Here is a 72,089-nt window from a genome sequence, read left to right as displayed (position 1 = left end):
GCCGGATTCGGGCAAGGGCGGCTCTGAACCATTCTGTACGTCATCCGTGGCGTGAAAACTTCTGCCAGCGGCTGGCAAGTTCCCCCCACTGTGCCGCTTCACCGGACCTGTGTGATGCGCGATACTTGTTGTGGACGGGCCCAGCCACGGCTTCTGTGCGAAAACGCTTCGTCAGGGAGGTGGGCCTGCAGGGAAGCCACAAGCGTGGCTACGAAAAGTGGACCATGGAGAACCGCTACACCGGCAACCTTTGCGACTATTTGAGCAACACTTCTATTCACTCCTTTGTCCTAAAATTCTTTCCCCTTTTTCTACCTATGCCTTATGGCACACTTCTCGAATAATAAAAAAAAAACTGCAGTGTTTTAATTTATTTTGTATCGCAGAAGTGAAACAAACTCGCAGGACTGTTACCAAATGTGTAACACGAGGTTGGCGGCAGCTGTTTAGGAATTTTCATTTCACGATACACTCTAAGAACTGCTACTCCTGCATTAAGAGTAAAAGAGCCTCGCTACTCCTGCAGGTCTCAATCTACTCTCTCTACAAACGAGAAAGAGTGAAAGGTCCTGTTCACTCCTCTTGACAAAAGAGTAAAATGGCATTTCCACTCCTGCATACCCCAAGGGAGTTCAGTGCTTGTTTTACTCCTCCGCCAAAGGAATTAACAAACAAATGATAACGTTCATGCGGCTCCACAGGCTGCACAATAGATATCATTGCTCATCGTAACAAGCAACTCGTATTATTTTCTTATGCCGCAAAGAATAATCTACAGCGAGGACGCGTTGTTCATTTTGCTAAGAGCGCTCGCCATGCATTCCTTCAAACTTGCGTTTAACTGTATTTTCGCGGAAGCACTTACTATATACGTATACGTGAACTACGTATACATACGTATACGTGAACTACGTATACATACGTATACGTGAACTACGTGAACTAAGGGACTCGCTACTGCAAACGGGCATTGAATGCCCATTCACACTTGCAAGTAGCAAAGGGCATGCGACCAGCAGTCGCTTGCGACCAGGCAGCAGCTCCACGACACCGTTCCTCACACCTACAAGGGTGACCTGCGGGTCGCCTGCTCGTTTGATTCTCACGTGAAATGAGGTCCCGGGAATGACGTCAGTCACGCGCTTTGGCCCAGGCTCCTGCGCCCTCGCGCTCGGTCTTTTAAAGTGGTCTGGTTGCTCGTTATTAGCAGTGTGCTGCTACAACCTGAGCGAAGAGGAGAATATCGTGGCGGTTTTGATGTGCGCCACGGCCATACAATCGTAAGGGCGCGCTAGCTTCTCGGGGCCGGCCTGCCAGCCTGGATGCCGGCTGCCGGCGTCAGAAAAATGCACTGGTATTGTTTGTTCACGACCAAAGCTCTGGGATAGAGTATCATTAACAATGTCGAGTTGTTGGTGGAAGCGATAACAGCCATACAAATTTCCTCCCATAGCCGCTTTGCTGCTGCTCTGGAGTTCGCCTGGCCTCTGCTATAGCTCCGCTCCTGAAGGGGTCGCGGAAACCGAGCATATATTTATTTCCCTATGACGCGGGGTTCAGAGTAAAACGGTGCCGAGGGTAGCACCTAAGTGCTGGCCAGTTTCGAAGCGCATTCAGCTACAGCATCTATGTGAAATCGGCTAGGTTTAGCGACGACAACGGCAGCCAGCGAGCAGCGCACAGTTCGTCGCCCGGCGCGACCGCGGGCGGCGTCGTTGCCGAAAGCTCGGCTCGCTCAATGATTCGCTCCGTAGCTTGCTAATCGCGCACGCAAGGCTGGAAAATCGAGCAGCGACTGGCCTGCGATTGAGCGAGCCTTTATGCCCACGTTTGCAGCACAGGTGAACAAATTTAGCACACATGTATGCATGGAATATCGACTGCGTTGCGGCGATTCTTAAGCTCGTCCTCGACGCCATCATCACCGTTCGGGTGGACCCGAGCATATCTTTATTTCACTACGAGACATAGTTCACAATAAAACGTACTTACAATGCAAAGAGTAGCACCTCAGCGCTAGCCAGTTTCGAAGCGCTCTCAGCTCTGGCATCGAAGTGAAACCTCCTAGGCTTAGCTACGAATACGGCAGCCAGGGAGCAGGCCGAAGCTCGTCGCGCGGCGCGCTCGCGAGCAGCGTCATTGCTGAAAGCTCGGCTCGCTCACAGATTGGCTCAGAAACTTGCGAATTGTACTCGCAAGGCTGGCAAATCGAGCAGCTAGCGGCTGGCCTGCGACTGAGCGCACGTTCGCAGTACAGGTGAACAACAATTAGCGCACGAATGCTTGGGATACCGGCTGCGTTGCGGCCACGTTAAGGCGATTCTTAAGCTCGTCCTCGACGCCATCGTCACCGTACGTGAAACACAGGCTGAGAACTTGAATTCGAATACGTGCTAAAGTAAGCTGCTCGTATTTCTCGGAACAATCTGAACTCGAAAAGACAGTTGCTTCTGTTGGCTTCCATGCATGTGGGCTCTTGCTAGTGAAAGTACACTCGAACAGGATTCGGCGAGTGCGGGCCGCTGTTGCATATAAGCTAAAGTGTGAAGCAAGTATCGTCGTAGTTCCGTAACGCAGTTGATATCACAGTAATCCGCTTGTACGGGTCGCATTTAAGCTCTGTTTCATGTAGATCTCCGTCGAGCATGCCAGTGTCGCGTAGAGTAATGCATCGCAGCTGCTCTTTGTCCTACCGCTCGCGTCGAACATATCCTTGATATGGACCAGTTTGCGATACAGTGCGTTTCTTTGCCTTTTTTGTCGCATTTAAGGGATTTTCGCTGCCGTCAATCGAAATTGCATTCCGTCAACAGCGTCGTCTGCTAGGACACCCGGGGATGGGATCACAGGATCGCAGCTTCTACAAACGACATGTCAGCAAAAGTATCTAAAAGCGCTTTGGTATTCGCATTTAATAAAGAAATAAAATGAAAAAATATAATTTGTTTTTGTTGCGAACACAATTCAAATATTAGTAATAAAAATAGCGCATTTGTAGGTTTTTTCAACGAAGCAAAACTGCAGCCGTCGTCACGTTTTGTGTTATTTGGGTTTTCGTAGCATTGTTTGAGTGCTCGTGCGGTGGACGTGTATGAAGAACACAAGTGTGTTTTGGAAACCAACGACGAGAATTACGCCCTGTCAACACTGGTGATTTTGAACGGGTAAAGCCGTGAAGAAAGGTAGCGCTACGACTTCTTGTCATCTGGAGAGGCAACGAAGAAGAATGTGCGGTTTTGCTAAGCCTTGATGAGCCGTCTGAACGGTGAGTCCCGTGTACGTTTCTTTACTTCGGATCTCTATTCGCACGCGTTATTAGTGTGCGTCTATATAGGGATGGCAGTGCAGGCAGTCTGCGTGCGGTTCCCTCAGTTATAATGCGTTAAGGCCGATTCACACGACGGTCCGTTGGCCCGCGGCCCGCGCACTACGTATTCATGCGTCACCACATTGAGAGGCGCGCTGTCGGCCGCGGCAGCGGGCGAACGGACCGTCGTGTGAATCGGCCTTTACCAGAAAAGAACGGGCGTATAGGCCGCATGGCAACTGTTGCTCCATAGTCTCTATCTGCGTTTAGTACTCGGGTGCCGCGGTAAATAAAAATGCCACCAGTTATCACAACAGAGTTATGCGGTCGCTTGCTAGCGCTGCGAAAAACAACAATGTTTACTACATTCCAATAGGATAGATTTGTGCTACGTAGGAGAGGATGATGAGCGTGCAGTGCCACGTTAGAGAGCGCTCTTGCTAGGCCAGCTGCGGACAGACAAGGGAACTGACAACGGTCGAGTTGCCTCGCGGCTGGTGCCCGTCGGATTGATTTGTGCTACTTAGAAGATGACGATGAGCGGCAGTGCCACGCGACAGAGCACTCGCGCTAGGCCAGCTGCCAACAGACAGTGCTCAGTGTGTGTACTCGTCGGATTAGTGCTTACGCCTTAATATTTGTCATACAATTTTTTCGGGGACAATGATCGCGTGTAAAAGGCTGGGGCATAACCCTTGCCTATTCATTTGTAAATTTTTATCTGTGCTTCCCCATGGAACAGAATTTGACACAGTATTATGTCAAAGTTAGATCGTTCTTGCGTCTGCCCTGAGGTGTAGGTGTCGATGCTTCCTCGCCTTCAGATTTTGAGAACTGTTTGGGATGCAACTGCGCACTTATTTAGGATTTCAAGCTTTTTGCTATATCCCTCGTTTGTGCGGCCCGCTTTCAAGTCGTTCGCTATATCGGTGATGGTTTGTTATTGATTTTCACTTTCTCTTATTTATTCTTGGTTGACTGCCACCAGCTGTGCTGCCGGCGATTCTCCGCGCTCGGAACTATTCCCAGGCACGAGACCCTACCCACAGACCTCCCTGCACCACACTCACCAGTTCGGTATTTTTTTCCCTTGCTCTTACTTGCATTGCCACTAGGCAGTTCTTATTTCTGTGCAGATTTGTTAAATGCAATACCAATTTTCGTTTCATGCTGTGATGTGAGATATCGTGCTTCTTGCTAATGAATGCATGCCTTTTCCATCCTCTCGTCATTTGTGCAAAGCAGACGGGTCTACTGGTCGCTACGTTCAATTTAAAAATACCTTCGGTGCTGCTGCAAAGCACCCTAGTAGTAATAATTAAATCCTGTGCATGCTATATTCGAATAGTTACGCTCTTTTCATCATGCATAAAAATAGTGGTATTCCAGCCTGCTCATCTTTCTATGCGGTTGTGACAGTCATGTAAATCTACTGAAAAAAATGTATATCGGTGCATCACATACAATCTGTTCATTTCTTTTGTCATGGGCCATCTCATTGCTTTTTGTGTTCCTATGTTAATACCTTATTCTAATTTATAAAGCAGTAGACAATTTCCTCTCTTGTCATTCATGACATTGTTACGGCCACTGACAACAGTTGCTCTGACATATTTATTTGCAGTTGCCAGCTGCCAGTATCTACTGGGCCATTCGTGCTTCCAGCTTTAGGGCTGTGCTATCTCTCCTCAGCTGTTTGTGGTAGGTATTGTTTTCCAGTGATGCATACCTTACCTGCCTATTTAGAAAAATTTCGTAGACATAGGCTCACAGCCGGGTTTAGAAATGCATGCAGAGCTCTATGTGCACTTAGCAGCAGTACCTTCCTGTATAATCACATGAATCTGATCCTGAATTACATGAATGTAATTGCATGATCTGTATGAAATAGTCGCTCATGAAGCTTTTGACTCTGCTGCTGTTAACATAATGGAGTTTACACTGCTTCAGGTGCAGTGACTATTTCACACATGTTGCCTCTTATGCATATGTGCCTTCTGAAAGGGCGAACATATTCCTTTATCCCTTTAAAAAACATTGTGTTCTATCATGATGCTTTACCGGTATTTCTGGTGTATAGACCAAAATGTCACTCAGTATTGTAACATGAAGCGGGAACTCAGTTTGTCCAATGTTTTAGAGGTAACATGAAGCGGGAACTCAGTTTGTCCAATGTTTTAGGGGTCCTAAAACATTGGACCAACACAGTTCCCACTCGAGTTATTGATCACTTCGCTCTCGCCCTACCATAAGCTTGCCGTCCATGTTGGACAAATTGGTAGAGCGACTGCTCCAGTGAAGTGGTGGTTCTGAGTTCGAACACCGGACCAGGACGAATCTTTCTTTAACTACGAAGTTTCTGTGAAAGCTGTATAGCTTTCCTTTGTAGCCATTTGGCTGTGCTCGAGTGGATGTCAATGAGTAATTACTCCTTATTACAGATCTTTTGTCAACGCCAAACTGATTCAGTAGCAACAAATAGTAGAAGGGTAAAAGCATGCTGCTCCCAAAAATTCGTTAAGCATGTTATAAAACGTATGCTGTATTGTTTTAACTGCTGCAAAGAAATAATGGTGATGTTAGATGCCCAGCCCCTATTAGGTAAACATAGCTCGCAATTAACACAGTGGATGGAAAAGAAATATGGACTTCAACCCTCACGACGACCCTCACCCCAGTAAAACAAAAAGTGCCAGTGTTGCCATACTTGAGAGCTTTGCTCTTTAAAAGTGCAGTAGACTGCTACTCAAAGTTGACAAAAAAATGCGTCTCGTTTTCTGCATGTGCATTCCACAGTGCCGGTGCCATTTTCACTGGCCATTGACATTCAGTCGCATGATGTGCACCCCGCTCCTCGAGTTGATTTTGTTTGTCTTGTGAACCTGCCGTCAAAATCAGTGCAGGATAATGCTTCCCCAGTTGATCTGCAGTTAACCTTGTCCTTTGCCAGCTGCTGTCACCCTTTCTCCACAGAGAAGGGCGGTGGGAGTCCAAGCCAGGTGGAGTTGAAATATTTGACTAGTAGTGGACAGGGATCCTGCGGTTTGTTGAGGACACAGGCAAATTGGAGACTTATGGAAGAATTTTTTTACCAGCCAAAAAAGACGCATACACAAGAGAGAACCGCACAGGACAAGGGCTGGTAAAAGCCGTAGTCCTCTGTGGTTCTCTCTTGTGTATGCGTGTTCCTTGGCGGGTAAAAAAATTCCTCCGTAAGTCTCCAATTTGCCGGTGTCCTCCACAGATTGGAGGATCCCTGTCTGTTACTAGTCAAATTTAACTTCTCCACCTGGATTGGACTCCCACTGCCCTTCTCAAACTTTTGAAATCCTGTTGTCCTAGCAGATCATCAGCTGTCGGTTGTATTACTTTCGCTTCAGTGAAATTTGACATGTAGCGGACAGGGATCCTAGAATTTGTGGAGTACACAGGCAAACTGGAGACTTATAGAAGAATTTTTTTACCAGCCAAGGAAGACGCATACACAAGATTCGTTGTCTGTGTTTCACAACTGAAAGTTCTAAATGCGTGCAAAAGTGTATCGTGCATTCGCACGTATTTTGAAAACTCAATTTTTGCAGCGTTAGGTTTTTGGAATTGGAGCTGTAGCATTGCCGCCACAGAATCCCGCTCGTTAACAAAGCGCACACTTATTTGCTAGGTATATATTCGGTATACCGCAACCAGTACACGTCACTGTTTGGAAGGTTCTGTAGCGAAATTTCTGATTGTGCAAGGTAGCTTTTCTTTTAAATTCAAGCGCTCTCTATTTGCTTTTTCCTGTGCATATTCATCGGTCGTTTCAATTCGGAAGCGTTGGTGCTGCAAGACGTGCATACGGAAGCTACGTTTGTGCACAAAGCTCCTGAATTTCTGAAAGCGCACCTCTGACAGTTCTCGTTGTCATAAATAAGTACAAAGCAGCCTAATCTTTTTGGACACACCATTTCATGCTCTTAGCTGTTTCTGAGAAACAGGCTGCCTTTTTTTCTGTTTTTGGTGTGAAGCATTCCTAACAACTTCTTTCTTTCTCCATGCACAGATAGCCTATTCATACACGGGCAGCTTGATTGCAATATTTAGGGCAATATTTATAACAGGTGCAGTGAGCCTTGGTGCATGCGGACAAAAATTAAGCTAGGGTGGGGTGGGGTATTTTCGCACAGGGTAATGTTATGCGGAGGGTTTGGCGTATTGAAACCGAGTCTTTCTGAGCTCTTATTAGACGTCCCTGCACCAGGACAGTAGTTGAGGCTTTTCTTCTTTGTTGTCTAGTCAATGGTTTCCATCACATAAAATAGCCTTAATTCTAGCTATCCCGTGGCCGTCTAACAGAACGATGCAGATATACTGAAGTGATCAGTGTTGCATAAAAGTAGTGAGAACATTGCAAATGCAAGACAACTTCATTGGTTTGCAGTGCACTAACGTGGCAGTCATAGAGAATTACACATTACATTTGCAAATCTAAATTGTGCATAATAGTATGGACTGGCACGTAATGTGCAAAGTAATCACAGTTATCTCGTTCATGCCAAATGCTAGTGTCAAACATTGTCGGTATTGCATATTTATAAAGAGCAGACATGCTGCGCCTAACTTGTCGTTGGATAGATTTTATTACTATGAAAGCAAAAAGTTTACACATGGCTGTCGTGTTCTTGCGTGGGAAGTAGTATTACCTTAAATGAGTATAAACACCAAATTTTTGGTTATGTGTGTTCTTTGTAGCGACGTGCTGGGCATTCGTATTCATAGAATTGTTGCATAGTATTCGTCTCCAATCGCTAAATAATTACAACCAGATTTCTTTTCTTCCCTGTTTCAATAGCATAGCAATTGCTATGACATCAATGTTCAGTATAGGTTATGGAAGGCACAAAAAAGCTACGATATCGCTACTTCATCGTTTTAATTAGTTACAATGCTAAAGCCAGCCTGCCTTAAGAGTCGGAATCACAATGAATGACGAAGCCGCAATTATATTGCAGTTTTCCTCATGCCTCCCCTGGCTTATACTGACCTTTGACGCCATTGCCATTGCTCAGTTTTTAAAAGTGAAGCAGGAGAGAGAAGATATTTAATTACAAATTATTTAGCAGTCATAGGCGAATACTGTGTGGTTATCCGTGCATAGTAATGCCTTATGCATCATTAAAAACAAAAAAAAATGTGCAACTGAAATTTGCTCGGCTGCTGACCCAAAAGACGCGGGTTCGATCCCGGCCGCGGCGGCTGGAATTTCTTTGGAGGAGAAATTCTAGAGGCCCGTGTACTGTGCGATGTCAGTGCACGTTAAAGAACCCCAGGTGGTCGAAATTTCCGGAGCCCTTCACTACGGCGTCTCTCATAGCCTGGGTCTCTTTGGGACGTTAAATCCCATAAACCAACCCAAAACAAACTGAAATTTGTTGTCTGCCTCTTTGAGATGAAAAATTTTGAATTTTTCCTTCACTATTTTAGAGCATGAAATTCAGTTAATGGTATCTGAGAAACAGGAATTGCAACAGCCATTTCTCTTCAGCAAGAAAACTGTCATTGGTTTAAGTGTTTTCCCGATTCAAGGTTACCCTATATTTTAAACTGCACAATGTATTATGTGACAAGAAACCGTCAAGCACAACAGGTGTGGTTTTAGAAATGACTGGAAGTGATAAGGGAATACATTTACTTAGAGCAGGTAGTGACCGCTGATCCGGATCATGAAGGGTAATAACTAGAGGAATATGAATGGGGTGGAGTGCATATGGCAGGTTCTCTCAGATCATGAATGGCAGTTTTTCAATACCCCTCAAGAGAAAAGTATACTACAGCTGTATCCTACCGGTATTCACCTATGGGGCAGAAACGTGGAGGCTAACGAAGAGGGTTCAGCTTAAGCTAAGGACAACGCAACGAGCTATGGAAATAAAAATGATAGGCGTAACGTTAAGAGATCGGAAGCGGGCGGAGTGGGTGAGGGAACAAACGCGGGTTGAAGACATCCTAGTCGAAATCAGGAGAAAAAAGGGTGCTTGGGCAGGGCATGTAAGACGAAGGCAAGATAATCGCTGGTCCTTAAGGGTAACGGAGTGGATTCCAAGAGAAGGCAAGCATAGCAGGAAGCAGCAAAAAGTTCCATGGGCGGAGGTTTGCAGGAACACGGTGGACATAGCTGGCGAAGGACAGGGTTAATTGGAGAACATGGGAGAGGCCTTTGCCTTGCAGTGTGCGTAGTCAGGCTGATCATGATACTTGCAGAAGAGCTTGCTCATGTTAAAATTTTCATTTGGTAAATATGTGCTTGTTTTACATGCACACAGCTTTTGAAAGGACTAGCATAGTGATAATTGTATTGGGCTTCATAAAATTGTAGCTCTGAATGAAGGTTTGCAATGAAAGGTGTCTGCACTTGGTCACAATATAGGTACACACTAGTGGCGACATGACACACACGATCAGTACATTCTAGTTGTATTCTTTCTTTTTTTTTCATGGGGTTATATGCAGGATAGTATGAAAAGGGCATTGGAATTGACTCTTACTTGCATTATTTTCATTCATGTTTGCAGGCACCCGGAGAAATGCACGCATAGCCAAAGCTCCTTCACTCAGCCGAGCAAGCTACGGCATCATCCAGCATCTCAGTTTCTTTTGAGCGCTTACAGCTCACTGCGGTGGATTTGGTAGATGGGTTTACTTTGCTTTTGGCAGTGTTCTTGGCATTTAATGTGAAGTACACCCCAAAAACAAAGCGGGCTTGTCTGCTGCTTGAGACACTAATGGGGCTTGATCCTAGCGAGCTACTCCCGAGTGTGTTTTGGGCAGCCACAGCAATCACAGCAATGACTTGAGAAATAAAAGTTATGAGTGTTGTACATTTGTGTCATTATTTCTTGAACCATTGTTATTCCCAACGCAGACAGAGCACCATACTAATGTGCAAACTGTAGTGTAGCCATAAAGTAGTTGTATGAGTAAAAATTATTCCACTCAAAGATTATAATCCCTTTTGCTCATTACTCTTTTGTAGATGTAGCGCAGGTGGATCCTGCAAAACATATGACCAACTTGCTCTGAAGAATATGTGAAATAAGAAAATTAGTAGGGTACATTGAAAACACGTGAAACTCCTTTTGAAGGAGTAAAATAAGATCTGGGCTGATACTCCTTGAAGGAGTATAGTCACTCTAACAAACGGAGTCCTGGAACTCTACCTGAAAGAGTAGTAGGATGCTGTTTCAATGTGGTAGCTTTACTCCCTCGGAGGAGTGCCTGTACTCTATTGCAGGAGTAGTACAGTACTCCTTAAGTAGGTGTTGGATCACTCTTTGTCTAGAGGGAGTAATTTTATTCTGGAAAAAGGAGTGGAATATGGGACAAGCGAATACTCCTTCAAAGTGTGTTCTGGGCACTCCTCTGTACTCCTTTAGTTCTAAGAGTGTAATTTGAGGTCAAGAAACTGAGAGTGGCATGCATATGCATGCATGCACTGTAGTTTTCCACACTTACTCGTTCTTCTCCAGACCACCTTCTCCAGACCACTAGCGCTCTTCTCCAGACCACCTTTCCAGGCGCGCGATGGCATCTCCGCCTAGCCTCTTCGCGGGCGGCGCGTATTGCAACAGCGGCCGCAGACGGACCGTGCTACATTCCTTGCTCTCGCCCATCGAGTTACTATACCGCCTCTTGAGGGAAAACTGTGCATTATGCCCATAAAAGCCAGTGGGCAACGCATGAAAGCCGCTATGATCCAACGGTTCGTGTGTTGCCAGTTGTTTAGACACAAGCTAAATCTGGACAAAGAACAGAGTTGGCAGCTGGCAACGTAGATCGTGGGAAGATGGCGGCATGTAGTGTAGTTCTCCACAGCTGCTAACATGCTGTAAACAACGGGGAAATCGTCGCGTTCGGAGCTTGTTAGATGGTATGCAGCGTCGCATACCTGCTGTAACCTCATTTGGGTGCCGTGTTTCTTCTGAATTATTATTTGAAGGCGAGTACCGCGAATGTGATGCGCTTGGGGTACCTCGAGAACACGGGATTATGCAGGTCCTCTGTTGCTGATTGCAAAAATACGGCGGAAGTTTGCTTTGGCCCCAAGAAGACGAACACAGTTCCCAAGGGAAACGAATTCACAAAGTAGATGGAGCAACTGTTGTGCCTGGTTTATTTTCGATGGTGAGAAATTTGTTATAGTAAATGTCGCAGGTTTGTTAAACTGCCGCGGGCATCTTGCATTTTTTTAAAAATATTTCTCCTTCGCCGAGGACGAAGGTGCCGTGTCTCTTCTGGCGCGGGACCAGCTCATAATCGGATTTTTCGTCCACAGGAACAATGGCAGCTTCATCACGTAGGACTGAAACAGCAGTTTGCCATTATGCACTGAGTAGTACCTAGGCAGAAGCAGAAATGCACGAAACAATGTCACGTCTACTTACCGCATGCATTAGTGCTGCAAAACGTAATCCGAAATGCATTTAAGCGAGAGCACCTATATCCTCTATAAGGTGCACCGATGTGTACTCTGTAAAACAGGTTGAGGCACTGGGCCTAAGAAAGCCGAATACCGTGAAAAAGTACAACGCAGCAAGGTTGATTAGCTTGGTGTCATCCGCCTTTAAAAACAGTTTTGAGTGCGGAGGTTATTGTTCACGCGCTTTGCAGTAGATAGTTGTGAAATGTGCAGACATGCATCATTTGGCATGTTTACTCGTAGGTGTTGCGACATGCCCGATCATTTTGGAGCTTTTGCCTTGCAGCATCGCGAAAGTGACATCGCGGTACATAAGAGCACGAGTGGCTCTTAGTCGTATGGGGCTGCTTGCATTAAGTGACTTTATACCATAACTTAATCCCTTAAGAAACCCGAAACCAGGCTCGAAAGCAGAGGTTTGTAACCGAAACTCCAAGAGCGTTTACTCGTGAACATCGTTCACAGTCGTCCGATGTTAAAAAAAAAGGACAACAATAAATATGCTAAACATTACAAAATAGGTCTAAAAACAGAAAATATGCCAAGAGAGGTATGTAGTTATTTCATCTGCCGCAGTTTTCCGGTTTAGGTTTATTGGAGTTTAACGTCCCGAAGCAACTCAGGCTGTGAGGGACGCCGTAGTGAAGGGCCGGGGAAATTTTGACCACCTGGGGTTCTTTAACATGCACTGACATCGCACAGTACACGGGCCTCTATAATTTCGCCTTCATCGAAATTCAGCCGCCGCGGCCGGGATCGAACCCGCGTCTTTCGGGTCAGCAGCCGAGCGCCGTAACCACTGAGCCACCGCGGCGGGGAGCAGTTTTCCGTATTCAAGTTTAAACTTTACCCATTTTTGACTCAGTGGGAAAAAAACTATGCTGGCCACAATAATGAGTCATAACATGGCGTCCAAGATGGCAACTTATTGGTTTGGCCGCTTTAGTGGCTCAGCTTAAACCCCTGCTCTCCCCATACCCTCCTCCTTAAATGGTGGCCACCTTCCGTCTCCAGTCGAGCATTTTTACGCACTTACAAACTTTCCTCCTGCCACGGCTACCACACGGAGGGAACCACTCTCCATTTACGCAATACTCCAGCTACTACTACTACTAAGTAGGTTTTCAATTCAGGCCATATTCTTAATCATCCACTAATTGGCAGATCTTTGCTTCACTTTTGCCAAGGCGAATTTATTAGGACTATTTGGCTATATGCGCAGCAATGCTCACTGTATCATTGTAACAAACTACCTGGTCGATGTAGCAGTCGCCCGATTGACAGACTTTGTCAAGGACGCGATGGATCGTTTTATTCCCTGAAAGAAACACAGAACGTCAAAATACCCTTCCTGGTTTCATGCCGAACTAAGACAGTCTATGCGAAGGAAGCTTCATTTACACAGGTTTTTAAAGAAGAATACCAACAATGGCGTAATAGCGAAGTTCAGGGCCTGCAGTACCGAAACTGAAAGGCTGTTCAGACGCGACAAAGATGCTTATCTAGAATCCGGGGAGAAAAGCCTCACTCGACATCCGCGGGATTTCTGGCGCTTTGCTAGCGCAAGAGGGAAGCATCCCACTCGCCGCCTAACATTGCTTTCGAAAACCAGCTATGATACTGATGCTTCAGATATTTGTGAGTTGTTTGTATTGCCATCACCATCATCATCATCATCATCCTGACTATGTCCACAGCAGGGCAAAGGCCTCTCCCATGCCTTTCCAATTAATCCTGTCCTTTGCCAGCTGCGGCCACCGTATCACCGCAAATTTCCTAATCTCATCCGCCCACATAACTTTCTGCCGCCCCCTGCTACGTTTGTCTTCTCATGGAATTCACTTCGTTACCCTTAAGGAGCAGCGGTTATCTGGCCTTCGCATTGCATGCCCCGCCCAAGCCCATTTCTTCTTGATTTCGACTAAGATGTCGTTAACCCGCGTTTGTTCCTTCACCCACTCTGATCGCTTCCGGTCTCTTAACGTTACACCTCTTATTTTTCTTTCCAGTTCACTGCGTTGTCCTTAACTTAAGCTAAACCCTCTTTGTCAGCCTCCATGTTTTTGACCCATAGGTGTGTACCGGTAAGATACAACTGTTGCATACTTTTCTCTTGAGGGGTATTGGTAAACTGCCATTCATGATCAGACAGAACCTGCCATATGCGCTCCACTCCATTCGTATTCTTCTAATTATTTCTCTCTCATGATCCGGATCAGAGGCCACCACCGGCCCTAAGCAGACATATTCTCTTACCACTTCCAGCACCTCGCTATCAGTTGTGAACTGCTGTTCCCTTGCTAGACTGTTAAATGTTACTTTGGTTTTCTGCATGTTAATATTAAGACCTACCCTCCTACTCTGCCTGTGTAATTGATTGAAGATGCTTTGCAGCTCATCACCTGAGTGACTTAGCAAGAAAATGTCATAAGCGAATCGCTGATTACTAAAGTATTCTCCATTAACACTTATCCCCAGCTTTTCCCGGTCCAGATCTCTGAATACCTCCTGTGAATAGCATTTTCGAGATAGTGTCTACCTGCTTGACGCCCTTCCATTATGGAATTGTATGGCTGTCTTTATGGAGGACTATGATAGTTGTGCAGTTCTTATAGATATCTTCAGTATTTTGACATAAGACTCTTCAACAACCTGTTCCCGCAATGCCTGCTTGACTGCTTAGGCTTCCAGCGAGTCAAATGTTTTCTCACAATCAATGAGGGCTATATATAGGGGTTGCTTATCTCATAGTGTAAATATGGTCTGTGGTCGAGTATCCTTTACGAAAGCCTGCCTGATCATTTGGTTGACTGAAGTCTAAGGTTGTCCTTATTCTATTTGCGATTACCTTTGTAGATACCTTGTAGACAACAAACAGTATGCTGATCGGTCTGCAATTTTTCAAGTCCCTGACATCTGCTTTCTTATGAATTAAGTTAATGTTAGCGTTCTTCCAAGGTTCTGGTACTCTCGCGGTCACAAGGCATTGCGTATACAGGGTGGCTAGTTTTTCTAGCACAATCTCCCCTCATTTCTTCAAGAAATCTGTTCCTCACCAGCTGCTTTCCCCCTTTGCATGGCTCCTAAGACTTTGCTTGCTTCCTCTTGCGTTATGGGCGGGATATCCCATTGCTGTCTTTGTATCGTACTTCTCAGGAAAGTGCCGGCGTATACTTTGTGACGCATCCAAGAGTTAGTCTAGTAGAAGTAACACTATCGCTCATGGACCATCTAAAATATCCTGTGGCGCAGATTGTGGCATTCCTCCTTTCATAGATAAGTGTTGTTTCGACGTCGGGGTGCCGGTACTACTGGAAATATTTAGGTCTTCTCTTAGCAAGACAACTGTTCCCGCCGCTCGGAAAGAAGCCCTCATAGTGCCAGTTTTAAAGGCCGGAGCGCGCGTTGCTCCTGCAACTACAGGCCTATCTCCTTCTTTCTTCGTTGCTAAGGTGTTCGAGATAGTCATTGACTCACTGCTGTCATTGTTTTTCAAAAGCCTGCTATATGACTATCAACTTAACTTTTGAACAGGTCGTTTGGTTGAAACCAAATGTCTTTTTAGTGCTGTTGCTCCTGCAGTCTCTGGCCGTGAGCAGTTATTTTGACGCTGTTTATTTTGATTTAAAGTAGGCTTGTATAGTCGTATACAACTTAAGTCTGCAGTGACGCTCCGCCCACATTCAGCCTCAGCGCACAGAAATCCTCCACGACGAAAAATTAGTCCGCTGGTTTAACGTTTCTTGTTACGTAAACAAGAAGCTTATCACAAGAAAAAGAATTATGAGCTCTAGAATTTTGATACGTGGCTTGTTTGATATAGTCGAACAATAAAAAGCTGATTTCGTTTACAGTTGCGATTGGCCAGCGGAGTAATACAGGACGCCGCGGACCGCGGCCCAGTGTTAGCAACTGCTGTTTTTTTAAGTTGTATCCCACTATAGTGTAGTAGACCACTGGATCCTTCTTGAAAGACTGTCGATCTATGGTCTTTAAGTCCTATTTCAGCTGGTTTGCTAGCTGCCTTGGTGACCCGTGTACCTACAAGGTAGACAAAGCTGAGTGAGCTACGGCAGACAAATGTATCGTCTATTCAGAATGAGATCTGTGCTCCCCCAGGGGTCCACCTTTGCCCCTGCGATATTTAATCCCTTCGTCAATGTCCCAATATGCTGACCGCCTAGAGATGCTTCACCTAATTCACTCCCCTCGTGACTGCAGCTTGATCGAAGAGGATGCATGAACTCTCTGCACAAGTGGTGTCTGACAAAAAACTTCAAACTGAATGCAAATAAGACTGTTATGATATCGTTTAAGCGCAAGACCTACCGGCAGTTTTCTGACGTTCTCAACAATCAGGCCATTAGGAGGGTGTCTGTTGTTCATTACTCCGGTGTTCACGCAGATGCTAAGTTGCGTTTCTCTCCTCACATGCTGGAGGGCATGCGTGCTTGGCATGGTGATCCTTGTATGCAGGGTCCTACTCAGTACTGCATGCCCTGTTGCCCTGTACCGCAGATTTGTCCTGCGAAGACTTGAGTATGCTTCCCATGTATGGGATTCGATCTGCCGCACCTATCAGCAAACTGTCGAAAGTGTGCATAAACGGTTTTTGAGGAATGCCATGGGTCGTGCGGTCTGCTTGTTCTCCCCCCGAGTCGATTATATGGCAGAGGTGGGCGCTCTGGGACTAATCGACCAGCAGACTGGGCGGCAGTCGCGGGACCTTCTCTTTCTTTTCAAGCGTTAACAAGGACGCACTGACTGCATGCGCCTATAATTTTTAATCAAGCTTCGGGTACCTGGACGGGCCATGCGACAAAGCCGTGTGTTTTACGTGACACTTTTTAAACTATGCCCATTTCGCGAATTACGTGTATGTATAAAGACGTGGCATCATGTGGCCCTGATATACGAGGGGGTACCCAAAAGAAACCGGACTTATTTTGGTTTGAACTTATTTGTTCAAATTTTAAGCACAGTCCTTCAATCTCCTTCAAGGTATTCCCCACTTGCAATGATACGCTTGTCGAATCTTTCATTCCATTTTTCAAAACATTGTTTAAATTCATATTTTGTGATGCTTGACAGTGCCTCCGTCGTTTTTTTCTTCACCTCAGCAACATCAGCGAAACGCTTCCCATTCACCTATTTTTTCATTCTAGGAAACAAAGAAAGTAGCACGGGGCAAGGTCGGGAGTGTATGAGGGTTGAGGAATAGTGTCACGTTGTAGTGACGGTAGTTCAGCAGTCAGGAAGACACCAGAAAGACTTGAAAACGAAGCTCTTTATTTGGGCTGACTTGCGCCCTCAAAAGAACTTAATCACTCGGCGGCGGCGTAAGCAACACGCGTGCTCGTCAATCGTCGAACTACGAATGTCCGCCGCTCGCGGCATCGCTCAATTTAAAGCCGGCAAGGAAACTTCCAGATAACAGGACAAGATCATCTACAGTAATCTGGAAAAATCTAGATGCAGCCTTTCATGGCTGCGATCATTCGAGATTAGTCTGGTCGCTTCTCGCGTCACAAACAAAAGTGATAACAACCCTTTCCTGCAGCCTTGAGCGTGAACGAACAAGCACTACAATGATACGTGGCATTACCCCCTTCCAAAGAAGCATCGTCTCGATGCTTTAAAATGAAATTAAACACGGAGAATGCTTCGAGAACTTAGAGTCCTTTAGCGTTCCTAATAAGGTGTAAGGGCAGCGGTAAAAGCTTTAAGTCTGGCCGTGTCGTCGTCGTCGTCGGTGTTGTCGTAGTTTTTGTCGTCGTATTTGTTGTCGTAGTAGTCGTCGTCGTCGTAGGGATCGTCGTCGTCGTAGGGATCGTCGTCGTCGTAGGGATCGTCGTCGTCGTAGGGATCGTCGTCGTCGTAGGGATCGTCGTCGTCGTAGGGATCGTCGTCGTCGTAGGGATCGTCGTCGTCGTAGGGTTCGTCGTCGTCGTAGGGTTCGTCGTCGTCGTAAGGTTCGTCGTCGTCGTAAGGTCCGTCGTCGTCGTAGTGGTCGTCGTCGTCGTAGGGTTCGTCGTCGTCGTAGGGGGCATGGTCTTCTGTTTTCTTCGATGGAGGATCTTAGTTCTTGCGCTCAGAAGCAGCCTCACCTCCATAGACTGCTTTATTCAGTTTAGCCTTCGGGGGCTGGGGAAGCGTCCACGCACTGCGTAGCCTCGGCTAGGAGACGCTTAGCGCGGTGACAATGGCGACGGAGAACGCGATAGGCGGCTCGGCGATGAGTATCCTTCCCGACGCAAAAAATCCTCGATTTCGGCTGGTCGCTGGCCGGGTCGGCGTCGTAAGGGAAACCTCGGATGCCCATTCTCCTATATGGGCAGTACCGGAGAATGTGACCGGCTTCTCCGCAGTGGAAGCATAGTGGGCGGCGCTGGTCGGGTGTTCTCCACTCGTCGCATTTTCTCGGCCGTGTACGACGCTCGTAGGACGGGCGAGTTGGGGCGAGAGGGCGGCGCTCCAGCGCAGCTGGCTAAGGGCGATAGGGGCTTGGGTCCCCTCGTCGAGGTACAGGACGGCGCACTGCTGCGGCGTAAGTCATGGCTGGAGGCTCCAGAGGCTGCGTTGTAGACTGGAGTCAGGTCTTCCGGCGAATAACTCAAAGGGCTGGCGTCACGACTTGCAGGGGTTGTCCGGTACCTGGCAGGCTAACCAGCACCTCCACCAGATGTCACGTTGTAGTGACGGCAGTCCAGCAGTCAGGAAGACACCAGAAAGACTTGCAAACGAAGCTCTTTATTTGGGCTGACTTGCGCCCTCAAAAGAACTGAATCACTCGGCGGCGGCGTAAGCAACACGCGTGCTCGTCAATCGTCGAACTACGAATGTCCGCCGCTCGCGGCATCGCTCAATTTAAAGCCGGCAAGGAAACTTCCAGATAACAGGACAAGATCATCTACAGTAATCTGGAAAAATCTAGATGCAGCCTTTCATGGCTGCGATCATTCGAGATTAGTCTGGTCGCTTCTCGCGTCACAAACAAAAGTGATAACAACCCTTTCCTGCAGCCTTGAGCGTGAACGAACAAGCACTACAATGATACGTGGCAATAGGGGTCATGCTATTTTTGGTCCAAAATTGTCGTAGAGACAGGGCTGTGTGAGCAGGGGCATTGCCATGATGGAAAAACCAGTCACCCGACCGCCACAAATCTGGCCGCTTCCACCGCACACTGTTGCCCAATCTTTTAAAAACATCCAAGTAGAAAGCCTGGCGAACTGTCTGACCCTGCGGAACAAATTCTCAATGGACGACTCCTCTTACGTCGAAAAAACAAATCAGCATTGTTTTGAGGTTTGGTTTCACCTGACGAGCTTTCTTGAGGCGAGGTGAATTTGAAGTTTTCCATTGGCATGATTGTTGCTTTGATTCAGGATTCGATTCAGGAACACTTGAGTTGTCCCCATAGCATCGTCCTTGCACGTCTTTCTTAATATTTCAAGAGTTTCCATTCAACTTTTTCCGAGCAAAAATTAGAATTTCACCGGCGCACGCTGTTCACGAAAATCAGCCATTGCAAAAACGACATTCACACAAAACAGTCGTCACTCTAAAGCTCTGCCTAAACTAGTCTGACCTCCTTCAACGATGGCACTCGGCTTACTGAATCTGGAATGTTCGTTTATGCGCTCCTAGTGGCAAAACGCGGTACCACAGAGGATTTGCCGACCAAAAAATTTAGTCCGGTTTCTTTTGGGTACCCCCTCGTACATTATATGTCACCAGGATTTAAACTCTTTCAGGAGAAACCTACTGTACTCATTGGGACTCTAACACCTTTTGACTGTCAACTCTCTCTATCATTCATTGCCATTGTTATGTCTCCATCGTTCCCATTGTACAAATGTTATTGTTTGCTTATTCTTTTCATTATTCTTTTGTCTTGCACTGCTCTGAGCGCATCGCTTTAGTGGGCACCTTAGCATTAAAAAATAAAATAAAAGCGACGCACACTAAGAACAACAAATTACACATATGACGGTAGCACCCACCAGTTAAGTAGCATCTGAAATAAAAGAAGAGACAACAAATTTTCTGACACCTGCAAATGATGTTTAAAATATGTTTAGTGCGTCCTACTTGCTACTGGTGTAAACACTTGCAGATACTTGTTCGGTTGCACTATTTTTTTGGCTGTACACTTACGTCTAGTCTGTCTTTGAGTTTATATATTTTTTTCTGTGGGTATAAATTTTATACCTGTGTAGGCTGTACCTGTACCTGTCTCTAGTCTGTGGGTATAAATTTTAAATATTAAATAGCTCTTATTAGGGAATGAAAGGGTTAAGGAACAAGTTCGCTGGAGCGCGCTCTGCCGGTTCGAGATCGTTAGCACACTGGACCGCTGACCTCCAGCGCTTCCGTTGCACGACTCACCTCGCTGGCGTTCCTTTCGACCAGCACACTCACGCCAATAGTCTCGTCGTCCAATTTTTGGTTATGATAAGCTACGACAGCGGTGGTGGTGGCGTTTACTAGCAAAAAATTGTGGAGTCATCGCTCAAGAATATGTGGTGCAGTTTGCGAGAAAAAAGATAATGCATGGAAATGTCCTCAGCTTGTGCGGAACTTTCAGAGCCACACCATCTTTGTCCATGCATATTTTGGCTTTGCTTTCTGATTCGGTGACCTGCGTCATCAACTTGTAGCCAGGGTGAAGGCTGGTGCTGGTCTTGCGCGCAGTTTTGGAATACGCTCATGCGTCCAATAAATGCCATTGTTTTACAGTATATGACCTTTAAGCAACTCTGGTGAGCGTTAGCAGGATAAGAACATCTCAAGGTGGTCTAATGTATTCCTCGCTCCTATAGCACGACTCGACTCTTCATGCTCGTAAAAAATACAAGTTCCCCTAGGAATACCGGCCGACAAGTCGTTGAGTCCGTTTCCTTGGATTTCTGCAGAGCATTTGCTGTCGTCACCCAGAGCCTCGCCCTCATTTCCAAATGAAAAGCTTGTAACTTGGATTATAAAGTAATTCAGTGGTTTCATGTATATCTGTCATGCAATGCAGGACGTCTCCCATAAATATGTTTTATGTTTGGTTTGGTTTATGGAGTTTAACGTCCCAAACCGACTCAGGCTATAAGGGATGGCGTGATGTGGGGCTCCGGTTAATTTAGATCACCTGGGTTTCTTTAACTTGCACTGACATCGCACAGCACATCGGACTCTAGCGTTTAGCTTCCATCGAAATGCTACAGCCGAGGCCGAGATTGATGATGGTAATGCTGTCCGAAGAAATATGAACCACAAATCACTTATGAAACGCTTTATTCATTGCATACTTCTGGAACTATTTCCAGGACTGTAAGAGTGAGGATCATATGGTATTTTACAGCAGCCGCATAAGCCAAGAGGCTGGCCATTTGCCTGTTGTTGGACTTGTGGTACTTGCGGGAGACCATTGGCTACAGTGACGCCAAAATCATCGCATACATCTCGATCCTTCTATGGCCCCCTGCATGACCTGTTCAGAACCTCAACAGCCGCAGAGCCAACAATTCTTTACAAAATATTTTTCGAGTGGGAGGCCGTTCATGAGCGCAATTTTTTCATATCATGTAAGATTTCATTATATCAATCAGTATGTCTGCAGATCAGCCGACGGCAGTCTTGAATTTTTTTTATTAGCGTTTTTGCCATCGTCAAAAGCGTTCCCCATTGGTTTACTATTGCAGTCTTAACTGTTCGATGCGATCGATGGAAACATTTTAAAAGAAAGATTTTGCGAGATATCAAAATAATGGACCATTACCTTTAATCTTTCTATGACAGTGTCTTAAAATTTTCTAATGTACAAAAGTTTCGTCCGAGAATCTTGGACAAGATTCGAGCAGCTACCTTTTTGGTCTGGCGCAGGTATCTGCCGGTTTCCTGTTTACTGGCTGTCTTTTCCGAGCATTGTTACTGGCAAGGGTTATGGTACCACTGCCAGAAGGTTGTGATTCACCGAGTTCCAGGAGGTTAACGTTTGGTCCTGGCACCCTGCCACCATTTCCAGTGTCCTGCAAAGTGCCAGGAATAACTTGGGCTTTCAGAATAGTCGGTTTGGCTTGGTGACTCCACTAGTAAATGTAAAATGTTTCGTGCATAATTAGACATTTTTTTTTTGGCTACAGGAAAAGAAACCGTGCTGTTTTGACTGTTTTTCTATGTTGCACTTTGTTATTTGATACACACTGCAGACTGCAGCCATCTGTATTTGAAGCCATCGTTTCTTTACATTTCATGCTAATTGCCTCACAGCTTCCTGCTTGCAGCAGTAATTATAAGAGGTATGTATTTCAAGTTTATTTATTTATTTACGAAATACTGCAGGCTGAAGACCAAGCAGGAGGGGCATACATGAAATGTAAGAAGACAACAGTTTTACAGCAGTTTTACTACAGTTTTACATTTACTCACGTACTGAGATGCCACATAATTTGAACGACTGCCATTCTGAGGACTGCCACTGAGTAAAAAAAGCAGATATTTGTAACGTGCCCAACATGGCACGTATATGTCATGCGATGCGGCCCCCGGGCTTTCGCAAGGTCTACACTTATCGGTGTTCTTGTGGAACTGCCGTCGGAGGTTGGAAATCCTGGCCTTGACGTGCGCCACTCCACAAAATACAATATTGAAGTTGAAACGCATATAAGCAATTTATGAATGCTATACATGGGCTTGAATCACTGGATGGCGAAGGAGGTGGATCGCCGCTTTCTTCGGCTTTAAATGAACGTTTCGTGACGGCTGAGCTTACCGCGGTCAGCGGCGTGGGAGAAGGCACGCAGAGCCACTACCGAACTGGAGGCGGCGTCGTGCTCGCGCTGTCCCCGAGACCGGCAGCGCACAAGCAAGCCTCTCAGCGCATATCTCACCGCCACCGCGTATAAGTTTTTGTAGAAGTTTTTGCGCGCGGCAGAGGCGATTATTACCAAGCACACGCATTTGCAGAATTCGTGTTACAAGCGCGAAAAGAGTGGCGCTATATAAAGTAATCAACACCGTAGAATATATGCCCCCTGCTGAATCGGGGGCCCCAACGCTATCGCGATCTCGTCGTAAGACTTTTCCTTGAGGTCGCGGTGGTGGTATCTGGAATCATTCACGTTCCTTAAGTAGCGGCGCTCCGCAACCATAGCCGTAAGTCTTTTTCATTTCTGGTTTAACAGTTTGCCGAATCCGATAGAATCTCGACGTCCTGACCTACAACAGTCGCCGACAATGTGGCTGCCACCAAAACGGCCAAAACCACAGCGAAGATGCTGATTGCAGTGCGGTTTTCCTGAGTATATTTGATGCAAAGCATTTTTGTGAGAAATCGCCAACACACAACAGCAGGGCAGGAAAACGAAGGAAACGTTCAATCGTTCAGTCACCGCAGAGTGCGTGCTTTGGTCATTCTGTTGTCGCTAGGAAATTCGCTTCGCCGGCGAACAGGCCAAACAGCTTTGACGAATGCTGTCGCTTGATTTTGTTGCTGAAAGCTGTCACACCGAGGCAACACTGCAGCAGCATGTCCGGTTCCTCGGCTGTTCGCGCGGTGTGACAAGCTGTCGGGGAATAAGCTGGTTCGGAAACTCGTTGGCGGCTTGTTTGGCAAACGTGCCATGTTGATGTCGCTGTTGTGTTTCCGCAGTGTGACTGCGCCTAATTCGTGCTCCCCCAGACTACAACCTCTTTCTGCACAGGACACACTACGAGCGTGCTTCCGTTTCTGTTTTCGCGGCGCGGTTGCGGCCCGCGGTTTTAACGTTTGACGGTGCGTTTATTGTACTTAACGCTATCGACGTCCAAACCGTCGTGGTGGCTCAGTGGAACGGGCGTTCGGCTGCTGATTGCAAGGTCACGGGATCAAATCCCAGCCGTGGCAGCCGCATCTCGATGGAGGCTAAAAACAATATGCACAATGGATATGTCGCTTCCATGCGTTAGTCCCCATAATTCACAGTTTGCATTTACGTCGACGCCTGACTGGTGCGATAAAGCCAAGGAAAGCGATAGAGGTCGAAAACAAAAGCGCAATAAATTGTCGTTCACCAAAAGGCGGCCATAAAAAGCACTAATAGCCTTCGATCTGGCGTGTCTGTTCTCAGCAAAACACTGCTGTCAGGAGATGAAGCAGTATTGTGGCGCTGTTGTGACTATAGTCGGATATAATTCTAGAACGAAGTGGCACATGCCCCTCAAACGAAGCTGTCCGGCCAATGTCTTCGACTGATTTTCATGACACCGCGGTTAATCGGAATAAGCCGTGGATAATGCCTTTTAATCTGCCACATCGTGTGATGTCAGGCTAGTTGGTCCTAGGGGATCAGCCTTGGAATTGAGAAACGGTCTACGCTGTTGCCTGGAGGGCGTACTTTGAGGGGCATTTGCCGCTTCGCTTCATTCTTTTGTGTTATTCGGCTAAGCATACTCGTGCGCCATGCAGAGAGCCAGTCAAAGCAGGTACTCGCGACGGAATCACCGCCACGCGCTCTCTTTTTACTGCGGCCTGTATCAGGCACGTATATGACGGTGCGTCTCTGTCGCTGACATGCGCGGTGCGAGCTGCCTGTTATCACTTGCGGGCTATATAATCGGCACGCTTCAATAAACGCACGTTCTTCTTGTTCTGGACATCATGCTGTTGCCACGTTCTTTCCAACACGGATACATGGTGTCCGAAGTGGCTAAGACGATCTAGCTAAACCGACGGCGGACGAAGCATGGAACGGCTGGCCGCACCGGAACCGCTGCGTCTGGCAGGGAATGTCTCAGCATCATGGAAGCGTTTCAAGCAGAAATTTGAGATTTTCCTGCAAGCGTCGGCAGTCAAGGACCAACCAAGAAGTGAGGCTTCGAAAGCTGCGCTCCTGCTGAGCATCGCCGGTGACGAGGCACTCGATGTGTTAGACAATTTTAAGTTCGAGTCGGGCGAGAACAAGGATGACTACAGCACCTTGATACGAAAGTTCGACGCCTACTCCACAGAGGTGAGCAATGAGGTGCATGAGCGGTATCTTTTTCGCACGAGGAACCAATCGGAAGGAGAGCCATTCGAAAAATTTTTACGTGACCTTAAGAAGCAAGCTTCACAATGTAACTTTGGGACGTTACACGAATCAATGGTAAGAGAGCAGATCGTCTTTGGTACCAACAGTCCTAGATTACGGGAGAAGATGCTTCAAGAGAAAGGATTGACGGTAGCAAAAGCGGAGGAGATGTGCAAAATTGCAGAATCAGTAGCCCAACAAAGAGAGGTGTGGCGTAAAGAAGAGAGTTGTGTGGATTTTGTTTCAAGGCGGCGCACAGACTTGCAGCATGCACAGAGTAAAGAGCCCAAGTGCGACGGGGAGCAATGGCAGTGTAGAAAGTGTAATCGCAAGCACAAACCGAAGCAACGCCCAGCATTTGGTAAAAGGTGCTACGTGTGTGGTAGGTTTCACCACTTTGCTATCTGCTGTAGGAAGTCAAAAGAAGTGAGTGAAGTCGACACACTCCCGGAGAACGACTTTGACGTACTAGACGTAGGAATGAGAAGTGGCACGAATGAGTGGACTGTAAATGCTGAAGTCGGCGGTCAGGAAATTGCCTTCAAAATAGACACAGGGGCGCAAGCGAGCCTCTTACCGTTTTCAGTCTATCGAAAACTGCCATCGGCTGGAGCACTAACTCCGACGAGCACAGCACCACGGGTGCCGTGCAGCCACCAGCAATAAGGAGATCGTACCGGGACAGGAGGGCCCCGCAACGCCTTTGCTATGACGAGGAATTTAATCAGTGCGCTTAACTAGTCCCTGTTGCTGCAACTGTTTTTGTTTGTTCACGCGAAAAGATGTATCAGGCACGTATATGACGGTGCGTCTCTGTCGCTGACATGCGCGGTGCGAGCTGCCTGTTATCACTTGCGGGCTATATAATCGGCACGCTTCAATAAACGCACGTTCTTCTTGTTCTGGACATCATGCTGTTGCCACGTTCTTTCCAACACGGATACACGGCCGTCTCATCAGAGGCGCTCGGCGCGCGCATCCAAGGCTCCCTTGGAGGAATGATGTGGACTAGAAAACACGTGCTCCCAATGTTAAGCTCATCTTCTGGGCGCTTAAGCCCACACGAGCCGGGGTGGAAGTGGGCGCGTGATAGCGATTCCGTTGCGTGCACGTGTTTTGTATGGCTTTGGATGGAGCGTTCGGAAGTACACGCTACCAGGAACTCATGACAGCGGCCTACTTCACTTATTTTAGCGCCAGGTGGCGCATGCCACAACAGTGTTTGTTTCTGCTGCAAAACAAAACAAAAAACTTCCCAACTTTGATCTGGCAACCACTAATGAGTGTGGTGTAGCCCCAGCCCCTTCCACCACTCGTGTACTGCGCGAGGTTCGCTTGCGTGGGACTCATTGGCTGACAGCCTTGCAACATGAGATGAGGAAGTCTTGTTGTGCAAGAGTAAGTTTTGGAGAATTTTTCTCTTTGTTTTCACAAAGACATTGCACTTTGAAAAGCCCAGTCCCAGTACTATTCGAAGCCGCCGGCAGAAAAGGATTATAGCTCTAGATTCTTCGAAAATAAAATTTCTTTCACCATAAAGGGCTCTAAACTTTCATAATTTCTATATAAATAAAGTCTATTGTTGAAACTCAGAGTAACTTTGTAACAATTGTTTGGCAAGGCATCGAGACACCGCTGCCCTTGACGAGTGCGGGTCATCACCTAGATATTAAACCTCGTGGAAGAACCAGGTTCGTTACGTGTACGACTAGTCACACAAACACAAAAAAATACGGCTTCCCTAACTGAAGCGGCGTAGGCTGCAAGGCTTAGCGTGCTAGCTAGAAGCTGTCCCAAATCCCGGATGACTCTGGTCAGAACGACGCCAGTACGCGCCGGCGACCTACTAAACGCTATCTGTAGTGTACTCGGCCCGCACAGTAGCCGGCAAGTCCGTTGTCATGTGAGAGTTGCAGCCAATTTGGCCTGTTGTTGTAACGGCGATAAAGAAAAAACACCTATAACGAAGAAATATCGGTGCCCTTCGAATTCGCTACAACACTCGAGGTTCAACTCTATATCCAAACCGCCAACTTTGATATCGAAGCGACTGGACCACCGTTTGAAGATCAAGGAATCTTCTTTCAGGAGTGGCGTTTTTCGCAGTTTTTTTGTCCGGCTGTCTTAAATTGGAACCGCCTGGCATCAAGCATGGGCAAAGACATTTACATTTGTAACCCTCTGCGGTAATGCCTGCCAGGACGATGCCGGTAACTAATAAATAAATTAAAGCGGACCCGTCTGGCGCAGAGCCCTCCCAGACACCACAAAAATTATAATGCTTATTAAAGAGAATTAATATTGTACTATTGAGGGACTGTCCCATGTGCCGCTACCAAAGGGCGCTGTTCCACAGCCCCTAGCAGGCAAGCGATGCAACCTGCATAATAATTCAGTCGAAATGATGCAAGTTACATAAAAAAGGTTAAAATAAAACGAAAAGTAATACAGAGAATGCCTTTAAAAATAAATACTGATTTGATTAGACAGCAGCTAAAATGTAGGGTCGGGCATCACCGAATGACAGCGACGGTGAACTGACGCCGCACATGGCTACGCACTTTGTTCCAGAAGCGTTTTTTTTAGCTGCCGGCGAAGCTAAACTATTTCGACTGGCGACAGCTCCTATTCTTGCTAAAATCGCAAACATTCATGTTTTATATTTGTTGCGGGGCGCATAAAAGTGAAGCATGAAGACGCGGCAGTCGGAGAAAATGCGGAGCTTTGTTTACATAAGCAAGGGAAATGCGAAAAAAAAAGACACGGACGGAAGAGAAGAGCGCCCGTCCTTGTGCTCATCTCGTCCGTGTCTTTTTTTTTTTGCGCCATCCCCTTGCTTAAGTATGTACGACCGGCTCGCCGAACAACGTTCATTCTTATATCTTTGTTTACATCTCGCCATATACGGGGCAGTCTGCAGCGCCAACCACTGTACAAAAGATATGCGCGCACCTCATCATGTTCGAAACTTACCTGAGAAAACATCATATTTTCTTTCTATTTTATAGCTTTAAAATGTCGTTCGGCTTAAATTGTAGTCAGTGCAAGACTACTTCCACAGGCTACTGCACTGGCCATTCTCGAAACCTCCACAGAGCCGGTGGCCATCGATCCATTGTTAATCGCCATGGGGCAGGAGCCGGCTTCCCTGTAAGCTTAACCGTAATCGGCTCAGTGGGCGCTGGTCTCCGTCTCGCGCCTGTCTGGGCGTGTAACAGATGAGGAAAACCGCAGCCCGCACTGGTAATTGTTCGGCAACAACCGTGAACGGGAGAGTGCATGGGGAGATAGAGAGAAGGAGCAGGCGCGTGGCGCTGTCAGCCTGTTGGCGTAGATCAGCGTATTTCTGTGGAATTCATTCCAGAGATGCGGCTAAGCACGCGCAACGGCGCACAACGGCTAAAACAATATTGGTTCAGGTCTCCCAGTCTCCCAAACACTCGGAGACAGGAGACGGCTCTACGAAGGGGGGGGGGGGGGGGGGGGGTTAGCCGTGCGACGTGGATATTATTATGAAAGAACGTCCATATAGTACAGAGTGCTGAGCACATCTACCTAAAAGCCATTATATAATATTCGTAGTCCTCCGGATGTTTCCGAATCGTTGAGAGCAGCGAGAGAGACATAAAAATTGAAAAGTTTGATTGCATCATCGCCAGACCGATTGTGTCGATGGCAGGACAGCTCGAAATGCATGGTTTCCAGTTCGCCCTGTCCAGCTTATTGGGCAGCTGTTCTGCCGCCGCTGGCTTTGTGTCCTTTTCCTTCGAATCGAGCTGTGCACCCTGCTATGGCAGGCACCAAAAATAATTTAGCAAACTGGCTTCCGGAAAGTCCACTGCTATTCCCATTTCCATCGGCTTTGTTTCTACCACAGGCACATAATCTCGCTGTTTGCCGTTACGCCACAGAGGGCGGATTTTTCAGTTGGCGTTTGTGGAATGTCTGCAGTTTCTCAGAGGAGGAAGAGAGTTGCGGGCGGGAAATCATCTGCCGTGTTGGCGATGATGCGCACGGATCACTTGGAAAGTTCTGACCATGTGTAAAATAGCCGCCGCGATGGCTCAGTGGTTATGGCGCTCGGTTGCTGGCCCGAAAGACGCGGGTTTGATATTGGCCACGGCTGTCGCATTTCAATAGAGGTGAAATGCTTTAGACCCGTGTACTGTGCGATGTCAGTGCACGAAAGAACTTCAGGTGGTGGAAGTTATCCAGAGCCCGCCACTCGGCATGCTGCATAGCCTGAGCCGCGTTGAACATTAAACCCCATAAATCAAGTCAAACCAAACCAAACCAAACCACGTGTAAATAGGTCGCCGGCAATGTCGGCGAAAGTCTGCACCGACAATCTGCGACAGTGCGTACAGTTGTCGCCGTCGGCTAGTTTTTCTAGATTTTGTGGGACATCTTCGCTCAGTAGCTTCCGTCTGCCTGCCTCCCTTTTTTACTGCCGTGTTAAAACGTATTTTGTACGCGACAGAAAGAGCTAGTTGCAGATAATAAAGCGCATGACTATATAACAGACATGGATCTGAAGAAAAGCGCGTTGGAGATGATGAGTACGAAGTAATATCAGGTGAAGATATTTGAAAGCTCGATATCTTGGCGAAATGACATCGCCTATGAAGCGATGGTCGCAGTGGTCCGTTGCTTGAAGCAGTGCATTCAGAAGCGTAATACTCAACTGCTTGGCCTTGCGGCACCTGCTTAGTGCACTTAGAGGTAAATGACGGTGGAATTACCAGAGAAGAAAGCGGCTACGGATTGTGATAGTGCCATCATTAAAAATTCGAGATATTTCGAAACGGGAACAGCTGATGGCAATTTTCTATCAGTTGCTCTAGAAAGAAAACGAAATACGAAGTTGTGTCTTGGTGATTTTAACGTACTCGATGCCACGCTGCGGCATTGCAGACAACTATTCCAAGACCCCGTCATTTGCTTCGCGGCGTGAGTGGTTCGTGGGCCTATTCGGACGAGGCGAAAATAAATTTGAGAAGATCCCTTACGTGCATATCGGACAGTAAACAGGTAGAGATGTTGATGCGCGGGTTCTCTGGTCATCGGCCGAGAGATTTTGAAAGTGAAAGTTTTCAGGCTGTGGTAGAACGCTTACAGAAATTTCATCGAACGAGTCGACATGTATCAGATTACACCAACATGTGCGGCTTTGTTCAAAGGCTAATTTCAAGCTAAAAATCAACTGCACTATCGCTGTCACATTTAGCAGTGTCTTCGCTTTTCGCAACGCCGTCACAGCTTACAGGCAAGAATCGACTAGCAGCAAGGGAAATGCGCACAGCCTTGAGACCTGAGAGAAAATTTCGCAAATCGATAATATAAAAGGCGCCTAACGTCACCACTCGTGATCTCTTTCGAAAATAATGACTTTTCTTCCTCATTTCTGCAGATGGGTCTGAGGCCGGCCTGGGAGGGACGGCAACACCTTGTTCACATATAGTCATGTCGGGTAGACTTGAAGCAGAGTTTATGTGGCACGGCTCTCGTGGACTCAACAAATGAATAGGTCTCTTGCAGACATTTGCTTTCTTTATCCAGTCGCACACGCGTAGGCAGCTCACTAATTAGCACGCTTCGACTCTGAACACAGACATGGCTGCAGAATTGAGAACTAACGCAAGAAAACGAGGACGAAGCACTAATTTCACGCTGGTTGCAGCACAATTGGTAGAGCGAGTACAATGAAAGCAACGAACAGACCGACTCGGATGAAGCTGCCCTGTCCACTGAATTGTTTTTTGGAAATCCCGCGATATTTATTTCGTCGCCAATAATCTCTCCATTTTATCTTCCTGGGGCTTGTAGTCAAAAAAGCGACTTCTTGACAAGGAGACTGACGGTGCGCTTCCGCACGGCTCTCATTTTTAACGAATCACCCATGCTTCGAGGATCTCCCGGGTTCACTTATCGCCATTCTTTTTCAAGACTTGCACTTCATACATTTTGGGGGTACAGGTGCAGACTTTACAATGCAGAGTTAGATTGCTGCAAGGCGTACCTGATAGCCATGATGCGTGCTCTCTTGTTCGATCATGCAGGCCTGTTGCTGTTCGGCCTCGATATTGTTTCCCGCAGGACAGTGTGATACATACACCACTCCTTGAACGCAATCGCTGCATCTTGTCCGGTGTGCGGTCTGGCATTGTGGTTTCTTCTTTTGCCTGTTGATTGGGGCACATATGTTTTTGCCTTATTAGATGCTGGGCAAATTAACCGGACGCCGTGCCTCATGCAGATCTTCATGAAGTTGCAGGTCAGTCCATACACGTGCAGGGAATCTTTGCAAGCTTCTTTCTTGCATCCGCTTTTTCAAGTCCAGTTTTGCTTTCTTGGTCGCCTTTCGTCATCTCTATGAGGTTTTCAGATACGCTCCGAAGCATCGACAAAGGGTACCTCACATTTTCGAGCCTACTTATATGGCTCTGAAAGCTTTTCTCAGTCTGGTGCTGGAACGATTTCTTCAGTGCTGAAATGAACGCTGCACTCGATATTGCCCTTTTGTGGCCTTTGAATGGCTTGACGTGAAAGGTTGAAATTGTTTCTTCGCTTTAGGCTTGTATCTCCAACATAGATGTCCTGGCTTCAATCAACACCTATTTCTAGAAACTGCAGAGAGCTGTGGGCTGGGAGCTCATAAATGAATTCCAGCTCTAGGAAGGATGCTCGAAAAGTTTCCAGTACAATGTGGTTAGGTTGCGCGCAGTCGGTTGTTTTCTCTTTTCTGCATAGCACCATGAAGTCGTCCACGTATCGAAAGATCCATGGTATGCGATTTTCTTTGATGGAGTGTTGAATTCTTCTATCATATGCTGTCAAGTACAAATCGGTGAAGATTGGTGCTGCTTTAGATTAGATGCTGGCACCTGTTTTAGAGCGCAGCTCTTAGCCGGCCTTCCTGGCTTGCGCATCATTGTCGTTGTTGGAGTAACTAATAGAGCGAGGAGCGCGGCAGAGGATGAAAGTAGGGGGAAAACAAAGGGAGGTGAATAATGAAAAGGTGGAGGAAGGGGTAGCGGTGGAAGAGGGAAAGGCGGAAGCGTAAGGTGGAAAGTGGCGGAGGAGGGTACGGGGGGGGGGGGGGGGGGAGGGGTAGGCGAGATGAATAGTATTGTTTGCGCGGCAGTTGCGTAATGACAATGACTTTCTAAACTCGTTTGCAGATCGTGATGCTTAAAACGTGCACCGCAACCACGTGCGTATAAGCAACTTCGGTATTTATTTATTTACAAATGCCTTATAGGCCTCAAGAGAAAGATTGTGTAAGTTGGTCAAATACAAATGTTTGTGCAAAGAAAAGTTAGAAATCAGAAACATAATAAATGTGGAGCAAAACCGACCAGAAAACAATGCGCTAAAATAACAAGATATTGTTATTCACAAGAAGTTATACAATGAAGCACAGGACAACTATGGGTCATCGAACTAAAATACGGTAAATGCACAAAGTATCAAACAAAAGCAAACAAAAAACATTTCAGACATACATAAAGAAACTGCGCATAAACAGAACCAACGAGGTAATGGTCTGAAGTCGCTGAAAACGAAGTCATACGAATCATGTGCATAGAAATGGCGTGCTAAGCGTTATCAACGAAGTGTTTTTATAATTAGATTTTCCGAAAGTGTAATGATTGCGCTGCAGGGCGATGGAGTCCGAATGGTCGTTCAAAAGGGGGATTTTCATCTAGAAGCCATCTTGACATCCTCGCAGACTCCTCAGGCGCCATCCGTAGTCTGTAGTCCTTATTGGCACAGCCAATTCAGGACATAAATAAGAAATTCTCCCTCACGCTATGTGAACGATGGATTCCTGGAGATGTCTACCCCATACAAGCTTTGGTGGATGGAGCAAGTCACGAATCAGCTCCTCCACGTCCCTTTCCAGCGGCCCCAACCTCTCCGGTGACAATACCCCTGCTAGAAAAAGAAAACATCCGGCGCGCCACGCCAGCACTCGCCTCAGCGTGTGGCACCGACCTCTCTGGCGGCCTTGCGCGCTGGGAAGCGGTCTTGCTTCGTAGGTCACTCCTCCGCGTCGCCCTCACCCCAGCGGTAACCTGGTCGTGGCCGGCACAGTGAAATGCACAGTGAAAAAATTAAATGCCCCTGTCGGTGACTCCTTCCCCTTCTGTCCCGCTCCTGTCTGCGAGGCGGACACTTGAACACTTTCTTTGGCCCTGTCCCTCTTTGCGTGCTATCCGGCAGAAACACCTGCTCCGGTGCGGACCGCCCCCAGGCCGTCCACCGGATGTAGAAGAATGGATTTTTGGGCCGCACCACCGGACGTTACTGGACTTGCTTCAAGAGTGCAGTGTGTATCTATGTTTGTAAATAACACTGTATGGCGGGAGGCACACTTTCGAAATAAAAAAAAAATGGCTGTGGCTTAGCTAAGGTTAAGCCTGGATAAGCGAAAAGCTCTCGCTGCTTTTCAGCCAACTCCCAAGCTACAACTTCTCGATTGGTGTTTCTGCGCCGTCCGACTGTTGCTTCTTCTCCTCCTCCCATGGCGAGTGTCGGCGCCTGTTCTATGGGCAAGCGCGCCTTATATACCCCGCCTTTTAAATGTGCACTGCGCACGGCTTCGGCGAAAGGTCAAACGGTGGCGAGGAGGAGAAGCGGCGGCGCACATGCGCATTAACGCGCGGCGGCGGCGAAAGGTCAGGCGACGGTGGCCACCTGCGGTGCGCGTGGCGTCGCTCGGTTTCGCGCATGCGCGGAAGTGGCAAATCTGGCCTCCGGCTCACGCGAAGCGCGGTGTTGATGAACCTAGTGAAGCTTATCGCTTCAAAATGTGTACTGCCATAAATTCGAGCATAGCTGCAGTTATTATTAATCTGTGTGATAAGTAGCACGGACGTTGTTGATGTGCTAACGATGAATCAGTGGAATGGACGTATTTATGAAATAAAGATAAAGTGACAATATCTCGACGAATTTTCAACGAATGGAATGAAAGTTCGAGCTGCAGTTGAGTTACACTGGGGCGCTATGCCGGAAGGCCCGAGTTTGGCGCTCGCCCGAGTTTCATTCGAGTTTGCGATGACGGCAGTCAGTGAACGAAGATAGCGCGGAACGTACGCAGGCAGCGGACAATAAAATGTAGAGATAAAGTCACGTAAAGGCGATACAAGCGCGCCCTGCGCGCCTGTTTCACACTTCAAACACAATACACTGCGCAATACCAGGCCGCAGCGCTACCTGAAGTTATCAGCGCCATATCAGCAATCTGTGAAATCGTGACTTCTCTGCTATCTATCTGCACACTCACCGCCAGCTGTTTGATACGCCTTTTCGGGCGCGTCAAAGGCGTGTCTTCTCTTTCAGGCTCTGTCTGTCTCTCCATTTCCGAAGACGAACAGTGCGCACTACGTGCACTCTTGTATCAACCCTTTCTCTTCTCTCGAGTACGTTAAAAGGCAACAGATAATATTATGAACATTTTGTTCATTTCCAAATGTAGTTTAAAATCTGAATCCAACGAAGCGTTGTTGAAAAGCATAGCTTTAGGAAATTAACAAAGATTTGACACTTTCTGCCGCTAGAGGCGATAGTGAGGCCATTGCTTGCAGCGTGGTTTGCATACGAACTAGAGCGGCAGCCCACCGTGTCGAAAACGAGAGAGCTCCTGCGCTGACACGCCGCCGGTAGCGCTGCCTTCGACTGGAAAGACTGGGCAACTACTACACGCTGAATCTGTCTTATTTTTCGGCCATTGCGATAATATATTTATTGTGTCGTATATCAAAATATAACAGTCATGCATCTTCTGGCTTGCATTATAAACAAAAGCAAAAAACTGAACTTCACTGCACCCCCGCGTCACTGCTGCTCTGTGCAGTGACCTCAGGTGGAGCTCTCCGCTGCTACGGCCGCTGCCGCACCCCGCTATGGCCAACCATTGCTTTTAGTACGCTCTTGGCAAATCTCAGCGGTAGAAATTGGCCGTGCGAGCGGCTGTGATACGGTGTGAGAAAAAAAATTGCTGTTTGGCTGTATTCAATGATTCATGACGTATGCCTGTTGCGTGTGACGCCTCTTTAGTGCACTGCGGATGCGAAGAGCGTGCTACCCAGCGACACAACTCATCCTATGTCATCAGACGCTGACTAAAAGCTGTGAAGGGGGTGGCGCGCGTATCTGCGTAGTATTTGTTAACGTCGCGCACTTCAAAGTTTTGCGGACTGATTTGGTACTAACGTCGATCGCCGTTGTATACCGCAGCGACATCGCATTAATATCATTCGGGCAGGTGAGGGATCCTGTTTGTAATAATGGAATCGGACTTATAACAGAGAAAGGTGTTACGGTTGTGAAGTACGCAGTGCTTGCGTGCTGGAAATTACAAACACTTTATTGTACTGGGTCTGGAGCAGCGATCGTTTGTCGATCCCAGAGGTGTTTGATACATCGATGCTGAGCTTTATCACCGATGAAAGGACGGCCAAGCCAAACACCTGTGATGCGATGTTGTTGGAGTAGGACGTGCTCCAAGCACCGGTTCGTCGTCGTGCTCCGTGTTTGAAGCCTTGCAAGCAGGTGTGACGCGACTTCAGCGTTGTGCTGTGTCTTACGTAGTTGCAACAGGCTATAGTGTTGTGCAATCTTGGTATGCGAGCGAAGAAATCGGCGGCTTTCGCCACGTTGCATGTCCTTCGCAGAGGTGCTTAGATTTATCAGCGATGACGTCTGTTTTGCCTGTTATATTTCGATGGTCAACGTCATCGATGTCGGTCAGAAATCAGCACAGCCGCGCAGCATACCTGTAGCCGGCAGGGATGTTGGGAGTGGCCCACCCATAGCGCGTACGCCTATAATTTATGTACGGCACGCCGGGGGCGTGACCAATGGTTTTGATTGACAGGTGAACTCGGAGCTAAACTCGTGAACGGTGAAGTGCCCCGAATTCATCTCGGGACTGTCATGGCGGCAGCAGCAGCAACCTGGGTAATCGCTTCCTCTGACGGCAAATGTCAGTACGGCCGGCTGGACCCGTTTACTGCCTTGGCCGACGACGAATTCCAGCGACATTTTCGCCTCTCCGAAAAATCGGTACGATGGTTGTGTAAATAGTTAGGCGACGACCCACGCCTGCGGAGAGTGCGTACCGGGCTTCATTCGCTTTCGGTCGAACAGCAAGTCCTCTGCGCCCTTCGGTTCTTCGCGACCGGGAGCTTCCAGGGGAGCGTCGGCGCAGACCGCTTTATTGGACGCCAATAAAGCACTGTGAGCCGCTGTGTGAGGGACGTCTCCGACGCGCTTATCGACGCGGCTGTGCAGAAGCGGTGGCTCGCTTTACCCACGACTGCGGCCGAGCGTGCTTATGTTGAGGAGCGTTTCCTTCTGCGCGGCGGCATCACAGACGTCGTGGGATGCATCCACGGGACATACATTGGCGTAAAGGTCCCTTCGAAGTCCAGCCCTGACATGGTGAAGGCCAACTATTTCACGAGGAAGGCACATTATGCATTGAACATTGCAATCAGTAAAAAATAATTGTTCTCGCCAAGCCCGTTGGGCTACTCTACAGCACAGTTTCAAAGTCGGTCCCAGACTCTTTTGGCGAAGACTGGATCAGCCGCTAACCGGTTCCACAGAACAATTCATAACATTTAGTAAGGCTGAGATCTGGGCGAGTTGGTATGCATTCATACTGGTGAACAGCGCAAAAAAGGCGGGACAACAACAAGACAAGCACTGACTATCAACTGGGTTTATTGAAGGACGGAAGGGTATATATACAAAAACATAACACAAAGAAGTAAGAAGATAGTGTGAAAACGGCCGTGAAAATCAAAACTTATGTCACATGTGAAGTGATGTAAGCCAATTCCTTGTTGCTAAGTGCCGCGGAAGGACTGCTGATGCAATCGTCACCTTGCCTGTGGATGTGATGCGCTTCCATTATTTCGCGCGTGAGCTTATCTTTATGGCGGAACAGAACTTGGGTTTTCTTGTACTCCGGTGCGCACTTGCAATTTTTGCAGCGAAACTTTGTGCGCGGAAGCCCGCCGTCTTGTTCCGATTTCCTTTCTTGCTCCCTTTCATGATGGCATTTGCACTTTTCAGAATGAGCGGCAACGTGGCTAAGAGGGTCACTTTTCCTTGTGTTTTCATGCTCCATGAGCCTTTTGTTTGCGCATCTGCCGGTCTGCCCGACGTAAACAGCACCGCAAGAGAAGGGAATTTTGTACACTACGTTTTCTGCACATGGTACAGAGGGTGAAACATGGCGTACCTGGCAGCCTTCCTTCTCTTCCTTAGCCTGTGCAACCTGCTTGCACATGGAGCTCAGTTTGTGGGGAGCAGAAAAACACAACATCGACATCATACCTGCCGGCAACCTTCTTGAGAACGTGAGACAAGCCGTGCGTGTAAGGAACCACCGCTGGTCTTTTCACCTTCTTGCCTTCATTGGGTCGGCCATTTTTTACAAATTTTATCAGCTTTTCGGAAGCCCTGGAAATTATTTCATCCGGATAACCATTTGCGCGTAATCTGCAAACCTGCATTGTGATGCTATCAGCAGTCTTCTCATTGCACGACTTTTTGAGAGCAGATTTCAGGCACGATACCACTATACCTTGTTTTATAAGTTTGGAGTGACACGATGAAAAATTCAACAATGATTTTTCAGACATCGGGCAATAATACCAGCAAACATGTCCACGTTCAATAAATAAAGCCAAATCCAAAAACTGAAGCTGATTGCCGCTTGGCACCTCAGTTGTAAACTTGAGGCCGCGTCCGTATTCACTGAAGACCTTCAAGAAATCAGCGAGCTTTCTTGGCAAACTGCCTTCATGAGCAATAACCAGGAAGTCATCTACGTACCTAAAGATACGAGTGACCATGCCTTCTGACGCTTTGCTAATATCAGAGTCAACATTGCCAAGAAAGATATTGGCCAAGACTGGAGCAACCCTTGATCCTATGCAAACACCTGCCGCTTGCACGGATGCCTTCCCTTGCCAATCAATCACAGTCGCGGACAGGTAAAACGACAGAATTTCTAAGAAGCTCTCAACAGACATTCCGCATTTGTCAATAAAGGCGCGCTATTCATTATCCTCGCAAATGCACTTTTTCACAGCGATAATCAAATCACAATGTGGCAAGGAATAATATAGATCAACCACGTCAATACTGAACATCATGCAAGTCCCTGGATTTTTCGCATTAAGATAGTCCACAAGCGCTTGAGAGTTCGGCACTAGGAATGGGTCGTGCACGCTCAGGGACGTCAGGTGTTCTTTGAGGTATCCCGACACGGCCCTCTGCCAAGTGCTGCGCTCGGAAACGATAGCGCGGAAGGGTATATTCACCTTGTGCGTTTTGGCGGTGAAAAATACATCCAGGAGCAGTCCCTTTGACTTGGTAACTGATTCAGCCAACTTCATCAAGTTGTGGCGCTGCAAAAGGTCGACGGCCTCTCTTTACCTTGGCTCCTTTGAATGAAACCTGCCTGAAGTTCTTGATCAAGGCCTCGAACGCCTTCTCTCATGGAGCATGAAAACACAAGGAAAAGTGACCCTCTTAGCCACGTTGCCGCTCATTGTGAAAAGTGCAAATGCCATCATGAAAGGGAGCAAGAAAGGAAATCGGAACAAGACGGCGGGCTTCAGCGCACAAAGTTCCGCTGCAAAAAGTGCAAGTGCGCACCGGAGTACAAGAAAACCGAAGTTCTGTTCCGCCATAAAGATAAGCTCACGCGCGAAATAATGGAAGCGCATCACATCCACAGGCAAGGTGACGATTGCATCAGCAGTCCTTCCGTGGCACTTAGCAACAAGGAATTGGCTTACATCACTTCACATGTGACATAAGTTTTGATTTTCACGGCCGTTTTCACACTATCTTCTTACTTCTTTGTGTTATGTTTTTGTATATATACCCTTCCGTCCTTCAATAAACCCAGTTGATAGTCAGCGCTTGTCTTGTTGTTGTCCCGCCTTTTTTGCGCTGTTCACCAGTATGAATTCATAACATGCCAGGTACCTTAAGAGAGGCCCACAAAAAAAAATAAAAGATGCCCAGGCTTAGCTTGGTTAAGCCAAGAATGCGTTGCATACTGCGCGGTCTTTTTTTTTTGAGGGCGAGGTATTGCTTGGCGGCACTCGATTTTCTCGGCAATACGTCACGCGCCGGCGAAGCGCCCCTAGCGGGAGGAGCGGGAGTCAGGTGGTGGCTGCGGCCGCGCGCGACCGCGCGAGTTGGGGCCCAGCTTTTCCTCTGCCTGTCGTGACGTCACGTCACGTGGTTGCGCTCAAGGTCAATGGTGGCTGCCCGGCCGCGCCCAAGGGCTGAACTGAGTGATTGCAATATGCAACGCATAAAAGTGGGCTCCTCGGCAACGGCGAAATCGAAAGTTGCAGATGGCCACTTGTTAATCGGGCCACTGAAGAGCACTCACCACTGTGCTAATTAATTAAATCCGACGAATGAATGTCATCTTTCGCACAAAGCTCTCACTTGCATCTAAAAAGTATAGTCACAATGCTGCAGAATCGGGAAGATAACCACCACTGCTGACCAAAAGCCGGTGCGAGCTCATTGACAACGAATTTCGGACAGCTCACATTAACGCGGTATGCGTGTAATGAACAGATGCATGCAGTTCATTTCAGAACACGGCATAATATTCAAGCGAGTCTGAAAAACACGAGTTTTCTCATTCAAGTCACGCGAAATTCAACTTGCGATGAAAAAAAAATGTGAGATAAAAAAGTTTCACCATGCGGGATTTGAACCCACGCGCTCCCATTGCCTGTCGACTCTCCGGAGCGACGCGTTAGACCACACGGCCACAGAACAGCGCGGAGTGATACACCTCTCTTTATTTTTTTTTTGCGGACTACTTTCGTAGCCTTCACAGCGTTGCACATGTACCTCGTCGCCATTGGCGGTCAGCTGATGACGGGCGTTGGTAGCGTTCCCTCGCGGTACAAAGCAAAATTTAATAATGCATAAATCACTCCAAAGCGCTTTAAATCCAAATCTTGCACACTATATAATGTTTATAAAGGTGTATGAAGTACATTATAAAATTCAACAAACCTCGTTTGTCTAATTGCACACGCAGTGCACTTGGTGGAGCGACAGACAAATGAAAAGTGCACCGGCGGTTGGCTCACGTGACCCGTTCTTTGTAGACCGCCCAAGAAGCCGATGAGGTGGCGCCGATGTGATGATAAAGCACGGAATATATCCAGATAACCCAATGAAGTTGGAGGCGTGACGAGGGTGGGATTTTGTCCTGCTACCATTAGTTCACTCATCTGAGGGCGTCGCCAGAGCTCGGGAAGATTCCGAGTTTCAGCAAACTCGGGCCTTCCAGCATAGCGCCTCTGGTTTGGTAACTATAATTTCGCGCAAATAAACGACAAACCCTGTTCTGGATAGCTTACAACTTGTCAATTAAGTATTTCAGATGAGGTCACCGGATGGATGCAGCGCACTTCAGCTGCGGTCTGGCAGATGTTTTGTAGGCTTGTTTACGCACGTGAGGGGTTGTGCTTTGCAAGTTGCGGTGAAGGTATCCTAATGACCTAGGTGCATTAGCCAAAATGGTGATTATATGTTCAACCCAAGAAATATTTTGTGTGAGGTGGACGCCTAAGTACTTATACTGTGTAGTCCGAATCAGTGTGTCATTATCAATGTAGTAGGGAAAGTGCGAATTCGCGGATTTTTGGGTAAAATAAATTATGTTACCTTTAGCAATGTTCAGAGTGATTTGCCACGTTTTATACCAGTCGTTATTGTGATCGAGGCCACTATGGAGTAAAAGGTGGTCGTTAGTAGGTTTTATTAATCGATAAATAATGCAGTCGTCAGGAATATGATGAGATGAGATACATGATGAGATATTTATTGGCAGGTCATTAATAAAAGAGTAAAGAACCAAGGAGACTTCCTTGCGGCACGCCTGATTTGACATCAGAGAGGGGAGGAGAAGTTATTAATAACGGCGAACTGCTAGCAATTAGAAGAAAGGTACGGACCCGTGACAAAGTCAAAAGTGTCTAAAATGAGAGCTGAAAACTTAGATATTAGTCGGCAGTGTGCTAGACGATCAAATGCTTTATCAAAACCCAGACAGGTGCCATTGATTTGCAAGTTACTGTTCATGTTCAAATATAGGCCAGTAGTGAACTCAAACAACTGCGGCTCGCAAGAGAATCCTCTTCTGAACCCATGCTGCTTAGAGAAAAAGAAAATGATTAGATTCCAGGTGACTGCAGATGTGTGATGCGAAAAGGTGCGCAGTAAAATAAGAAGTAGCAAAATGTTTAGTAAATTTTTAGTAAAATAAAAGTTACATTTATCCTTTGATAGCGTGATAAGTGGGACGTGCTTTGCTGGCAATTCTCTGAGCTTGTCTCTAAATAGAACTCAGTTATCTTCAACTGACCTTTCGTGAAAAAATAACATCCGGATATTATCTGAAAATACTTTATGTCCGGCATTTATTCGATTTTAATCACCTCTGTTATGGTCACGAATCTGTATCCTCGTGACGCCAGTGAACAGAAGGGGATTGTTAATTGCCACTTGAAGGAAATTATGGTCGCTCAGTCGATCTAAGTAATTTATGTTGCACTGTGTCAGGGGCTGTTGCAAATATGAGGTCTCATATATTGGGACCACTGGTGGGTTGGGTAACCAGTTGAAATAGGTTGAAATATATGTCAAACGTATGTAGCTCGTTGAAGCAGTAAAAGGGAATCGGAGCTTTGCCCAGACGATCTGTGGAAAATCAGTCTGGAACAGCTGAAATGCCCCCGTAACGCTTTCACGAAGTTTATTTCAAACACAGTGATCGGCAGATACCCCCGCAATCCCTCTGTTTCAGTTCTTGCAACTGAAGGAAGGTTGAAAATGAAAGTGCACGGGCCTGCCGACTGGCTCGAGCTGAGCCACAATCACTGCCACGTGGAGACAGAAGAGAGTTGAAAGAGGCGTGAGAGGAAAGATTGAAAGAACATACGCGCGTCGCAACGACCGCATCCGCCGAAGTGACGACGCCGGTTGTAACAGATACCCCCCTGATACCCTACCCCACGAGGCAGCACACATTAGACCTGTTGTGAAAAACGACGCACTGCCTTGCCAAAATGAGGCGGTTATTTGTGCAAAGATTGTGGGTCCCTTAAAAGTCGCACAAGTGCGTAGCTAATTGAGGTGGAATCAGCGTAAAATGTGCCACAGAATTGCTAGTCGCAACTTGAAGCAGTCATGAATCGGCTGTAGAACAGGTAACCGGCGTACATATGGTCGTCTATGTGGGCCGTTTGTGGAGCCCGCGTCGTTTACCATGGGAACTGACACGGGCTACTGGGAATGTGCGGGCCACGCGACTCGTGGCCAGCTCGAAACAAAGACGCGTGCATCGTGGCTTCAGCTTACCTCCATGAAGCAACGAGAAGAGCACTTTGTAACATTTTCTCGAAGGTCCGCCGCGGTGACTCAGTGATTATAGTGCTCGGCTGCTGACCCGAGAGACGCGGGTTCGATCCCGGCAGCGGTGGTCGCATTTCGATGGAGGAGAAATGATACAGGACCGTGTACTGCGCGATGTCAGTGCGCGTTCAAGAACCGCAGGTGGTCAAAACTATCCGGAGCCCTCCACTACGTCGTCATTGATAGCCTGAGCTGCTCTATAAACCCTATAAACCAAACGAAACGTTCGCGCAGGCACCAGCAAAGGCGGGCGAGGGCGCTGCAACCGCGCAAGGGTGGCACCGCGCCGCTCTACACGTACCCCTGAGCAGCGCTGGTTCAGTGCGATAGTTCAGAGGCCCTGTGCGACCAAGCGCACACTGCACACTTGCAATTGCACACTTGACGGAAGTTTAAACGTTGTCCAAGTTTTCAGCCTCAATACATCGCAAAATGAGGGAGTACCGTAATCGTCGCTGAGTTGTTTAGGAAAAAGAGGGATCCTTCATGTGAGGTGATTGTAGAGCCCAGAGAAGCGCTGAACAGATCCAAGAGAACATCCACAGACACCCCGGACGAGTTTTTAAACGGAAATGCACTCTGTTCCTCAATGGTCTCTCACAGTGCTGTCTTCATTTCCGTGGCATGGGATGGAATAAAACATTTCTTCGAAGTCGGCCAGGAACCCGTACAGATCTCTCGATTTGCATATTTTTAATTCAGAGGTTAATTCCTTAGAGTTCCTGATTCTGAATGGATCCTAAACCGTCACGTGGGAAAGATGCATGAAAGGTTACGCCAAAAGTAGTGACTGCCACATGTCTACTTCTGACACAATGGCGAGGCAGGGGGCGCAAATTTTATGCGTTTTAGTGCGCTAGCCCCAGGGCTTGCACTCTGCCGAAAAGCCTTTGTCTGTCTCTCTCGTCACTCCGCGACCATGGCAGGTGGGCCACCTAGGTCATGTGACCTTGTGACGTCATCACAACCTGTCCACCAAATAGTGAGCAAACTGCCCACCGTGGCAGGTGACGGATCAATTAGTGATCAATCGTGAGAGGTTTCTTAGGAAGACCAACATGGGTCCCAAAAGCCCCACCGGTGGCAGCACCTGCCATCGCAGGGCAGTGGCGCATCGCTTAACCGCTGCACCACTTCGCCAGGAGCGGTATGATGACTCCTAGGGACGTATAAATGTAGAGAATGACCAATTCTACTGAAGTTCAAGTCTAACACGATGCAATATCACGCATACTCACACCATATGACATATCAATCAAGACAAGCCAGTTCAAATCAAGTAAAGCCATAAAAGAGCAATAGAAACCATGAATAATCAGGGCTAACCGTGCTGCGCACGACAATTCCTGATTAGCCCTAGGCTAAACAGCTCGTGATTTTTTTCTGTACTGAAGAACATCGATAGGGTGTCAGCTTTTGCAGCGTTAAATCTTGCTACACAGCGGCTAAAGTTACTTTTTTCTAGATGAGACGACATTTCTTATTCACTCCTTCTGTGCTTTTTGTTCCACCTTGCGGATATTTTTGTTGATGGCTTCCGGAAGTTTTCAAACTTTCTGAAACGACCGCAAATCAGTTAAAGAAGAAAAACCTAAGTACACAAGGGTGCTTTATAGTACCGATCCCAGCAGATAGAACAGAAGAGTATTAGAAGCCATCAGCGAAAACTTCCCCAATGTCGACAAAAAATAACTGAAGGAAGGAGAAAGAAAGGTCAACTCACTTTTAGAAAAAAGTAACTCTGGCCAGCTGTGTAACAAAGTTAAATTCACAAAAACTGATACTCTGTCGGGGTTCTTCAGCGCTAAAACGCGTAAAATTGGCACCCCCTTCAGCGCCATTTTGTCGGAAGCAGACACCTGGCAGTTACTGCTTTCGGCGCACCTTTTCAAGCATCTTTGCTAATTAAGAGTTGAAGATCTCTTCACTATAAAAACGCTGATGAATTAACCTTTGAGATTAGACGATATCTGTCGAGCGATCTGTACGGATTCTCAATGGACATCGAAGAAATGTGTTATTCAATCCTGTACACGGAGGTGATGATAGCACTGCGAGAGACAATTGTGAGAGGATGCAATTACATTTGAAAACAACCGGAATGTCTTTGGATGCTTTCGTGGAGCTGTTAAGCGCTTACCTGGACTCTACAGTCGCTTCACAGGAAGTATTCTTGTTTGCTCAAAGAAGAGGTGTCAACTTCGGACCTAAAGTAGCACCTATCCTCAGCGATTTGTTCTTGGCAGCATGTGACCGGAGAATTCAAGATTTCCTGAAAGAAAAGCGCATAACACGGCCCTGCGATATGCGGACGACTTCATGGTGCTATGCAAAACACAGATAACAAGCGACTACGTACAATTCAAGGACATCATACTGGAAACTTTTCGAAGATCCTGTCCCGAGCGGAAGTTCACTCACGAGCATCCAGCCGTCAATTCTCTGGTGTTCATGGACATACTGCTGCTGCTGCTGGAGATACGAGCCAAGTGCAAAAGAAACAATTTCTCTGTTTCACGTCAAGCCATTCAAAGACCGTGGGTAATATCGAGTACAGCGCTGATTTCAGCGCTGCAGAAATAGTGCCGGCACCAGGTACAGCAGAGGTTTCAGTGGCGCATAAGTAGTCTGGAAAATGCCAAGTACCACTTCACGATGCTTTGCAGTATATGTCAGAAGGCCTAATAAAGAAGACAAAAGGATATACCAAGGAAGCAAAGCTGGACCCGAAGAAGCGGATGCAAGCAAGAATCTTTCAAAAATTCCCTGTTTGTGCATGGACGTACCCACAACCTCATGACAATCGGCAAGAGGCACGGCGTCCGAATACTATATGCTCAGCCCCTAACCAGGCAAAAAGCACGGGAGCCCGCATCAACAAGCAAAAGCAGAAACCACAATGCCAGACAGCACACGAGAGAAGACACAGTAATTGCTTTGAAGGAGTGGTGTATAGTATACCCATTTCCTGTGGAAAGCAATATATAAGCCTAACAAGGACATGCCTGAACGCATCGTTATAAAGTACCCCTTGCAGCAATCTAGCATTGCATTGAGAAGTGTGCAAAATGAACAAAAAAGGCGAGAACCAAGTACGCACGTGTACGTCCAAATTGCATGAATTGCAAGCCTTGGAAAAGAATGGCGATAAGCGAACCCGGGAGATCCTCGAAGCGTGGGCAATTTGTCAAAAAAAGAGGGTAGTGTGTGCGCACACAGTCAGTCTCCTTGCCAAGAGAAGTCGCTTTTTTTTTGCGCCAGGCCCCAGGAAGATAAAAGGGAGAGATATTATTGACGACGAAATAAATATCGCGCAATTTCCAATAAATAATTGAGCTGACAGTGCAGTTTCGTAAACGTCTGTTTGTTCGTTCATTTCTTTGTCCTCGTTCTACTAATTCCGCTTTAACTACCATGAAATATGAACCAACTAGCTCAGTTAACCATCTCTTTAACGAAGCACTACGAAACAAGAGGAGCGGGAACTACCATCCGAGCATACTTTTCGAAAAGAAGCGCTTGTAATTTCTACAGATATGAGAAAAAAGAAACAGACTTAAAGCGAGGGTAAAGCGTGCCTTCAAACGCCAGATTGGGTCAAAGAGATTAAAACATTGTCAATGTACCGTTCAAAAAAGCAATCTCTTCATCACTAATTGACAACCACGGCTTGCATACGCATGTGAGCCAACTTTATTGATCAAATATACTTATATAATTTCTCTTTTGTTCTCTTTAAAAATAGCAATCAGTCTTGCTTCTTAGAAGAGTGGCGAGCAATCACAATTTTAGCAATGTGTAGCCTATCCTTTCTTATACCTGCAACCTTACGCTGCTTCGCCCTGTCACCGTATCTCTGGTCTGTTTGCTCGATGTATTCAAGGCCTTAGCTGTGAGGCACATCATTTCTTCAGCTATGTTTGGTAACGACCAATCAACTCAACCTGAAATCTTACTTGAACATTAGGTCTCGGGTTCGATTCCGATCACGGATGCCGCAAAATGATTATGCGAGATATAAAAACTGTAGTGCACTGATATTTCGCTGCTGGTTAAATGTATCCCATTCGCTCGAGATTGACCCTGAGGTTCTCGCTACAGCGTCGTGATATACGTATAGTCTCGGCCAAAAGTAACTGGGCTACCCACATTGCTTCTCGTGCTATCAGGTAACTTTAATCATCCAGAGGAGGATAGCGATTATTGTTGCAACCAACCAAGGCTGGCGACAGCAGCGTCCGCGTTCCGCCGTCAGGTCACTTTTTCCGCGTTAACGTCAGGTGCGTTACATTGGCACGTTGTCAAGTAAACTTTCTACGGTAATTTTCTACTGGCACGCATCATGATCGCACGGTTTTTTAGGCACCAAACGTATTTCTTAGATGTTTTCTCCTGACTATAGAAGAGGTGTGAGGAGATTGCGGGAGTGTCGTAGCTCTTTCAGTCTTGCTCTTTGCCCATATCGCCCTCGTGTTGAGACAGAGAAAAACATTCATTTCCTGACCCAGCCCCGGTCGGGAAATGAATGTTTTCTCTGTCTGTCTCCACACTAGAAGGGCGTGCAGATACGAGGCACTGTTTGCTGACAAACAGAACAGATAGCTGAGGGGCACATTTCAAGCGCAGAAAGTTTTGTGCATGACTGTCTCATTAAATGACAGCCCTTATACGACAAACGCGCATGGTGATGTGATGCTTCGTAATACAGGGTGGGGGGCTGTGTAGCGTTTTCATCAGAATTTTGCTTCGTTCTAATTCATTTAGCGCTTCGTCATTGCCCCGCGTCCTCCCTGTCATTGGCATCACCCCGACTTGTGGATGGTGTAAATCACGGTGGAAGAAAGAGAGGGGCTCCGACGGCGCGGTCCCGCTGTGGCGAGAGAGTGGCGACTTAAGGAAGCGAGCGCCGCCGCTAGGGGCAGCACGTGTCCAGAGGCCTATCCTCTCCGCCAATTTATAAGGCGATGCTATGGAGCAGCGGCACACGGGCGGAAAATATGCTACCTCAGTCAACAATCAAATACCGCAGCCTAAATATATACCTGCTTTATTTATTTAACTCCCTAATTCTGAGCTGATAGGAGCTTTCATACCGTTCACTGTCCAAATACTTCCATTGCTGACCGCGGAGCGACTCTTCGTTTGCTGAGCGGCGCTCGCTGCCTCGATTCCTCGAAGCGCGCACCGCAGGCGCATACAGTGATTGAGTGCTTAGGGTGCGTTCTAATACCTCCGAGTAGACGACTACTTAGACGTCTAGCCGGACAGCCGCCATCTTGGGACGCGTTCTATTTCTCACGAAGCCGCCCAAGATGACTCCTTCGACGAAGTCAACAACGATATAGGCTAATTTTCGGTCTAAAGATGGCGGAGCTGATGTACTCGGATGAGCGAGTAGAGCTCTTCGCGGGCATCGGACTGTAGCCGGAATATAGATAGGCACAGTCCTTCAAATCTGAGTCATTCTGTTAAGTTAATTGGTACGCAAAACAGCGGCTAATTAAGCAGTCTTCGTGGACGTGCGATTCCTAGCAGTGTATATTCGTGAATCACGCAGGAGCTTTGCTACATCAGCGGACGCTGTAGGTCTGTTTTCATGATCTGTTTATAGTATGACGTTGCCGGCTCTTAGCGCCTTGATTTTATGGATTGAAACTCGTCGCTGTTTATTAATTCCTCGCCAGCCGTCAAGACGGCTGGCGTAACGGCATACATGCAAATGTGTTTTCTTTTTTAGCATTAGCTGCATCAACTCTTTCGTGAAATTTTTTTTTTATCTCTACAGTCTCAGACAAACACACCTAACGGTGCCGGCATGTTGCGCCTTGATATTAGTCGCTGCAGGATCGCTGCTGTTTTTAGGTGCCACGCCGCCGCCGAGTGCCACGTACGACAGACAGCAGGTTTAATGGCACGCATGTGTTTTTCTGTTGCTGTGTGTAGTAGAGTTATCACCTTTCGCGCATATTGATTTTGGGTTTACAGTCTTTCATATTCTTTTTATGTTTGCAGGACTGTTTGGACGAGCACGTTCAAGGAGCATGTACAGTTTTAGCATTGATAATAAAAGAACAATTGCATACGTCGTTAGCGTCGTCTTCGGAGAGCGGGCCCATTGAGCAATTAAGCACTACGGTCTTCTACAAGTAGACTGACCGATAGACGCTGGCACCAGACTGATTTCCGCGCAAAATTATTGTAGTAAAAAAAGTGGAAACTATTTGAAACGCGTTTTTAATGTGCAATATTGGTAAGTTTAAAAAAGTTATAGTATAACTGTCCATAAGTTTTAGTAACATTGTTATGCCGTGAGGCGGCGTGAGCAGTAGAGAAGTTCCAATATGTGGACATGCAGACGACTTCCTAGACGTCACACTAGATGTCTTCTCGAACGTCTAGAGAACTGGAACGCACCCTTAGCTTGGCCAACTGAAGAGCCGTTTCATGACGTCATGTCACCGATTGCACTGCCATAGAGAAAGAAAACAAATAGACGACACGGCTGAAACTGGCCTCAGGAAGTTTGTAACGACTGATAAAGCGTCTAGGATTCTCACGAAACGGCAGAGGACTAAAGCTTGAAAAGAAATAATCTTATTTTCAAGCGTACATAATCGTTGTTGCTAAATATTTACCTTATGCCTCAACGCCACTGTTTTAACATAAATATGAAGATGTAATTTATTAAAAAACGTTCCGGAGCTTTTTTTTTTGCCATCGACAAGCCTTTTGAAGCAATAGCATGATGGCGAGAGCAGACCGCCAGTCGTTTGCACTGTCAGCTTGGGATTGCGGGCGTCGTTTGCATCGGTGTTGCACCAAACGACTTTTCGCGTGTTGGACAGCAGGGGAAACGCGTTGTTACAACGATGCTGCTTGAAAACACCTCCATAAAGAGTCAGCACAGGCTATTCTTGTGTTCTTATATCACAGTGAACTGTTGACATACGGCGTAAGACATCGCGGTGCCCACGTGGGCGTTTTGTTTATAAAAGTAAGGAGGTGGGATGGGGGGGGGGGGGGGCGGACACGGGGGGCCAGAGCACGAATGACTACAGCATTCACTCATTGCGCAGTGCGGTTTTAGGCCAATTTCCTGCTCATTCATTAAACCTTAGGTCTGTTTATTACTCTGGCAATTGCGGATATATTGTTGTGCTCGTGGTGAAACGCATTGCACGCCGTATTCTTAAGCAGGCGCGGCGTGGCGCGTATTTGAAATCCTGAAATCATGCTTTCGCCTTCATGATATTTGGACCGCTGACGATGATTGGCAATCCGCACAATAGTCTAAACTTGTGATAACGTGGTGCATAGAGAAGCAAACGGCCTGCTGACGTTGGAGCACTGTTTATTTTTCACTTTGTGCGCCAGCTGCAAAGCATTGCCATTTGAGGACGTCCAGCTTGTTTTTGTTTTCTGCATGCACTAGCGATGTGTTGACCACCTGTCATGTGTTCACTCCGTTAATATTTTCGGATTTGCTTGTATTAAGGAACGCAATTATCTTTGTATCGAGCCTTTCTGTACCATACTGATCTTGGTTTGCGCCTATTATTTGTGTGCTCATTATTTATATTGCCCAGGAATGAACAGTTTCCTCGACATTCCATCTGTTTATTAAATACTGTATGCGGAACGACCACTTGCTCCAAACAGGAGACAAGCGCACACGATAGAGAGTGCCCTTGTTGATTTATGAATCTGCATACCTGCCTGTATTCGAAGTACATTTATCTGTACAACTTACATCCAAATAATTTCGGTACAACTAAATTTGCAGACCGGAGTAAACGAGACATTCTCTCCACCTCCGGCCACAGCCAAACTTTGGTATCGCGCAAGGAATTCGAAACTTGCGCCAGTGAAACCACAGCAATTGTGTGCCAGTTGTTTTCGCCAACCGCTGCGAGCGCTAAAATCCATTGGGTGGCGCTTGAGCAATCTGAAATTTGCTCCAGAGAAACCGAAACAGAAAGTGTCGGCCAGTTTCTCTCACCAAACGCTAGGTGTGCTAGACTCGATTGGGCCGCTGGGGTCTATGGTAGTGTCCTCTCTTATTCATTCTTTGTCTATGGCAATGCCCGAGTGAGTGAGCAGCAGCTCAACTTGCAAGTTTACGACGATAGGTAGGACCGTCTCAAGCGTTCCTTTTGAATGCGACGGCAGAGACGTGTTTTGACCGGCTGTCTTGAATGTTTTGTGCATTAGGGTACTGAAAAAAATGCATAATTATGTGTTGGTACGGGCAAGGACTGCTTTGTACCTGGTTGTGATAGCGGCTACGCGTCCTTCAAAGGACAACTATCGCTCAGTTTAACGCTTCCAAAGACTGTACTCGCCTGAAAGAGGGGCGAAATACCATTCTCAACAGCAGTCATGTTCTCCTGACTAAGAATGCTAGACGCATTTCGACACTGATTACGCCAGCTGAAGGAGTTTTTCGAAAATATGCTGCAAAGTGTGACGCGTACAACCTCACCACCTCTGAAATGCTTCCATTGCGCCCTCAATTTACATGCGCTGAGCACAATGTGGATCTATCAGCGCACTCTCTAAATTAATACGCTGCAGTGAGGATGCCACCATACAGCATAGAAAAAAGATCTGTCAGCAGGAAGTATCGCGACTTAGGGAAGCCGGCAGCTGAGGCGTCAAATGTCAGAGGTGATCTAGGCTCAAACAGCCGCCCCCTTCGAGGGATCGAAGGAGGGTCCACCTCGCGCGGTTTCTAAGAGGCTTCGGATTTCCAGCAGCGCGCTGTAATGCAAAACCGTTCAGTTGCGGAGTACCTTTGGCAAAGGGGCACCGACAAGCTCGTTGATAGCTGATACGACTCAAGCGTGACGCAGTGTACACATGCGTCTGCCAAAGAAGCTAAACACATGCGGTGCTGGTTGTGGTTGTTTGACTCGCTCTTATATTATCTATACTTGACGCTTTGGTTCAAGTAGACGTATGTCGGTTTCGTTAAAGAAGATGAGTGACCTGCTTCTAATGTTGGACATTACTTTTCGTAAGTTAAAAACAACAAATAGCTGGTTGGTTTAGTTGGTTTATGGGGTTTAACGTCCCAAAGCGACTAAGGCTATGAGAGACGCCGTAGTGGAGGGCTCCGGAAATTTTGACCACCTGGGGTTCTTTAACGTGCACTGACATCGCACAGTACACAGGCCTCGGATTTCTCCTCCAAAGAAATTCAGCCACCGCGGCCGGGATCGAACCCGCGTCTTTCGGGCCAGCAGCCGAGCACCATAGCCACTGAGCCACCGCGGCGGCTCAAATAACAAATAGCGACTACACAGTTGCCTCTGGTTATCACATCCCGTATGAAATCCAGAAATCGATGATTGCGCCCTTCAATTTGTGCCGCAACACGATGCAAGTGACAGATAGGTGGAGCCAAGCACGGCGCTTGCACATATGTTGGAAGCTCTCCGTTTATTGATCTGGTGCTCTTGAACCCTCAGAATGCATATTACAGAGTGCTTACGTGGGTGCTTTCAATAAATTTATTTATTTATTTGCAAAAGCTGCTGCCCGTGGGCTCGTTACAGTGGTGGGGCGTGGCACTTGAGGAGTAACATGCTCCCTTGCAATCATACAAAAATAGAAAGCTCATCTTCATCTTCATCTGCACAATCACATTTCTTGCAACGTAATGTTTTGTTTTACAGAAGGTGTATTAATAAATATTTACTTTGAAATCAGGTAATTAACACAGAAAAGAAAGGCAAAACATTTTTACATTTCCGGTCTTCCACCTTAATTGTGATGGAAGCACCAATCGGTTAGGCGTACTTATTGCATTGATCAAACATTTTACGGCGAAGTGAAAACAGCTTTTTCAAACGTTGGTAACGTGCTGGACTGTAAGACAGATACTGGTAAATCATTCCATTGTGTTGTCGTCCTCAGAAATTAAGAATTAGTGAAGACATTAATGCGTGGGTTAACATTTAGGAGAAATGTTAACACTGTTTCTCCTAAGCTTCGAAGTTTATTTATTCATCAAAGAACCCACAGCGCCAAGACATTACAGTGGGGGGGGGGGGGGGGGGTATAATAAGAAATACATAAACTACACCAATTATGACACCTCTGCTCCCAGGCAGAGTAAAAAATAGAAGAAAAACCGAAAAAAGACAAAAGAAATGTAAAACGCCAGACATGCACATACATTTACAGCATAAAAAAGAAAGCATCATTTCATGCAGCACCCACGACATCACTCGGCAGCCTATTCCATTCCCTAATGGTTTTAGAAAAGAAAGACATCCTAAACAATTCAGTTTTTGTCGCAATTTCCCGAACCTTAAAATCATGGTCAACACGCTTAGGTTTGTAATAAGGCTGTTGCAAATACTCTTCTCGTTCAACACGAATAGTTGAGTGATAAATAGAACGAAAAAGCATCGAACGGAATTTCATTCGGAGCGTGACGAGCAATTCCCAGATGTGTGCTTCTTTCGTACGCGATGCACTGAACTGAGACCCAAGGGTGCGTGGGTTAACATTTAGGAGAAACATTAATGCTGTTTCTCCTAAACTTCGATGTTTATTTATTTACTTATCAAAGAACCCACAGTGCCAAGGCATTAAGGGGGGGGGGGGGGGTATAATAAGAAATACATAAACTACACAAATTTTGATAGGCTGCTCAAGTCTAATGCAGCTGTGCTCTGAGAAGGCAGCTGTCAGCAGCATAAATTAAGGGGCCCCAAGTCGAATTATAGCCCGGAATGAGGGAGGAAATATAAAGGGACTCTTCCAACCAGCCAGTCATTTCAAACAGGCGAGCATCACATATGCATTGAAATCCAGCACCCGTGCTGAGCGCGCCCGTAGAAGCACGATCAAAACGAGCTAAAGAAAGGCCCCCAGTACAGGTGCTGTCCCTTGCGGCCGCACCATGCGTAAAAGTCACACAAACAAGCCGCGCCTTGCGCCGCCGTCGGATCACTTGTCTTTCTTCCACAGTGGTGTGATCCGAATAGAACAGGACGGAGAGAACTTTATCATACTTATATTTATTGCACGTCTTCGTTCAACTGCTTGCAATCAAGCTTAATGCGCAAGCGCAGTGGCTTAGTTAACAAAAGTGTGCACAAAAAAAGCCACCTGGTTCTTTTCGCCTACCGTCGGTACTTACGATTAGAAACATTTACTAATACTTGAAGTCGCATGTGGTTAATAAAATACATCGTCTCGAAAAGAACGCAAGAGGGCACATCTGTATTAATTAAAATCCGAGCTACTGTTAGTAGCAGCCTTTTCAGCTTGTTTTCGGCGTAAAGAGCGCGCTAATGCCGCCGTCTTGCTTACCAGTTGGGCTTGACGCACAAAATTGCGCTTCTGATCTTGTCATTCACCCAATGTGCAACAGTCTTCATCGCCGGCGTTAATGATTTTAAAGTGACAAAGAGTGTCTGGCGGAAACCCGTCTGGTCCGGAATTATCATGCTGGGAAGGTATCGAGCGCCGACCGATCCTTATAACTAACAGACGTTTCGGCCTCGCTACGGGGTCCTCTACTCCATGTCATCCATTCCTAAAAAAGAAACGCGGTCTATCGTTGTATCAGTCGGAAATGGTGCAGTCCCTTCGAACAGACTTTCAAAACGGCCTCTTAACAGCGATAATGATTATTATTGATGCGCTCACTGCGACACGTGGATTGCCTTACTTTTGCTTCCTTGGGCTGTATCAATGTACTATAGTAGGCTAAGTTCTCTCTAATTTTCTTGCTATTTGTTATTTTGTCTTTGTCAACGAATGTTTCCAAAATTTGATCAGCTACTTTTGGTGGCTAATCGTATCCCTTTAGTAAAACAATATTGGTGATTTCCTCGACCTATACGAAGCGCCTCTGTCTAGTCAACCACAGCCTAAGTGGAACCTCGGTTGTTTTTAAATTTCACAACTAATTCACTCACGCTTGTCTGGCCATGGCTGCGACCTCCTATGAGCCATTTTTCTGTTTCTTGAGAATCAGAAGGAATAAACGAAGTACGAGTAAAAAATCTCTCCTTGATGTTTGTGAACGTCGGGCATGAAAGCCGGGCGGTAGGCATTCGATGCACGCTTTGGCGACAATTTGAAATCGTGGAGAAAAAGTGCCGAGCGCCCATCAATCGTTAAAAAGCATACGCTTCGACCCCGCTACAGGAGCCTTGTTCACAAAGAAGGAATAGAAGTGAAGACTGATTGTTTCTTGATATGGCGAAAGCAGCTGGTGTATATGGGGGACAGATTGCCTTCATTACGATTTAGCGTGTGCGCCGTCGTCTGAATATGAAGTGGTTCCAGGTAAAGCCTTGACGTCTTGTTCTTTTCTTTTGCAATTACCTTGGCGTAATTCCGGTCGATACCACATCCCGAGAAGGCTGTGTGTTGCGCCAGCGCGTTTGTTTCCACGTGCTGCTTGTCGACATCATTGTAGTGTTGCGTGTAGTGCTTGTAGTGACGTCATTTTATTGCTGCACAATCAGTGCAAGGATATACGACCGATGGGAACTTCTACTCCGCAGTCTTATCTTTCACAGCCATCAAGCTCCCACGCAGGGACAAAAGCGACGTCGACTTCATACAGCCGAAATACGGCGGTCGTGCTTTTGCTTACGCTGTGAACATGTATCGCAATCGTTTTTTTTTTTTGCATGGCAATCTATTGAACTGCGCTAACGGACAGGACGAAAGAGAAGAACATGGACACAAGCGCTGTGTCCGTGTTTTTTTTATCTTTTCGCTAAAATGGTTATGGCGCTGGAGGAGCCAGGCGATTTTCGACGGTCCGAAGCTCGAAGACAGATCACGCAGATCACAGCATGTGTTAGCCAGATCAGCCGCTTGGTCCTCCGGGGTTAATCAGCTTTTCCGCACGGCGTGCAAGCGAGGCAACCACCTACTTTTTTTTGTGAGAGGCCGGGTGCGTGGATCTGAAGCTCAGATACGTGCCCATGTGCGCGTCCTTCGTGAATACTCTGCTTGACATTCCAGCGCCGTCGCGTTTTATGACCATCTCTAGGAAGGGTAGACGGCCGCCGACTTCTTCCTCGGTCGTGGACTGTGTGGTCGGCTCTACAGGGTGGTTTTTAAAAACCTTGAACAGATTTTTATTTCAGAACTATTAGAGATACGTCGGTGTGCTCTGCTGAGCTGGACTGTACAGCAAGGAGGACATTATATAGCACATATTGGTTTACTGGGGTTTAACGTTCCAAAGCGACTCAGGCTATTAGGGTCGCTAATCCCTCGACGCGATATCGTGTCGATAGCTTCCCCTTCGGGTTTATCATTCTTACCCTTGCATAGAGTTTCAAGTGACAAATAGTTTTACTTTTCGGACAGAAGGGTGATTTATCAGCTGTTAAGCCTGACGAAATAGCTTTCGTAGTTGTCACAGCAATGCGCTGACGCCGTTCGACGAGCTTGGTTATGAGACGTCTTGTATTAGAGCGGCTAGAGCAGTGTTTGTTTTCTAGCGCCTGAGGAACAACGCGCGGCGTGCTCCGCGTACGTGTATTTATGACGGTTTCAAATGACATGCCCGTAGGCTACGTAGACTGCTCACGTTTGCGTACGTGAACTCTGTACGTACGTGGAAATAAAACTGGCTAATGTCCAGCAAATTTCGGTCGTGCGAAGTTGACGTCGAACACGTCCACATACGTGGAAGCTTACACACGCAATGGTGACTGTCAAAGACAAGATAGCGAAGTAGGATTTTTCGATTGTTGTACGTATATAGGCTTCCTTGAGCTGATTCCCAGCGTGTGTATATTGCTGAAACGAGCGATTTCCGAAAAATATTGAAGCAGCCCTACAATGATGTCGACAAGCAGCACGTCGAAACAAACGTGCTGGCGGAAGGCACAGCCTTCTCGGTATAGGGAACGTGCGCTGCCCAGATGGTACTGCAGTTATTCCACTGTTCGACTAAAAACTGCTGCCGTCAGTCGCTTGGGCCGCTACAAACGCGAGGGCACATTCTGAACGATTAGAAGCCCGCGTTTGGTTGATAGCACTATCTGCCTCGCTTCTGTAGACATAACCCCGATAACTGACACGCACCACGTGTGGCTTCGACAGCGCGCAGAAGCTCACGCCAATAAGCTCAGGAAGGTGGCGTGGAATAGCACCAAGAGCGCCCCCAGAACTGCTTGCTCCTCTCGCTATGCTGTGTGTTACGGCGCTGCAATCGACACGGCAAACTTGAGCTGCGGTTCCCTATATGACACCGACTGGAATAGCGCCAAGATAATTGCAAAAGAAAAGAACAAGACGTCAAGGCTTTTACCTGGAATCCCTTCATATTCAGACGACGGCGCACACGCTCAATCGTAACGAAGGCAATCTGCATGCCCCCGATACAGACCGGCTGTTTCGCCATATCATGAAACAATCAGTCTTCATTTCTATTCTTTCTCTGTGAACAAGACTCCTGTAGCGGGGTCGAAACGTTTTGTTTTTTAACGATTGATCGGCGCTCGGTACTCTCCCTCCGTGATTCCAAATTGCCGCCCAAGCGTGCGTCGAACGTGTACCGCCCCGCTTTCATGCCGGACGTTCTCAAACACCAAGGAGCGATTGTTTCCTCGTACTTCGTTTATTCCTTCCGATTCTCAAGAAACGAAAGACTGGCTCATAGGAGGTCGCAGCCATGGCCATACAAGCGTGAGTGAATAAGTCGTGAAATTTAAAAACAACCGAGGTTCCATTTAGGCTGTGGTTGACTAGACGGAGGCGCTTCCCATAGGTCGTGGAAATCACCATTATTGCTTCACCCAAGGGATAGGATTAGCCGCCGGAAGCAGCTGATCAAGTTTTTAAAACAATCATTGACATAGACAAAATAATAAATAGCAAGAAAATTAGATATGACATAGTCTACCATAGTGCATTCATACAGGCGAAGGAAGAAAGAATATGTGGTCCTCGTGTCGCAGTGGACTCACCAATAAGAATCACTGTCCCGGGTAGTAGATTATTTTGAGGCTATGTTCAATGTTACTGTGAAAGTTCTGTTACATAGTGATATAGTGATAACCTGCATTTTTTTAAGAGCGGAGGTGACCATTTTTCTTGGCAGGAGCGGAGGAGGAGGAGGAGAAGGAAAGGTAGGGAGGTTAACCGGAAGAGGAAATGATGGAAAAGCGCTGTATAAGAAGAAACGCATTCAGCGAGGACACTGCTTAATCCGGGACACACACAAACACACAAACACACACACACACACACACACACACACACACACACACACACACACACACACACACACACACACACACACACACACACACACACACACACACACACACACACACACACACACACACACACACACACACACACACACACACACACACACACACACACACACACACACACACACACACACACACACACACACACACACACACACACACACATACACACACACATACACACATACACACACGCACGCACGCACGCACGCACACGCACACGCACACGCACACGCACGCACGCACGCACGCACGCACACACACACACACACACACGCACGCACGCACGCACGCACACGGACGTCGTGTGCGAGATCCTTATGTACTGTGGCAGACCGTACATCGGCCACACGGAGCGTCGCGTCAATAACCAACTCAGGGAGCACGCGAAAAATCTGGGTAGTAAGGGGGGCTCACACCTCTTGGACCATTGCGTTGCTTGCAAGCACCGATTTTAAACTGCGTTTCTGTGGGCTGAGAATCCTAGGAAAAAGTTAGCGAAAAAGAACTCGTGAAACCTTGGAGGGGTCTCTTATCAAAAAAGCGGGACAAGGTTGAGGAAGCAATTTATCGGTTGCTCTGTACGTCTGGTATAACTTCCTGCTCGCCAGCTTACAAGATTCCTTGCAAGTTTGCACCTTAGCAGTCCTGTGTGTATATATATGCATGGTTCAACCTTAAATAAAGCAGTTGTCGTCGTTGTTGTTGTTGACCTCACGCCGGTAGGTTGGCCAGTGTTTGGTGGTGAATGTAAAGAAAAATCAGATAGGCAGTTGTCAGTAGCGCCCGTGTTCGTCTTTTCCTTCGTCCTGTCGTTTCCGCTAGATAAGATGAATTTGGTGTCAAAAGACCAGCTAGCCCGACAGTGCTCTCTTTTCTAATGTGATGTTTGTTCGACAGGAAAAGACATATTTCTTGTTATGAAAACTGGATCTAAGTTTGGGAGTTTTTTCCCGTCAGATGATTAAAATTCATGACGTCAGTAATAAAAATGACACCGTAATCTCTGCCTGGATGTGAATAGCGGTGTGGCCGAGCATTGGAGGCCCGCAACCAAAAAATAAAAAGAGCAAGTACGTCATCGTACTTTGTTAGTGAAAATCGGCAATGTTGGCCGTACCTGTATATTGTTTATTACCTTTCGCACTCGAGAGCAAAGTGGAACACCAAGTAATCAATATAGACTTTTGTTTTGCTAAACGCGTCTATATCTACATGTTAAACGGCTCATTAGGTAATCGTCTGAGAACCAGGCGCATAAATACAAGGCATCCTCAACGACGTGCTTTGGTTTTATCACGCGCGGTACGTGTAGTGTTTTAGCAGGAACTGCACATGCGAAGAGAAAGAAATTGTGGCTTTCAGCTCCCCGTACAAGTAATTTTTCCGCGAAGCGTGCAGAATTTGGCAGTGTAGTAAAGCAGAAAACTCTTGGCTTGCATGAAACAGCGCTTCCAATAAACCAGACGAAAATTGAGTCCCTGTGCTTAAACGTACTGCACTGGTTTTTTTAACGATGACTCGCTGAGCAAACAAAGTACACTTATTGCTTTCATCCTCACTGAGGAACGCCTTAAGCAAAGAGGTCGCGTGTCTGCTGGCCGACTTTTTTCCCTGCAAGCGATGCTCTAATTTCGCTTCGAAATCTGATTAGAAAGCTCTCTGGCAAGTATTTCCTAAAAAAATAAGCAACTTTTTTTCCACCCACGTTTTTGTCACATTCTTATGCAGCCTCCAAAATCTAACACTTTTTTTTCCTGTCATGTTTTCCGACAAAACAGTGCGGAAACAAATATTCCCAGAACCGCGTGCAAGGGTTTCTTTGGGACCGAGTGTGACAAAAATACGCACCCTGTTTTTTAAGCTGCAGAGGTACACGCTGCGTTCTGGAAGTACTTGAACCCGGTTGCCCTAAATAAACACAGACAGGATTCCGGGATTTTCCCTTCCAGTTATCGTAAACATTGCCTCGAAACGCACTTGCCTGAGGCTTAATTTGTTTTCGCGGTGCGGGTAAACAAAACAAAGCTACGAAATCACTAGGGCGTCCGTTTTTGACAGTCCTGTTGTGTCAAGGAAGAATGCCAAGGAATAAATGGTTTGCAAGCGACAGCAGTGGGAGGTAATGGCCGAGTAAACAAGGGGCGCCATGGCCTGCTGAGGGTTCTGTCCGATTGCAGCAATAGCTTTAAGCTGCAAAAAAATAGTGCGCAGTATAGCGACGCAATTTGCGGCCACGCACTGAACACGAACCCTGCAGGGGCGTCTGAAACATGCAGATGATGGTGAGTTGCGACACCACGGGTTCCTGAGCATCAGCAGGGACATCCCCGCCGGGGGATGATGTTGAGCAGTGCGTAACCACGGACCCGAGCACTCGCGCTTAGCCGTGCGTGGCTCAGCCGTGTCTGGCGAAAAGGGGATCCTGGTAGTTGAGGCGATGCCGAGCTTTTGTACCTTTAAAGGGGTTGTGAAAAGAAAAGGAAGCTGCCCGGTTGTAATTTTAATTGCTTCAATAAACATTAGAGATGCCAATTCCGAAATATTTGGCCGCCATATTGAGTCTGCATTTAATAAAGCCCTTTAGAAGTCGTTGCTTTTTCGAGCTCATAAAACGACCATGCGACGCCGTCGGCTGACATAAGCACTATTGAACTACGTCATCTTAATACGCTTAGAAACTTAGATATATCTAAGTTTCAATTATCTCGAAATAATAGATTTTTCATTAAAGTTAGAAAGTAAAAAAAAGTGTGGCAATTATTTGCACACACAATTGTACTCGGTAAGATACAGCACGTGATCATCGATAGTTCATTGACCTGAGATCGGTTTCGGATTTGGTTGCGCTTCTTCGTCTCGCGTGGGGTCTTTTTGTTTACGTGAACCCCACAACTGCAGCAAGGTCAGCTAAACTCGATGACTCTCCATTTACATGAGCTAGATACGAGTGAGTCAACTCTCATGGCGCGCCCTGCGAGGTGCGCACCTGGTAAACCGGCTCCGGCTTCGGTCACCCCTGCGAAAAATGCTTTCGCAAACCTGTGTGTGAATGATTATTTGTTATTTGCGGAGGGGGCTGCTTGTAAACCCACCCCTTGGGCGGAGCTGAGAGGTCGAGTCCAGTCCGATACAACTTGCGGCGTTTACATGAACCTAGTTACCGGTTTTCAACCCGACAATTCGACTCAACCCGGACCTACAGTTGCTCGCAAAAGCACGCCGCTCTTTCTGTGTCGTGGCAGCGCTAGGCTGTGGTTTTCAGCGTTTTCAAATTGCCCAGAGACCCGCAGCGAAGAGCCGTGTGGCTTGGAGCAAATAGCCGCGATGGTCCAAACGATATGGGTAGTCAGACCGGGTTCGTGTGCTTTCAGCACTTTCTACCTGGCGATGACGAAACGAACCTGGACGTCCTCCGAAGCCTCGGTGTGGACATGAAGAACGCTCACCTCAAGCGAGACGCCGTACCGACGCAAAACCTCTGGCTCGGCGCACCGCCAAAAAAGCGGAGAACGTCCGAGGTAAGTACGCGTGAAGAAAATTATCAATTTTGTTATAATTTATTGTCCTTACTTTCGGTTGCTAACAGCTTTGCATTTTTTAGGACATACCCGAACCGCAGGATGTGGAAGTTGTCATGACAGCAGAAGAGGCGCAAATTTCGCCTACGAATGGTTGACAGCTGCACACAGACATCAATGAATACCTCCACTGTTGCCCGCCAGACCGACGGCGTTGACGTGCAAACACGATGTAAGACTTTCCTCGCAGCAGCGGTGTGTTCATTTTCTTCCCGCATTCCACAAGAATAAATTGTGTCCCGATAATTTTTCCGTGTCTTAGGAAGGAGGAGAGGGAAGGGGCACCAATTGGTCCATTATCCAGTGGTATCACTGAATGCTAGACAAACTCTGGAGGAGGCATTCGCGTTGTGTCAGTTCCAATGGGGAAGTGCTGGGAAGGTGTGTATAAATCACTTTTTGGTCCTCCAAAGAAGGCCATCACGTATTTCACATGCAGGTAGTGATAGTATAGCTGATATTGTTGGGTGGTCATGCCTATTAGCTGGTAATAAGGCAGCATCTACGACTACGCAATATTACCGTTGCATAAACAAAGAGCGCTTGACATGGCATGAGTTTCATTTTCTTCATTAATTTTCAGATACACAGGTGAACCTCCACATTTCCCCGAGAAAGGATACGCATGTGCAGACAGATGCCTGTCAGTCCACCGGCACGTACTGCGAAGCTTGTACCACTACAAGTGCTGCTCCAACCTACGCAGCACCACCCCTTTGTTCTCCTCTACCACGTTCTCCCTCCCGAACAGTGCGCTCACTACCAATTGATGGTCGAGCACCGTCTCCCATCCCATTCGTTCCCCGACAGTCATCCAGTCCGATAGAATCTGATGTCTCAGACTGTGAAGAAGAGGATAACACTCGGCAGAGCTCGGAGTTTTTCCCAACACTTAACGAGACCTTCCTTGGGTAATAATTACGACTTTATGTGCACCTCTTTAGCATGTGCACTGCATGTCATTTCATTATGGCTGCGTGACTAAAAATCAGATCAGTCATTTAGGAGATGGAAGAGCGCCATAAAGATGTCCTCCCCTTTCTTGGGTAGGGGCAGGCATGAGTATCGTATTGTCTGCACTCGCATAATTGCATTGCGGTGATGGGCATGTCCTCTCAGCAGCTGGACAACTTTACACTGTATATAATATTCATAAAAGAGCTCTTGATCCATCGAAATGCTTTTACAATATTCAGTGGCACAAGGAGCTGCTCATGCAGCATCAATGAGGCAAAAAACCTTGGAGCTTTGCGAACCTGACATTACTTACAAGCAAAAAATGAATAGCATGCAAAAATGTGCACTAGAACACAAAAGACAAAGTGTCAGTGTGGGCGGCCGTTACATTTACTGCTCTTTATTCCTCTTAAATTCTAGCCTCCAGTTATCTCAGCAGCATAAAACATGAGAATTTAACCATTACAACTCACTTTATATTGTCTCAGACTCGACTCCAGTACTGAAGAAGTCCTCCTGCGGGATAAGAGAAAAATCATCATATTTGAAAGTAGTTGACCGGACTATTTCAAATGTGCCGCAAGGGCTTTGCCGCTTGAAAACGTGCGAGTCGTGTGTCTGGCCCCTGGCGTGAAATACAGACACTTTGTGCAAACCACCACACCCTAACCTGGACACGCCAACCCATGATAAACGCAAAGCAGCAGGCAATGTGCTGATGTCAGCAGCTATGTTGTTTGCTGGCACAGGCCCGCCTCAGTGCTCCGAATGTTCAACTACGCAAAAGTGGAGGTGTTCACGCCGCGAACATTTTACAACTACCAGCGAGGCTACCTGCTTCCTGCAATCGACAAGGTAGGAGAAAGGTTGTGCATTGTGAAACGAAGAATTACTGAACCAATATTTCAGGGTCCACATACATAAAAAGTCCATGAAATGATTTTCTGACAACAACTAGACTGACTTCAAGGGATCTTGAATTTACATAAGACGCAGCAATCATTTTTGATCAGAAAAGAGGTTCCGAAAAGAAGTTCTGAAAATCGCTTCATGGTACCTGTTAAGGAAAGAAGCAAACAGGTAGTGTATTTGTGTTCTGCGTTTGATATGATGTTTAAAAGCTGCACCTCTGTTGTGCCAGATCTGGCAACAGCAACATGAAGAGTTGTTTCGGCAGTTGGAAGGCTGCACTGTGGACCTGGCTGGCGATGGACGCCGCGATTCCCCAGGGTTTTAGGGAAAACTTTTAACCTACTCTCTACACGCCGCCCAGTTCAACAAAATTCTTCACTTCGAGTAAGTGCAAGTCGGGGAGGTAGGTTAGAGCTTTTTAATATAGTGGCTTTGTGATGTAACTTAGCTTTCTTTTCTCACAAGCGTGAAAATGTCAAATCAAGTACTTCCACGGAAAAGTATTCATTTATGAAGAGCCTCAAAATGGTGAAGGAGCGGGGCTCAAGGTGAATTCAGTGACAACTGACCGGCACGTCCAAGTCACCAAGTACATGCGAACACAGGAGCCCAATATTCAGCACTACTTTGATTGTTGGCACATCTCAATAGGTAGCGACGAATGAAAATATCGGGTGCTCATTGCCACGCTTCGCAGATAAGACTGCTTCCTCCATGATGCTTTGCAGAATGCAGTGTAATTTTAGAATAAATTTTGTTGGATCAAGCAGACTTTAATACAAGGGGGCCGGACCGCAAAATTGTAACAAATAGTGAAGCAGTGGGAAAGGTTGCTGAAGTTGAAGCGGCACAAAAATGGGGGAAGGTTTTATCTGTTTGCTTTTCTTTCTGGCTGTTTTTGATGTGAATGACGATGAAGGAAGGGCTTGCCATGCATGCAGACGTCGCTGATGGGCACTGTGGTGCGAAACCAGATTCCTTGCGTTCTGGAGGCGAGGGGAGAGAAAGCGGGTTTTTCGGGGTGCAAGCTCAAAAGCTAGATTACCATATTATGAACGCTCAATCTTCATTAATTCACTATTACACCTCCTTTCCAGGCATCAAGAAGAAGCTGGCTGAGAAAGCAAAACGAGCTGGATGTAGTCTGGTAGAACTGCGGATCCAGCAAGCCAGAAATCACCTATATTGGTGTGCAACCCTTAACGATGGCAACGTTGAGCTACTAACCGAAATTTGGACGAGCATGGAGCGGCATGTTGCAAATGTGCACACGGGGCACCCGGGGCTCTACACACATTGTCCACATGACGACCTTGGAGAGAGGCAATGGCTAGTTCCTGCTGAGTAATGTAACTACTTGAAAGCAAGATATGGGGTGCTATGCCGGAAGGCCCGAGTTTGGCGCTCGCCCGAGTTTCATCCGAGTTTGCGATGACGGCAGTCAGCGAAAGAAGATAGCGCGGAACGTGCGCAGGCAGCGGACAATAAAATGTAGAGATAAAGCCACGTAGAGGCGATACAAGCGCACCCTGCGCGCCCGTTTCACACTTCAAACACAATACACTGCGCAATACCAGGCCGCAGCGCTACCTGAAGTTATCAGCGCCATGTCAGCAATCGCGAAATCGTGACTTCTCTCCTATCTATCTGCACACTCACCGCTAGCTGTTCGACACGCCTTTTCGGGGGCGTCAAAGGCGTGTCTTCTCTTTCAGGCTCTATCTGTCTCTCCATTTCCGAAGACGAACAGCGCGCACTAGGTGCACTCTTGTATCAACCCTTTCTTTTCTCTCGAATACGTTAAAAGACAACAGATAATATTACGAACATTTTGTTCATTTCCAAATTTATTTTAAAATTTGAATCCAATGAAGCGTTGTTGAAAAGTATAGCTTTAGGAAATTAACAAAGATTTGACACTTTCTGCCGCTAGTGGCGATACTGAGACCATTGCTTGCATCGTGGCTTGCATACGAACTAGAGCGGCAGCCGGCCGTGCCGAAAACGAGAGCTCCTGCACTGACACGCCGCCGGTAGCGCTGCCTTCGACTGAAAAGACTGGGCAACTACTAGACGCTGAATCTGACTTATTTTTCGGCCATTGCGATAATATATTTTATTGTGTCGTATATCAAAATATGAGAGTCATGCATCTTCTGGCTTGCATAATACACAACAACAAAAAACTGGACTGCATTGCACCCCCCACCCCCCGCGTCACTGCTGCTCTCTGCAGTGACCTCAGGTGGAGTTCTCCGCTGCTACGGCCGCTGCAGCACCCCCCTATGGCCAACCATTGCTTTTAGTACGCTCTTGGCGAATCTCAGCGGTAGAAATTGGCCGTGCGAGCGGCTGTGATGCGGAGTGAGAAAAAAATTGCTGTTTGGCTGTATTCAATGATTCATTACGTATGCCTGTTGTGTGTGACGCCTCTTTAGTGTGCTGCGGATGCGAAGAGCGTGCTACCCAGCGACACAACTCATCTTATGTCATCAGACGCTGACTAAAAGCTCTGAAGGTGGTGGCGCGCGTATCTGCGTAGTATTTGTTTACATCGTGCACTTCAAGGTTTTGCGGACTGGTTTTGTCACTAACGTCGATCGCCGTTGTATACCGCAATGACATCGCAATAATATCGTTCGGGCAGATGAGGGATCCGGTTTGTAATAATGGAATCGGACTTATAACAGAGAAAGGTGTTACGGTTGTGAAGTACGCAGTACTTGCGTGCTGGAAATTACAAACTCTTTATTGCACTGGGTCTAGAACAGCGACCGTTTGTCGATCCCGGATGTGTTTGACACATTGATGCTGAGCTTTATCACCGATGAAAGCACGGCCAAGCCAAACACCTGGTGCCATGTTTTTGGAGTAGTACGTGCTCCAAGCACCGTTTCGTCATCGCGGTCCGGGTTTGACGCCTTGCAAGCAGGTGTGACGCGCCGTCAGCGTTGTGCTGTGTCTTACGTGGTTGCAACAGGCTATAGTGTTGTGCAATCTTGGTATGCGAGCGAAGAAATCGGCGGCTGTCGCCACGTTGCGTGTCCTTCGCAGAGGTGCTTAGATTAATCAGCGATGACGTCCGTTTTGCCTGTTATATTGCGATGGTCAACATCGTCGATGTCTGTCAGCAATCAGCACAGCCGCGCAGCATACCTGTAGCCGGCAGGGATGTTGGGAGTGGCCCACCCAAAGCGCGTACGCCTATAATTTATGTACGGCACGCCGGGGGCGTGAACAATGGTTTTGATTGACAGGTGAACTCGGAGCTAAACTCGTGAACTGTGAAGTGCCCCGAATTCATCTCGGGACTGTCATGGCGGCAGCAGCAGCAGCCTGGGTCATCGCTTCCTCTGACGGACAATGTCAGTACGGCCGGCTGGACCCGTTTACTGCCATGGCCGACGACGAATTCCAGTGACATTTTCGCCTCTCCAAAACATCGGTACGATGGTTGTGTAAAGAGTTAGGCGGCGACCCACGCCTGCGGAGAGTGCGTACCGGGCCTCATTCGCTTTCGAACAGCAAGTCCTCTGCGCCCTCCGGTGGTTCGCGACCGGGAGCTCCCAGGGGAGCGTCGGCGCAGACCGTTTTATTGGACGCCACCAAAGCACTGTGAGCCGCTGTGTGAAGGACGTCTGCGACGCGCTTATCGACGCGGCTGTGCAGAAGCGGTGTGTTGCTTTCCCCACGACTGCGGCCGAGCGTGCGTATGTTAAGGAGCGTTTCCTTCTGCGCGGCGGCATCACAGACGTCGTGGGACGCGTCGACAGGACCTACATTGGCGTGAAGGCCGCTTCGAAGTCCAGCTCTGACGTGGTGAAGGCCTACTATTCACGAGGAAGGCACATTATGTATTGAACACAATGGTTGTAAGAATGCTGTTTTTGCTTTCATGCATGTCACGGTTAATGGAATGTTCTCCCATTTATTAGTGATAGTGGTCCGTGTACTGTGCAGTGTCAGTGGATGTTAAGGGACCCCATATGGTTGAAGTTATTGGCAGCCCTTCACCATGGCATGCCTCCTCGCTTGATTTACTTTGGGGTATTAAACCTCAAAAACCGCTTCCGTTTATCAGTAACTGAGCAGTTTTACACTCAGTGTAGACAATGTTTTTTTACCTCATGTTTGCGCACGTAATAGGTGCATGGATTTTTCCAGCTATTTCATGCATGCATTTTAATGGGTTTTTAAACGGTAGCATTTGTGTCACTTGGCAGATTGCATTCTTATGCAATATTCATAATCGTAAGTCGCAAAAAATGTTTCACTTTGGCTGAAGTGGAAAAGCTCCTGCCGGAAGCACTGGCGTCTGTAAGCCAGGAAAACTGGCATAACTGTTGTGTTCATGTGGAGCAAGTTGAGGCTGAAGCATGGCAACGCGATATGATTGTTGACGCTGAAATTGAACCGGTTGTCTTCAGCATTTCCGACTCGTGCAACTCCTCCTCTGATGAGTCGAGCACCGATTCCAGTGATGAAGATTTGAGTAGCATCGAGGAACTTGTCTGACTTCGAATTGATGTGTAATACATATGCTACCGACGAAAGAGAAAGGACTCATCGGCTTGCTGTGATCACCTTTGTGCGTGTGTGTGGAAATGTGAAATATCTGTGCATGTGGGTGTGTGTGTCGATCAGTCTATCGAGAAAATTGTAACATTTTCATCAAATCATTGCATCATTGCAATTCGTAGCATGAAATTGTATTGGGCAGTAACTTGTAGTGTAGGTGTTGAGGTGGTCGTGTTAATAGTGTCTGTAGAGAAGTAGAATTTGTAAGGGAGTAATTTTCCAATTAGAATACGTATACTGGTACACGTCGTCAATGTGTGCAGTTTTTGGAAGTTTAATTGCAGAAAAATACGGTGGAGCTTAATGAAGCGTTGTGTGAATTATTCGGAAAGTATATGAAAATTTGAGAGTAAATTGGATTCATTTAAAATAATTTTGAACATATACTGTTTGATTCGTTCGACTAACTCAACAGAAATTTATTCAATTATGCTGTCCAAAAAGTTCGAACATTCACAAACCCCTAGGCATTGGCCTCATTTTGTGTGTGAGGGTTGGGAATGGTATGTATGGGTTTCTGATCTTCATGTCCTGAAAAGGAATTCCTGGTTTGATGCTGTCTTGCATTACCGTCAATCTTTGGTCGTTTTGACATGTTATGCAGTGCCAGTGTTTAGGTAGCCAGTACTGTATGTTTTGTCCTTAATTTTTCCGAGGTGTGAATGATTTCAAGCTGGCTCTTGCTCAGTTGAGTTTGAATTTGTTTCGGGTCACGTCTTTGTTAGTACATTGGTCAGGTTTTCGTTTTATCAAATAGTGTTGTTCGATGGCTCCACATTCTTTTTTTTTCAGTTTTGGAGCACTTGACTGATTGTGTGTTGGTGTACATCCACTGCACGTGTCCTTTAATTTGTGTGCACTGTGATCCATACCACTGGCTGTTTCCAGAATAAACCATTTCTCGCAAACACTGCGGGGTCAGCATTCTTTATTGTCCTGTCTAATTTATTGTTTGCTCTTTTGAAAAATTTTTTCCTAGCGTTGTACAATTTTTTCTGCATTCTTACTTGACCCTCCCACAGCATGGAACTCTTTGTACCTTGCTGCATGAAAATCCTGCCTGAGCAGCTTCTGCTCTTCTAGGAGAGCAGGGAAATCGAGCCAAGCTGGCTCTTGAGGCAGTACTATTTGCTGTCACTGTGGGAATCAATACTATGTTCAAAATTTAACATTTAACACGAGAAAACAGGCCATATCGAGGTGGTGTATGCATGGTGTATGGTGTATGCGGTATGCATCATATGAACAGATACATCCTGTTCCTTTCAGAACACGGAATAATATTCAAACGATTCTGAACAAAACGAGTTTTCTCCAAGTCACGGGAAATTCAACTTGCGATGAAAAAAAAATGTGGGAAAAAAAGGTTAACTATGCGGGATTCGAACCCACGCACTGCCATTGCCTGTCGACCCTCCGGAGCGACGCGTTAGACCACACGGCCACAAAACAGCGCAGAGCGATACACCTCTGTTTATTTTATTTGCGGACTACTTCCGTAGCCTTCACAGCGTTGCTAGCCCTAGCGTTGCACATGATGTAGCGTTGGTAGCGTTCCCTCGCGGTACAAAGGAAAATTTAATAATGTATGAATCACTCTAAAGCGCTTTAAATCCAAATCTTGCACACTATAAAATGCTTATAAAGGTGTAATAAGTGCATTATAAAATTCAACAAACCTCGTTTGTTGAATTGCACACGCAATGCACTTGGTGGAGCGACAGACAAATGAAAAGTGCACCGGCGGTTGTCTCACGTGACCCGTTCTTTGTAGACCGCCCAAGAAGACCATGAGGTGGCGCCGATGCGATGATAAAGCGCGGAATATATCCAGATAACCCAATGAAGCTGGAGGCGTGACGAGGGTGGGATTTTGTCTTGCTACCATTAGTTCACTCATCTGAGGGCGTCGCCAGAACTCGGGAAGATTCCGAGTTTCAGCAAACTCGGGCCTTCCAGCATAGCGCCCATGCATTCCGCAGAACCCTCAATTTGCTTCCTGCATATTTATTTATTTGCTTTCCACGTTGGAATCATGTTCTTGTGATGAAGCATGGCTTGCAACATGTTGAAATTGCAAAGCTTTGTCAAAGAGCCAAGTTGCTGGTATCCAGCTAGTTGCCAATCTTTCCATAGAGACTGTTTGTTGTTGTAAGGGAATATACGAGTTGCTTAGTCCCAATTCTAAAAAGATATCACAGTACTCCTTTGTGCCATTTGGAGAAGGCTTTTCTGGGAAATAGCTTTGTCAGCGCAGGGACAACTGAACACAAGAAGTTTGTCGTGGTTGTGAAGTCACCTCGTCTCCTGAAAGGCATTAGAGAACTGGCCCCATGCACAGACATTTTCAGCTTTGAGGTCTTCTGTATGCTTCTTCTGATGGCATGCGTGCAAGGTAAATAGTGAATGAGATCAGGCGAAAATTTACACTTGATGAGCTGCTGGAATTGTTTGCCTGCTTTTTCAGAACACAACTGGCAATACTGCATTTCAGTGAGAATGCCAGCAAAGCACAAGCCACCACAGCTGAAGGACTGTCCCGATGGAAAATAAAGTGCCCAAAAGCAAGGAAAGGCACAGCCGTTGCTTGTCCCATGAAAGCAGAGCCTACATTTGGTGAGTAGTTTACTTAACATTACAAAAACAATGTTTTGTAATCTTTTTAAGGTCACGGATCTCAAAGGGATACAAAACACCACTTGGGCTGTGAAAACAAAATCAGAAATAATTGGAGTATAACTTGCAATATCGGCAACAAATTATTTTGTTTCATTTTTCAGTCTATATGCTCCAATGTGAATAAGCACAGTGTGCCTCAGGATATCCGTCATATCTGGGCATGACCGTTCTAAGCAACCTGTTTGTGTCAGTGCAATGCAATAATGCAGGTAGATGTAGCCCAAGACCGGATAACACCCAATAACACCAACCGTGAAAATAGCCTTTGCCCATGCTACTATGTGCGGTACATTACAGGCCTGACTGTACATATCAACATTAGTATTTTACTGCAATCTTTCACATGCGCATCAGCATCTCTCAAGTTTTGTGTTTAGAATATAGGCTTCATCAGCATTTTGGTGGCATATTCAACTCAGCTATCAAAATATTCAATTTCGTCTGCAAGTTCTATTGTGAATATTTCGATGGAAACTAAGGCTATGGGTGTGTATATTCATCAACAAAGGAGTATTTGCTATACCTCTTTAGTACACTCTGTTATATGACTGGTTAATGTCACAAATGTTTGCAATGATAATGCTGATATTATTATATGCACGCCTATTGTTTTCCAGATTATGTTGGCCCGCTTCTGAAGGAGACAGTCCGTAGCTGTGAAGAGTGGCCATCATACAACATAGCTTTTGCGGCAAACCTTCCGACTGCCCCACCCCCCCCATGAGTCACTCTTTCCCGAGGCCCTCTAAGGATAAACTCGTGGCAGCCAGAAGATCTAGGTTTGCCATTAGCATGGAGTGAGCACCACTGTGGAAGGTGATCCGCATTTATTGAACGAGGCCCGGTGGCCGCAGCTGGTGAGCCGGTGGAGCGGGCGGTCGACGCTGCTGGCCAGGCCGGTTGCTGAATATGTTTTCTGCGCGAGCCAGGTCACGCTCCAATCTTCAATGTCATCAGCGTCACTGGCGATACGAACGCCGCAACAGGTGCCACCCCCCCCCCCCCCCCCCACCATACCACGATGCGCGATAAGGAAAAAAACGAAGATAGTTAAGTACAAGGCCCGCGGGCCTAGAAATTAAGTAGAGCACAAAATGTCCAGGGAGAGGCAAAAGTCGGAGATCCAGGTGGGGACGCTGGCGTTGCGTTCAGGCCTCAGGAATGCGGACACGGCTGAAGGGCGGTGGCCAAGCAATGGCCACGGGGCAGTTGGGCGAAATCAGAATGGGGGTGTCTCAGTAGGCAGGGGTGAAGGGCGCACTGCTCACGAAGAAAATGGCGCACTGGGTGGTGACACAGAAAGAATCACTGCTGAAAACCGAAGGGTCTGAGTGGCAAGGAATGCTCGGAGACTGAAAGTAGACACTGTTGTGCGCGAAAGAGGCAGGAGAAAGGGGCAACGCTGAGCTGGATGGTGGCACAGAGCGCGTGTGATGAGAGGCAGAGCACGGATGAGAGCGTGGAAGCGTCTGGGCCTGCAGGAGGCTAGAGTGCGGAACTGTGCAACTGCTGCCGCTGAGGTGTCCAAGCGCAGGGAAGGCGGATGTGGGTCCAAGGGCGAGGACACACTGGGCGTGATGTTCAGAAGGGGGCGGCGCAGGAGCGGGTGTATGAAAATTTGCAACACTAGTGGTCTGGGCAACTGAGGTGAACACAGCAATCCTGGCGTCGGCCGGGTGACGGTGCCCGCCAAAGGCATGATCGGCGCCCAGCTATTCGGAGATGTGGCATGAAACTGTAGAGTCAGGGACTACGAGGTTGTGCACTGAGCGTGCGGCTTCCCTAGAGGCATTGGTAGAGGTGGTGTTGAAGCGGTCGGTGGAGCAG

General features: G+C 47.0%; 1 pseudogene; it reads left to right on the top strand.

Annotated features, from left to right (window-relative positions):
* The first annotated feature begins 24,390 nt into the window (after positions 1–24,390).
* Positions 24,391–71,063, top strand: LOC149357158 (uncharacterized; annotated as a pseudogene).
* The last annotated feature ends 1,026 nt before the right edge of the window (positions 71,064–72,089 follow it).

Source organism: Amblyomma mixtum, chromosome 3 (assembly GCF_055824585.1).
Source record: "Amblyomma mixtum isolate Tamu chromosome 3, ASM5582458v1, whole genome shotgun sequence".
NCBI classification, from domain to species: Eukaryota; Metazoa; Arthropoda; class Arachnida; order Ixodida; family Ixodidae; genus Amblyomma; species Amblyomma mixtum.
The sequence above is the reverse complement of the archived record's forward strand: the minus strand, read 5'-3'. Positions and strand labels throughout refer to the sequence as shown.